We start from the raw sequence: 72,089 nt of genomic DNA on the forward strand, positions 1-72,089 counted from the left end.
GCCACAAATGCTGAATCAGTGACCACATTACACGGAGTTTCTGGCCACAGACGTAAAGCCACTGCTACGGCCCTGGCTTCAAGCACCTGAACACTGACCGTTTTATCTGTTATCAGCTTGTGTTCCCACCTATTGGATGAATTCTGCCAAACCACCGCTCCCTGACCCGTGGCAGAAGAGGCATCTGTGAATACAGTTGGTCCCTCCATCGGGGTGTCAAGTACCCTGAGCTTTAATGAAATCTGAAGGGGCTTTGCAAGTTCAAAGATCGGCAATGAATCCGAGTAGAAGATTTTTCCACTAAAGCCTTGCAAAGCAAGTAAAATGGCATCAGGCAGAGGGTTGACATTTCTGAAGGCACTTGGCATGTATATGATATCTGGTTCTTTTCCTAACGCTCTCACAGCAGCAAGCCTAATCTGAAGCAAGGAGGATAACTGTTCAAGCCAGGAGGTAAATGCTCTCACTAGCTGTACAGAGAACAGCCACCAGAGCGGACGCGGCCGGGAACCCAGAGTATGTCCAAGTATCCCCACCGCCCCATCTTGGCACTTGGTGACAGCCCCCTCCAAGGGTCGATCAGGGCTCCATCGAGCAAGGACATTGGAGGAACAAGCCTGTAGGATTTCCCGCCAGGCCAAATCCATTTCCTGTGTCCATGCTCTCTCTTCCCTGGGATCCGAACCCTTCAACTGACCATAAAATGGCTTCATGAGTCGTGGAGGTATGCCAAGGGCATTGCGCACCCACTGAATAGCCCCCACCAGCTTCTGGACGTCCCACAAGGTCCTAACGTGGGGTTTAATATCCAGGCCCTGGGGAGCTACCATTATGGGCCCAAAACGATATCCCAGAAATTCAATCCCTGGCCCCTTCTGTATCTTTTCCAGGGAGATGGTAAAACCCGCTGTAGTGAGAGCATCAACCACTCGCCTTTCCAAATCGTGTAACTGAACCTCACTGGGAGCAGCAAGCAACAAGTCATCCATATAATGAGTAATTCGACAATCAGGCAGTGATGTTCGTACCGGCTCAATTATTCTTCCCACCACGAGTTGGCAGATTGTGGGAGAGCATGCCATACCTTGAGGAAGTACCTTCCAATGGAACCTCTCCGAAGGCCCTTGGTTATTGAGAGTGGGTACAGTAAAAGCAAAGGCCTCCCGATCTTTCACTGCTAAGGGGATAGAGAAGAAACAATCTTTAAGATCAATAACCACCAAAGGCCATCCCTCCGGTATGGCTGATAGCAGAGGACCACCTTGTTGCACCGGACCAAAGAGGATGAGTTGTGCATTAACCACGCGAAGGTCGTGTAACAACCGAAATGACCCTGAAGATTTTCGGATAACAAAAACAGGAGTGTTCCAAGAACTAAGAGAGGGCTCCAAATGGCCTAAAGAAAGCTCTCTCGAAACCAACTTCTTGAGCGCTGTTAACTTTTCATGAGTAAGGGGCCACTGATCTACCCAAGCAGGACGAGCATCCTGCTTCCAGCGCAAGGGAATGGCGTGTTTCATTGCTAATTGGTAGACAGTGGCCCTTACTATAAATTTGTCATGCGAACCCCTAAGGCATCAAGGAAGTCTCGGCCCAAAATTGTGCCTGGAACAGACCCAATCAGAGGTCCCATCAGTACAGGTTTGTCTATGGAACCGTCCCTATTAATCAGAGTGATTTCCACCCGTTCCGCTGACTTGCCAGTTGACACCGTACCCCCAACCCCAGAGATGGATTTCGTCAAATCAAGCACTGGCCAGGATGGAGGCCAGTCCTTTTCTGCTATTACCGTAACATCCGCTCCTGAGTCAAGCAAGGCTGTGATAAGGACGGAGCGAGGAATCTTTTTATAAGGCAATTGTCCCATATAAGCCATAATTATCTTGACTATAGGCCGTTGACTGAGATCCATAGTTAAGGCCACTGCGGGTGAGAGATGTGGACTCTCCCCTGCGCCGAACTCAATGGCACGTGGGGTCCAAGTACTTGACTGGGGGAGGGACCCTGGGCCTTAGGTGCCCTCCCATTCTCGTTTCCCTGCGGCATAAGAGTGTATTTTCGGCATTGACGAGCTGTACGACCCAGCCTATTACAGGCTTGACACTTGCTGTTAGTCTTCAGCTGCCCACCTGAAGCTTTACACTGTACCTTGAAATGGCCAGGCTGACCACATTTAAAGCAGTTGCCCTTGGACTGACCATTTTGCATGGCCATGACAGAAAGCAATGCGCTTGCTAGCCCCTCATTAGACAGCGGTGTTGTTTGTTGTTTGTCCAGCACATACTTAATAATTTCACCCGGAGTCTCAAGATCGTCAGGGGCAGCTCGAATGATGTCCCTAACATTTTTGTGAGCCTTCTGCTTCAGGCAATCCTTTAAAACAGAAGCTTGCGCGTCCTTAGGTAGATCCGATCCTTCTACTGCTCGTATCAATCGATTAGCAAAATCAGAGAATGACTCTGTGGGACCCTGAGCAATCTCTGACCACGGGGCTGCAGGCTCTGCCTTTCTTATAAAGTTTCTAAAGGCAGTAGCAGCCGCCCCTGTAGTGGAAAGCAATTCCCCTGGGCGCAGGAGCCTAAGCTGTCTCTCCAGGGACCCAGCCATTTCCGCAGTTACTCCCGAAAGCCTCATTATATCAGTTCTCGGTTCCCCCTCCCTCCCATTAGCTGGGTGTTGTGCATCACGTCCAGCCTCAGCTACAATAGCTTTAAGTTGTATCATCCACTCCTCCCTCCACAAAGTAAACTGAACTGGCTCGAGAACGACTCTCATTAGACTCTCAGTGTCATATGGGAGTAGGGGACCTGGGGCAATGAGTGCCTCAAAGGCACTTAGTGTCATCGGAGATCTCAGCCCCTTTTTCTCAATCGCTTCTGCAAACCGAGTAACTGCTTTTGCTTCCAAAGGTACCCAAACCGATTCCTCCTGTCTGACGACAATCGGGAACACTGCATGATCTCGCTCCTTGAGCCCCAACTCACGCATTGATTCCTGGATGTCAGCCCAATTAGTGGGCTTGCGTGTTAACTCTTGGTCCCCCCACAACTCCTCCCTCCGTGGAGGCGAACCCGATCCAGTGGGGCCGGGCAAAGCCTTCCGTTCTGTTGTATTAGGCGAAATCGGACCCTCGGGATGTAACGTGATAGGCCCTCCCCTGCTGGGTCATGCATATGTAAAAAAGATAAGGATGAAACTGGATACCTATATAAGGGACCCTCACATTCCAATAAACGCCATTTTACTGCTCACCATAATGGTGTAACAAACAGCTGTGACTTGGTCGGGGCCGTCGATACACATTCACAAAGGGACTTGACTCTCCAGGTTACCAGATCGAGGTAACAAATGGTGCCCCGTGTGAGGCAAAGTCCTGGAGGTGAGTGTGCGACGGCTAAAACCGTGCTGACGGACGCGGTATCCACGGTTCGAGCCCGTGGAAGCACTCTCGGTGGGGTGCAAAGGGGAATGCAGCGCTGCGCCTATCCTACGGCCGATAGTTCGTAGAAGACCAGGAAGACTTCAGGTCTCTGGGTAAATGTATTCCGTCATTAGAGTAGTATTGCAACTTTGTAAAACCTACTATGGTAGGAAAGCTACGCCTTCTAAGAAGGACATTGCAGTCGTCATCAGTTGTCTTGAAAAGGAGAGGGAGCTTTCCTCTCCTCGGGTGATTTTGGATCACAATAAGCGGGACTCTTTAACTTTTTCGCTCTGTGAGCGCGCAATGAATGAGCAGAAAGATGCTGAGTTCAAAACGTGGGGGTTGGTTCTTGGGGCGCTGAAAATGGCTTGGAAAGAAGGGAAGACTGATGCTCAGCTCGGGGCTGCTTTGGGAATTGGGTCGGGAGGCTTTTTCTCTTGCAGATGTGAGGATTTGAAAGACAAAGACAAGGTGGCGGGAGCCATCCAGACCGCACCCATCACTCCGGCTGAACAACGAGCAGATGGCCCCGTCCAGCAGCATTCCACACATTCCACATCCTTATCTCTTGACCAGGAGAAGCCTTCCTCTGAGGCCCCATATCGGTATCCAAAGCAACCGGTATCTTCTGCACTCCTTCGCCCATCCTTGGGGGTGGGGAAGGGGAGTGAGCAGGGGCGGGAGGATGGGTCCTTTCCTCGAGATGGGATGGGTTGTGGGTGTGGTTCCGCCCCGGGGGGCGGGGTGGATAGGACTAACCAAGATGGAAGCCAATCCTCATCAGCGGGGGCGGAGGCAGAGGCGTTTCTAATCATAATAACCCTTCCCCAAGAGGGTGGGCTGCTGGTCCGGCTCTACCTGGGGGGAGGGAGAGGGGAGAATAAGAGCGACCAAATCTCGGATTGGTCAAAGATAAGGGAGACATTCCTTTTTATCGTTAATTGGGGGCCCGGTCAGGGGGCCCCGGGCTCGAGTGGAGCCTCTGAAGCAGAAACAAGTCCAGCTGACGAGCGAGCCACTGCAGCCCGAGTTGGAGTCGGTTAAACTCCTGCTGACAACTTGGAGGAGAGAAAGAATGCTTAGGATAAACTGTATTGATTATTGTCACTGTCTTTGTGATTGTTAAATGTTTATTGTATGTGAAAGTATAAATGCAAATGGTGTATGGAACTGTTAATGTAATAGGAATGTGTAAACATGAATGCTATATGGAAGTGGAATTATTAATGTTACATGGAAGTGTAATTGATGGTACGAGTTGTGGAATTGTGAAAAACAAAAAACAGGAAAAAGATTACAGAAGAACAGTGAGTTAAAATATTGAATGTGATCTGCTCTAGCCAGAGAAGTTTAAGTGCCAGCAAGAGAACGCAAACCCCCGCGCTGCCCCCCCTCACTGCCTACCCCCCCCCCCGCCCCTCGGCTCCGCCGCTTGCGAAAGTAAACAAATCGTTACTTCTGAATGGGGACAAAAGCAAGACATTAGAAGTATCTCTTGCTAGTCGGAGCAAGAATGCCTTCATTTTCTCCCAATAATATACATATTGAGGGAACTAGGGTAGGGTTCTTGGACAAATTTGTTGATGGAGCTTGAAATTGTATGGAGGGGGAATTGTGGTGGTGGAGTTGGATGGAACGGTGGCAGCCGTACTAGAGCAGGATCTGAAGATCCCAGGATGAGTTTTGCCCGTAGTGGGCTGAATGCAATGTGCTCACAGCAGTGCAAAGATATTTGTTTTCTGACAGTTTCAGGTGCATCTCACTGTGTACTGCATCAAGAATTACTATACTACCCATAGATGATTTTTGTAACTATAGTAGGAGTAGGTCAACAAGAAAAAGCTTACCAATTAAAAGAAAAAAGAAGAAAGCTAAGGGTGAAGCAAGTAACAATAGAAATTAGTGACTATAGCTGTTAATAACTTTTCTGAGTAGTTTGTATTGTAGAGAGATCTAATATAGTGGTTTGTTATCTTTTAAGAACAGGTGTTTCATCTGGGCTCTGTATCATGCACTGGCCATGCATGTGTGGAGCACATGTTAAAAAAGCCTGCACAGGAGAGAATCTGTGATGGGTGAGAAAGGCAAAGTGTACTTTGAAGCAGGGGACGCCCTGCAGGCACTGCCTATCGCATCCACCACTATTGTGTTCCTTCTGTCTTCTTTTGGTGGTTTGCCACCTCATAGTTATCGATAAGTAATAATACATTAGCTTAGAATTTTCATTTATAGAATTGTCTAAAATGAATGCTTGAATGAGTGTGTATATGTCAACTCAAAAAATTATGACCTTACATGTAACCTCATGTTTAGTTAGTGCATTATCAGTCAAGGTTTTGATTGAGTGATGATGATTATGTTAACATTTAAGTCCCCTGCAGCTCAGCGACACTGGGCCACTGCCATCATGGTCCTTGGTGTGCTGCGACACATCAAGACAGACAATGGCTCGTGCTTCATCTCAAGATCTACTTAAAGAGCATTGGGGAATATCTCACTTGACAGGAATCCCTGGGAATTCCCAGGGACAAGCATTGTGGAAAGGACCAACCGTCTCCTGAAGGACAAGATACGTGTCCTTGGGGAGGGGGAGGGTCACAGAGGTAGGATCCTGGTAGCCCAACAGGCAGAAGTATTGGCACAGCACATTATGCAATCAATCATTTTGAACGAAGAGGTTATGCCGCAGTAAAGGACAGAGAATCAGGAAAAATTTTATGGATCCCATCGAGAAAAGTAAAATCTGATGCAGTGATCACCCAAAAGGGCGGTCTGGGAGAAACAGAAAACTAATCGAAAGTTGAGAACTTTTCTTTCAGGCATGCTGTTTTACAGAATAAAGCTGCAATAGATTTCCTGCTGCTGGCTCAAGAGGCACAGGTGCAAGGACTTTGAGAAAATGGAGTTCCAGCGGATATATGAGAAGCTTTGAGCAGAAGGATGAACTGTATAATATAACCAAAGATGCCTTGGGCATACTGTTTAGAACACCACTAACATTGTTAGACATTGCACCACTTATCTCTGCATGCTTTTTAACCTGTATACCTCACTTTATAAATAATATGTAACAAAGTTTAAATTATATAAGTACTAACAATTTATATATTAGGATTAGGATCAGCGCTTGCGTTGTAACGGGGCATGGTTTTGTTAAGCATGGGGAGAGGGAGATGTTGTATTAGGCGAAATCGGACCCTCGGGATGTAACGTGATAGGCCCTCCCCTGCTGGGTCATGCATATGTAAAAAAGATAAGGATGAAACTGGATACCTATATAAGGGACCCTCACATTCCAATAAACGCCATTTTACCGCTCACCATAATGGTGTAACAAACAGCTGTGACTTGGTCGGGGCCGTCGATACACATTCACAAAGGGACTTGACTCTCCAGGTTACCAGATCAAGGTAACACGTTCCTCCCCCTTTTTGGAACACGATCCCTCCTCTGAGGGGGGTGGGTATGAGGGCAAGCCCACGCCTCCACGGCGCGCCGCCTCCATAAATCCTCCCCCCTCCGGACAAGAACCGCCCCCTTCGGGTGAGTGAAAGCTCTGCAAAGAGGGGTAAAGGCGGGGATATGATGGTGGCGCCTCCTCCGATGACTCAGCTTCCGCCTTCTCTTCCGGAGTTGTTGTTTCGAGCACGGCCATGGCCATCTTGGAAACAGCTGGCGTGGCCGACGCCATCTTGGATCCGGAGTCACTGCAAGAAAGCAGATCCCCCGCACCCCCCGAGACCCCGGACGTCCCGGAATCCAGACCAAAGACCCCTTTCACGATGGCCTGGACTTGCTTCTCCTCCCTAGCCGCTTTAAGCGCACCTAGGACCAAACCCCAGGTTTTTAATTCTTTCGCTTTATGCTCGCGGGTGGCTCTCTGGAGCAGGGCCTCAGTGAAAGAGTCCCACCGCCCCGAATGGAGCAAAACGCCAGGGGAGGGTAAAAGCCGCGCCGACTCCAAGCAAGAGACAACAGCGGCAATATCCTTCTTAGAAGGAGCATTCTTACCACAATAGGTTTTACAAAGTTGCAATACTACTCTAAGGACGGAATCCAGTTACCCAGAGACCTGAAGTCTTCCTGGTCTTCTACGAACTATCGGCCGTAGGATAGGCGCAGCGCTGCATTCCCCTTTGCACCCCACCGAGAGTGCTTCCACGGGCTCGAACCGTGGATACCACGTCCGTCAGCGCGGTTTTAGCCGTCGCACACTCACCTCCAGGACTTTCCTCACAAAGGGCACCAATTGTTACCTCGATCTGGTAACCTGGAAAGTCAAGTCCCTTTGTGAATGTGTATCGACGGCCCTGACCAAGTCACAGCTGCTTGTTACACCAATATGGTCAGCGGTAAAATGGCGTTTATTGGAATGTGAGGGTCTCTTATATAGGTTTCCAGTTTCATCCTTATCTTTTTTACATATGCATGACCCAGCAGGGGAAGGCCTATCACGTTACATCCCGAGGGTCGAATTTCGCCTAATACAACAACTAACCCTATTATCTACAGCATGAGGAACAGAGAGATCAAGCACGCTCTTAGGAAGGTGTTGCAATATGTACGATTCCAACTTCGATGAAGTGCACATCTTCCTCACCCAACACTCAGTGATGGTTCTTTATGTTTTATTCTTTTTGTTTTTTTGATTTTTTTGTAATACTGTAATCTGCAAATAAGTTGCAATTTATTTCACTACTTCTTTCCTACCTAATTCCCATTTTCTTACTCCAGGTGCTCAGGTAAACATGGAACCATATTCCTGTATGAGGATTATTATGTATAACCAAGCCTGAAGGTCTTGTGTGTCTCACAGCAGTCCTGTTGTCTCTACAGCAGCACTCCGGGACTGCAGTCAGTAGCCAGCAATATGAACGGCTGTGTCAGAGCTGGTCTCCTTGCTGGCACTGCCATAACAAGAGGGCTGCTTCAGAGCAGGACCAGAGAACAGGAGGCGTCTTCCAAAGCTGGTGTAAGGAATATACCTCAGGAGCTGCTCCCTGAGAATAATTTGAGATCTTTTGTTGCTCTTCACTGCATGACTGGGAGAGATTGACTATTCACAAGGAGATCTGTAAGGGACTCAGGGCAGTGCTGTGGTTTAAATTTTATGAGTTGAGATCAAGAGAAAAAAAAAAAGGAATATATGACAAATGTGTTTATACATATATAATATCTTGAGTATATTTTCACACATATACAACATATGCAGGTGCAAACATTTATGAACTATGCTTATCTGTTTGCAAGTCCTGGACTAGTTGCAGGGGTTTTAACAGCCATAGGGTTCACTGTTGGAGCTGAAGTGACTGTCCGGCTGTTGCAGGATTTGAAGCGACCTCAGAGTTCATTGTCGGAACTGGAACACCACAGGACATGTGACTAAGTTGGAGCAGCCACTGTGCTCATTGGAGGTGTTGGAGTGACCACAGGGCTGTACCTCCTGGCACAGTGCACCTCCCTTGGGAGGAATTTGTTTCATTTTCTTATCTCAATACTTGGAATAGCTACAGGACCTGTAGCAGAAGTGACCGCAGAGCTCCTTATGAGGGGTGGAGTGACAGTGGGATCTTTCCAGAGCATGGAGCAACTGCAGGATGTGTAGCAAAACTTGGAGCTATTGCAGGGTCTGTGCCAGGAGTTGCAGAGGCTGCAGCACTGTCAGCAGATCCAGCTCTCTTCCCCTTGAAGATGCTGAAGAGTGTTGAACACAGCTCAGTAGGTGTGGGCAGGCCCTGGCACACTGCAGTCATTTGTGCCTGATTAGGATTACCAGTGCCACAGCAGACCTGCCCCCAATATTCTACCAATTTTTCTAGGATCCTGTAGTTGCTCGGAGATGAAATTCCAAAGCCCTGGGTGTGCCCACTGTTCCAGGTAGCTGTCCAGAAGGCCATGCAGAGCCTTCTCACCTTGGGGCAGATCTCTCACTGATATACCTGAATAATTGTTTAACCTCCGTCCTAGAATCATAGAATCACCAAGGTTGGAAAAGGCCTGAAAGATCATCCAGTCCAACCGTTCACCTATTATCAATAGCTCCCACTAAACCATGTCCCTCAACACAACATCCAGTCGCTCCTAGAACACCTTCACGGCCAGGGACTCCACCACCTCCCTGGGAAGTCCATTCCACTGCCTGACCACCCTTTCTGAGAAGTAATACTTCCTAATTTCCTGCCTGAATTTCCTCTGCGGTAGCTTGAAGCCATTCCCTCGGGTCCTATCACTAATAACACGAGAGAAGAGGCCGATCTCCAGCTCACCACAACCTTGCTTCAGGAAGTTATAGAGAGCAAAGAGATCTCCCCTGAGCCTCCTCTTCTCCAGGCTGAACATTCCCAGCTCCTTCAGCCTCTCCTCATACGGCCTGTGCTCCAGACTCCTCACCAGCTTTGTTGCCCTCCTCTGAACACATTCCAGGGCCTCCATGTCTTTCCTGCAGTGAGGAGCCCTAAACTGGACACAGTACCTGAAGTGCGGCCTCACCAGAGCTGAGTACAGGGGAACAATCACCACTATGCTCCTGCTGGCAACACTGTTTCTGACACAAGCCAGGATGTCATTGGACTTCCTGGCCACCCGGGCACAGTCGGCTCACGTTCAGCCAAGCATCAATCAATACCCCCAGGTCCATTTCCTCTACGCAGTCTTCCAGTCACTCCGGCCCAATCCTGTAGTGTCACTCGGGGTTGTTGTAGCTGAAATGCAGAACGCAGCATTTGGTCTTGAGGAACCTTATCCCATTGGCTTCAGCCCAGCTCTCCAGCCTGTCCAGATCCCTCTGCAGGGCCGAGCTACCCCCAAGCAGATCCACACTCCAGGCCAATTTGGTGTAATCTGCGAATTTACTGAGGGTGCACTCGTTGCCCTCATCCAAGTCATCAAGAAATATGTTGAAGAGGACAGGCCCCAGCACCGACCCCTGGGAAACACCACTCGTGACCAGTTGACAGCTGGATTGAGCTCCATTCACCACCATTTCCTGAGCCTGGCCCTCCAGCCAGCTCCTTACTCAGCCAAGAGTGTACCCATCCAAGCCACAGGCTGCCAGCTTCTGCAGGAGAATACTGTGGGAGACAGCATCAAAGGCTTTGCTGAAGTCTATGCAGACTACATCAACAGCCTTTCCCTCATCCAGCAGATGGGTCACTAGATCATAGAAGGAGATCAGGTTGGTCAAACAAGACCTGCCCTCATGAACCCATGCTTGCTGGGCCTGATCCCCGAGTTGTCCTGTGCATGCCCCGTGATCTCCCTCAAGACAAACTGCTCCATAACCTTCCCTGGAACCTAGGTCAGGCTAACAGGCCTGTAGTTCCCTGTATCCTCCTTACGACCTTTCTTGTAGATGGGAGTCACATTGGTGAGCCTCCAGACTTCTGGGAACTCACCAGTCAACAAGGAGCGCTGTTAGATAATTGAAAGCAGATTGGCTATCACCTCTGCCAGTTCCCTCAGCACTCTCGGGTGGATCTCATCCGACCCCACGGACTTGTGGCAGTCCAGTTGGAGTAGTAAGTCTTGACTGTTTCTTCCAGAATCACAGGGGGGTTAGTTTGCTCCCAAGCCGAGACTACCGGGTCAGAGAGAGGAGTACCCTGAGGATAACTGGTCTGACGTTTAAAGACAGATGTAAAGAACGCATTCAGAACATCCGTCTTTTCCTTTACAAACTCCACGATGTTCAATCTGGTTTCCAGGCTGTCTTCCCAGATTGCCACACGTTTTTGGAAAGCTGAGTTAGTGTTCATTCTCATATTCATACTCACGTTCATGTTATCAATATCAGAGAATGTAGTTCTCTCCATTCGTTCTATGCAGAAGTCTCCTTCAAAACCAGAGAATGCTGACTGGCAGGGTATATAGAAAGGTTTAGGAAAAATCTTAGAACCCTCAGTGCTGTGGCATTTAACTCCTGAACACATGAGGCACCCTAAGAAATTAAGTGAGTATTTGAGTCAGAGATGGTGTGGCTTACAGAGATCTAAGGAGGTAAACCTTATTTGTGGTTTGGCTTATGCGTACTGTACTCTGTATAATACTATTCTGGAGAGAGAGAGTTTCCAAGCTGAGGTTCAAGCCAAAAAAGAAAATCACCAAGTCAACTCTAATCAGTCACATGAGGCACCAGTAACCAGCTGTTAACCGAAAGGTTGGTGGTCCACCAAAATCTGTCACGGTTTAAACGAAAAATCCACCAGCGTTCGTGACAGGGGGCCGTGGGCCCCGCAGGGGCCCTCGGCCGAAAGGAAAAAGTAAATTAGGAAAAGAAAGCAGCGGCAACGATCTAAGGAGGCACACTTATTTACTAAATACTATATCGAAATACAGGATAACACAATATAATACAATATAATTGAAAACTGAGCTAACGAATCAAGCAAAATAGGAGAGAGAATGAGTCCCGTAACCGAGAGGCCTACTGTGAATCTAGGCGAAACGGTGAAGGCTCCCACACACTCCCCTGAACGCCAGAACTCGAAAAACGTCAGTCTAGCCTGCGACAGACTTAATATATTGTCCAGGTCCCGTGACCTATCTCTCTGCTCGTGTTGTTCTCTGGGAGATGTAGTCTTCTTCTGTAAGTTGCAGATTCAGTAAAATTATTCCTTCTTTATATGATGTTATGATGTGGAATACTGATAGCAAAATAATAAAACTATTAAACCATGACATTCCACCCCTTATTCTACATCATTACATTATGCTTATACACACATACACACTCATACGTATAGTTGTGAGTAATCAGCAACCTTATTTTCTCAACAATTTATATTTATTCCATACAAATCACTAAGTTGAGAATAAAACTCTATAACCTAAACCACTATTATTTATTAATTTTGAGAAACTTGGCAAAACTGCCAGAAAAAGGAAAACATGACAGCGGTGGAGGAGAAAGGCAGCGCTAGTAGGGCGTCCCCCACATCAAGGTGCACTCATCCTATCCCAGCCGCCACAGCAGATTTCCTTTTGACTTATACTTCTTTCCATGTGTGCTCTACACATGCATAGCCAGTGCACGATATAGAGCCCAGATGGAAAACTTGCTTACAGAATGCCTAATTAAGGTTTATAGAAAAAATGTGTTTCCTTAACATTAATCCACTCTATCTTAAGTCCTGTACCTAATTGGACATTCGTCAAATATTTCTGTGACTCTACCTATATATCTACAAGAAATCATTGGCTGCACTCCCCCAACATCAAATTCCCTTGTGGTACACATTGGAAATTCCCATTTTTGTCCATCACCTACCACGTGCACCCAGGTCCCTGGGCAAAGACAGTACCCCGGAGAGGTTTGCCCTTTCCAGACGCTGGAAGGACCCAAACTGTTTTTCCCAACACACTCTTTATGTATACTACAGGAACCTTATCTCCCTCCACGGTACATAGGGAGCTGGATTGGTTAGGACCATTACGATTACTAGATCCTCGAGTGTTGACCAACCAGGTGGCTTCTGCTAAATGGTTCTCCCAATTTTTATACGTTCCACCACCCATTGCTTTCAACATAGTTTTCAACAACCCATTGAATCGTTCAATCTTACCAGAAGCTGGTGCATGATAGGGAATATGGTAAATCCACTCAATGCCATGATTTTTGGCCCAAGTGGTTACAAGAGAATTTTTGAAATGGGTCCCATTATCTGATTCAATTCTTTCCGGAGTGCCATGCCGCCACAGGATTTGCTTTTCCAACCCTAATATGGTGTTTTGGGCGGTAGTATGGGGTACTGTGTATGTTTCGAGCCACCCAGTGGTTGCCTCCACCATGGTGAGTACATAACGCTTACCATTGCGAGATCGCGGCAAGGTGATATAATCAACCTGCTGTGCCTCTCCATATTTATACTTTTGCCATCGCCCTTCCCCCCAAAAAGGTTTCATCCTCTTGGCTTGTTTAATTATGGCGCATGTTTCACAGTCATGAATAACATGAGCAATAGCGTCCATAGTTAAGTCCACCCCTCGGTCTCTGGCCCACTTGTATGTTGCATCCCTTCCTTGATGACCTGAAGTCTCGTGGGCCCACTGAGCTAGGAATAATTCACCTTTGTTCTGCCAGTCCAAGTCTATTTGAACCACCTCAATTTTGGCAGCTCGATCAACCTGATGGTTATTTTTATGTTCTTCAGTAGCCTTACTTTTAGGTACATGAGCATCTACATGGCTCACCTTTACAACAGTGTTCCTTATTTGGGCAGCAATGACTTTCCATAGTTCAGCAGCCCAAACAGATTTACCCTATCGCTGCCAGTTATCATCTTCCCACTGCTGCAACCACCCCCATAAGTCATTTGCCACCATCCATGAATCAGTATAAAGATGAAGCATTGGCCACCTCTCCTGTTCAGCCACATCTAAAGCCAGCTGAACAGCCTTTACCTCTGCGAATTGACTTGATTCTCCTTTACCCTCAGTGGCCTCTGCAACTTGTTGTGTGGGGCTCCATACAGCAGCTTTCCATCTGCGATGCTTCCCTACAATGCGACATGATCTGTCTGTGAATAGGGCAAATTTCTTTTCGTTTTCTGGTAGCTCCTTGTATGGTGGTGCCTCTTTAGCACGTGATACCTCTTCTGTAGGTGGTGTTTCAATTTTTTTACTCTCAGGCCAGTCCATGATCACTTCTAGAATTCCAGGACAGCTGAGTTTTACCATTCGAGCTCATTGAGTAATTAATGAAATCCACTTACTCCAAGTGGCATCAGTAGCATGATGGGTGGAGGGAACCTGTCCTTTAAACATCCAGTTTATTACTGGCAAGCGAGGTGCTAGAAGAAGCTGAACCTCTGTCCCAACTACTTCAGAAGCAGCCCGAACCCCCTCATACACGGCTAAGATCTCCTTCTCAGTCGGAGTGTAGCGCTCCTCAGACCCTTTATATGCTCGACTCCAAAATCCTAGGGGTCGGCCTCGGGTCTCTTCTGAGGCTCTTTGGCACAATCTCCAGGTGGGACCTTTCTCTCCAGCAGCAGTGTAGAGGATGTTCTTCACATCCTGTCCCGTCCGTACTGGCCCCAAGGCCACGGCACAGGCTATTTCTTGTTTTATCTGCTCAAAAGCCTGCTCCTGCTCAGGACCCCATGAGAAATTATTCTTCTTCCGTGTTACCTGATAGAGGGGGCTCACTATGTGTCTGTAGTTTGGGACATGCATTCTCCAAAAGCCCACTACTCCCAGAAAAGATTGGGTCTCTGTCTTGTCAGTGGGCGGAGACATCGCAGTGATTTTGTCAATCACATCTGCTGGGATGTGACGACGTCCATCTTGCCATTTTATACCTAAGAACTGGATTTCCTGGGCAGGCCCCTTCACCTTGCTGCGCTTAATGGCAAAACCAGCTTGCAAGAGAATTTGGATTATCTGTTTCCCTTTCTTGAAAACCTCTGCTGCTGTATGGCCCCACACCACAATATCATCAATATACTGCAAGTGCTCAGGAGCATTACCCTGTTCCAAGATGGCTTGGATCATCCCATGGCAAATGGTTGGGATGTGCTTCCACCCTTGAGGTAAACGGTTCCAGGTATACTGAATACCTCTCCAGGTAAAAGCAAACTGTGGCCTACATTTTGCAGACAATGGGATGGAAAAGAAGGCATTAGCAATGTCTATGGTGGCATACCACCTAGCTTCTTTTGACTCCAACTCATACTGGAGTTCTAGCATGTCTGGCACAGCAGCACTCAATGGAGGTGTGACTTCATTCAGGCCACGATAATCCACCGTCAGCCTCCATTCCCCTCTGGCTTTATGCACTGGCCATATGGGGCTGTTAAAAGGCGAGTGAGTTTTGCTAATCACTCCCTGATTCTCTAATTGGCAAATTAGCTTGTGAATGGGGAGAAATGAGTCCCTATTGGTGTGGTACTGCCATCTGTGAATCACTTTGGTAGCAATTGGTACCTCTTGGTCTTTTACCTGGAGCAACCCCACATCAGAAGGATCATCTGACAGACCAGGTAAAGCTGACAGCTGTTTAACACCGTTTGTGTTAACAGCAGCTATCCCAAAGGTCCATCGATACCCCTTGGAATCCTTAAAATATCCCATCCTAAGGTAATCGATTCCCAGTATACATGGAGCCTCTGGACCAGTCACAATAGGGTGTCTGCCAGTTTTTACCAGTGAGGCTTATTTCGGCCTCCAACGTAGTCAATTCTTGGGAACCCCCAGTCACTCCATGGATATATATTGGTTGTGTCCCTTGGTGACTTGAGGGCACTAAGGTGCATTGTGCACCAATGTCCACCAAGGCTTTATATTTCTGTGGTCGAGATGTGCCAGGCCACTTTATCCACACAGTCCAGTATACTCTATTGTCCCTTTCCCCCCCCCCTGGCTGGGGGCAGGGCCCCTCTATTGTTTACCTCGGTGGCTTGCAGCAACTGGAACTCTCCCCTTCTTGGAAGAGTTCACCTTGGTGGTTGTTTTGCATTGTAATTCTTTCACTCGTGCCTGAAGTGAAGAAGTAGATGAATTACACCACTTCTTCATGTCCTCCCCATGACTACAGAGGAAAAACAACAAGGCAAGACGTGTAGTCTTATCGTTGTCATTTGCTTGAATACGAGGTGTCTTAGCGTTGTCATTTGCTTGAATACGAGGACGTCTCTTTTTTATGGTTGAGATTTTCGATGATACGTGTCGAGAGGAACTCATGTTGTTTAGCTTTCTCAATAGGCGATCGTGGAAATCCTGGTTTCCATCATCTGGTACAACCATGGATTCGTCTACATCAGGCACGTTAGCCAATTTGTCAATAATATCACTTTGTGTTCCCTCCATTTTGTTTAATCTTTCCACTATTTTGACAATGGCTGAAGTATACAGATTAACTTCTGCAGCGCTTATAAATAATTCAAGTTCCTGAAGTCTGCTAATTAGTTCATTCACAAGGGGTTTCCTTTCCCCTTTGCCATATACTAATGCAAGTGCACTGGCATGCTTTTCTGGAGCTGCCTTTGTAATGTCACGCCACATTTGTCGTGGAACGCGGACTGTTTCAGGATCATGTAATTGGTTTGGGTCATTACGATTGAAGTGGCAGCTGTATTGCATTTCCACCAGAGCACGTTCTCTCAAAAACTGGATACCTTTCTCTATATCAGTCCATTTCTTTTTCTCAGGCTCCAAGTCCCATTTAAATGGGAATCTATCTCTTACCGCTATCAACATCCGCTTCCAGAGGGTGTAGGACTGATTTTGGCAGGTGCCAATACCTCTGTCCACACGTGAGTCCCTGGAAATGCTACCCAGTTGGCGAGCTTCACTGCCATCGAACCATGCACTGCTGGCACCATTGTCCCAGCATCGAAGTAACCAAGTGACCATATGTTCTTTTGGCTGACGTGTGAAATCCTTTCTTAGATCCCGAATTTCACTCAGTTTAAAAGATCGTTCAATAATGGTCATAATACTTTGCTCGCCTTTTACTCTATCAAGAGTCCCAGGTGTTGATGGTGGCAACTGTGTTGATGAGGCTGCACCATCTAGAAGTTTGGACTCGAGTAATTCTCGTAAAGAAAATCTAGCTTTTGGCTCCTCTTCTTCTTCTGACTCTGACTCTTGTATTATTTCCTCCAGGTAACCCTCCTTTTTTTTCCTCTCTGCTAACTTCCTCTGCTCCTCTAACTTCTTCTGCTCCTCTAACATCCTCTGCTCCTCCAACTTACTCTGCTTTTCTGACTCCCCCTGCTCTCCTGAGTCTCCCTTCTCTCCTAACTCCCTCCGCTCCTCTAACTCCTTCTGCATTTTCTCTATCTGAGTTGAAACTCATTTTGTCTTTCGCCCTCTTACAGGGGCAACCAACATCGTATCTGGTGCCCCCGATGGTTGGTCCAATTGGACTACATGTGCCCCCTGTGGTTGGTCAGATTGGACTTCATGTGCCCCCAGTGGCTGGTCAAATTGGACTACATGTACCCCTGGTAGTTGGTTAAATACATTCAGTTCACCCCGCAGGGCACATAGCTGGTTTCGGAGAGTGTTCCGCTCGAACTGGACAGCACCGAACTCAGTCTGGAGGCTGTTGTACTTCCACTGGAGGGTGTTGCGCTCAGATAGGAGGGTTTTACACTCGAACTGGAGGGTGTTATTCTTAGACTGGAGGGCATTATGCTCAGTCTGGAGAGTGTTGTTCCGGAGGGCATTGTGCTCGGACTGGAGAGTGTCATACTTGGACTGGAAGGTGTCAATCTCGGATTGGAAGGCGTTGTGCTTGGGCTGGAGGGTGTCGCGCTCAGACTGGAGGGCGTCATACTTGGACTGGAGAGTGTTGTACCCGGACCGGAGGGCGTTATGCTCGGACCGGAGGGCATTGTGCTCAGTTTGGAGAGTGTTGTGCTCGGCCCGGAGGGCATTGTGCTCAGTCTGAAGAGTGTTGTGCTCAGACTGGAGAGTGTTGTGCTCAGTCCGGAGGGCGCTGTGCTCGGAATGAAGAGTGTTGTGCTCGGACCGGAGGGTGTTATGCTCGGGCTGAAGAGTGTTGTGCTCGGACTGGAGGGTGTCGCACTTGGGTTGGAAGGCATCGTGCTTGGGCTGGAGAGTGCCGCGCTCAGACTGGAGGGCGTCGTACTTGGACTGGAGAGTGTTGTACCCGGACCGGAGGGCGTTGTGCTCTGACTGGAGAATGTTACACTCAGACCAAAGGGCACTGTGCTCTGACCAGAGGGCGTTGTGCTCAGACTGGAGAGCGTTGTGCTCGGACTGGAGGGTGTCGAGTTTGGATTGCATACTCTCATTCTCAGCCCTGAGACTCTCTCTCTCAACCTCAAAATCTTCCCTCTCAGGAAAGGTATTGAATAAGGCCCGATGAGCATTAGCTAGGCCCCATGTCATTTGTGCCTCCTTAGATCTGCCTGAGCCACAACATTCCTGTCTCAAATATGCAGTCAAACTCTCAGGATTCTTTAAGTGTTCAGGAGTAAAGCTCCATGACACTAAAGATGTCTGTCTTCTAAAAGTCTCTCCAAAGTCTCTCCACACTCCCTGCCACTCAGTATTCTCTGGTTCTAGGGAAGACTTCCTCCTGATGTAACAAATGTAATAAATCCAAGAACCAATAAGTAAAAAAGTCAACAGTAAGTTCAGGGAGATTGACACAATTGACAGTGTGGTCCACAGGGACAACTGGTAATTCGAAGACTGCTTAAAGGATGCAAAGAGAAAACGAGGAGCATGCCCAAAAACCACCATTTCTGTACTATTAGTTGCACTAGTTGCTCTCTCTGGAGCTGCATGCAGATACCAAGTAAGCGTTGCTAACCTTGCTTTCAATCCATTATACATTTCTATAGCTCCATAGGAAAAAGTGGCTAGCTTAAACATGGTCCAATATGTTTGGAGCATCACAAAAGAGGAACTAATGACATGCAGTCCCTTGTAAAAAAAATTACTAGAGAAAACATTTATTTTTCTTTTTTTTTTTTCTTCAATAGAGAGAAAAAAAAGTAAAAAAGCAAAGCTCAGCAGTGTTTACAAAATTTCCCGGAATATTGGCAGTCCGCCTGGAATTTCAAGGTCAAGCTCGCAGGTGCAGAATCTCAAACCTAAGATACCTCCTTAACAGAAAAAAAAAACTCGTACCTCTGTTAAAAGCTAAAAGAGCAACAGAAGAAAACACAGAAAAACAGCAACTCAATTTGCCCGCATTCTCCACCAATATCTGTCACAGTTTAAACGAAAATCCACCTGCGTCCGTGACAGGGGGCCATGGGCCCCGCAGGGGCCCTAGGCCAAAAGGAAAAAAAGTTAATTAGGAAAAGTAAACAGCGGCAATGATCTAAGGAGGCACACTTATTTACTAAATACTATATCGAAATACAGGATAACACAATATAATACAATATAATTGAAAACTGAGCTAACGAATCAAGCAAAATAGGAGAGAGAATGAGTCCCGTAACCGAGAGGCGTACTGTGAATCTAGGCGAAACGGTGAAGGCTCCCACACACTCCCCTGAATGCCAGAACTCGAAAGACGTCAGTCTAGCCTGCGACAGAGATAATATAGTGTCCAGGTCCCGTGACCCATCTCTAACCATGTTGTTCTCTGGGAGATGTAGTCTTCTTCTGTAAGTTGCAGATTCAGTAAAATTATTCATGCTTTATATGATGTTATGATGTGGAATACTGATAGCAAAATTACAAAATTATTAAACCATGACACTATCCCAGGGAGATTACTGGAATTTGCTCATTCCTCAAAAGTCTGTTGTCAAATCCTTCACCGTGATTCTATCTATCCCATCCTATCTGTGTCTAACTCATTTCCTGTGCAAATATTCCCTATGAAAGATAATCCTCAATAGACGCATTTTAGACATGGCATGCAGTTAATCACTGTGTTTTACTGTTCATTCAATTGCATCACCTTTCCTACTGTTTGTTGGCCATAAATAAAGAGAATTCTTTCTTTTTCTGTGTGCAGCTGGTTCTCTGTGGAAAGCCAGTGGGAATTGGTACAAAGGAGGTTTAACACTGAGCGGGTGACGGCAGAGGAGAAGAGTGATGTGAGGAAAAGTGATGCAAGTCCCATGGGGCCTATGTGAGTAGAAGTGGGGTGGGGAGGTTGAGGAGGAACTTTGTCCACACAGAAACAGAATAGAACTCAATGGGGACATCCTGGATTGACATCAATTGCAAAGTGCTTCTTTAACTTCTTGTATAAAACAAACTCTAAATAAATAGACAATAACTGCATTTTGGATTCTTGGTCTTCAGGCTCTCTCCATTTTCCTGAACATGTCCTGAAAACCTGAAGAAGAGAACAGGAAGGCACAAGGCACTGGAGGCTCTTTAGTTTAGAATGGGCCCCAGGGCGCATTTGCTGCTGTGTCCATCAACCTCCAGTGCAGAGAGAAGTTTGCACAAAGAACTCAGCAAGACAAAGTCAGAAGTAACAGTGAAGTTTCTTGGAGTATTAATGGGCCTACTGAGGAACATTAACAAGCAAGCTTCCCAAGGGACTTGTTAGAGAAGATAATTGGAAGCCGTGACTACAGGCAGGTAAAAGCACTGACATGGTGGCTCTGATGCTAAGAAAATCCTCCTTTGTCTTATGAAGCAGAATGGCGAAACCCTGAATCCCCAGACCGTTGGTTAGGAGAACCTCATGCTGACTAAGGATCCTTACTGGAACAGTGGAATGGAAGTCTGTATGATGTTAAATGAAAGACAGAAGGACAGAAGATCCCAGACTCTGCATGGGGTTCAAGGATGCTGTGAAGTTCATGTCTCATGTGTGCCCATGTATGCCCTGTGTCTCATCATAGGATGTGGAATGTGAGAAGGACCCAGTCTGAACAAACAGTCTATCCCAGTGAAACTCTGAACTTCTGATCTCTCAGTTCCCTTGCCCTCCTGTGCACACTCAGCCATAGTTTAATGTCTGTTATGTTCTGCATTGCCCAGAAATACACCCAGTGCTCCAAGTGCAGCTGTAGCAGTGCAGAGCAGAGGGGGATGATCCTTTCCCTCACCCAGATGGCAATAAATTGCTTGATGAACTTTAGGGGATTGTTGGCCTTCCTGGCTGCCTGGGCACACTGCTGACTCATATTCAATTTGATGCTGACCAGGACCCCAATCCTTTTCAGTAAGAACTTTTTCCAATGTCACGTATCCAGTCAGTGTGTATGTCCAGGGTTGCCCTTACCCAGGTGCACAATCAGGCACTTGTTCTTGTTATGCTTTATGCACTTGGTGCCTAGTACCAACTGGTACCCACTTCTCTGCCTTGTCCACATCTCTCTGCAAGTCCTCTCCACCCTCAGTGGAGGCAGCAGCACCTTGTCATGGTTTTGTAATTTTGTAATTTTGCTATCAGTATTCCACATCATAACATCATGTAAAGTATGGATACTTCTATTGAATGTGCAGTCCACAGAAGAAGACTACATATCCCAGAGAACAACAGGGTTAATGATAAGTCACGGGACCAGGACGCTGTATAATCTCGTTCCCAGGCTGGAGTGCCCTCCTTCTTCTCTCGAACTTCTCGGAGAGTGGGAAGCGTTCCAGCCGTGTCGCCTAGAGTTCACAGTAGGCCTCTCGGTTTTCGGGGACTCTCTCTCTCTGTTTCGTTCAATTTGTTAGCCTCAATTATATTATATTGTGTTATCTTGTATTTCGGTATCATATTTAGTAAAATAAGTTTTTCCTCCTTAGATTTTCGCTGTTTTATCCCACTCCCTTTTTCCCCCTCCTTTCCGGGCCCCGGGAGGGGGGGCCCACGGGGTGGCTTCCCCTGTCACGGGCATAGGTAAATCTAAGTAACCCGTGACAGATTTTTTGGTGGAGAATGCGGGCATAGAGCTTTTTAGCTTTTAGAACGACTCTCTCTTTACTCTTAAAGAGCTTCGTTAGGGGAGTGTTATCTTTTCGTAGCTGTTCACTGAGAACGTGACCTTGAAATACCAGACAAATTGTCAATATTAAGTGCTGCTGCACATTCTCAGCACTGCTATCTAACTTTTGTGTAGAAAACAAAGGGATTTCTTTCTCCCTTAGAGCAAAGCTAGCTAGCTCTGACTTTTACAGAGCCTGCCAGCTATGAATCCACTCTTCATCCCGGTTGCTCTGTTTAAGGGATTGAAAGCAATTATGATCTTCTTAAAGTATTGGTCAACTATTAACACCATAATTTGGTGTTGTGGAATTGTGCAGATATATAGCCTAATAAGGTGGATACTGATGGAGACACCTGCCTGGTACTTTTACGAGATGTGGTATGGTCAGAATTTTGGCATCTACACCCCAGATGGAATTGTGAATCTTACAAACACTTGCATCCCAGATGGAACAGGCAATTTTACAAATACTTGCATGCCAGATGGAACAGGCAATTTTACAAACACCACCATGTTTAATTCCTTGTACAGGCTAAAAAAACCCTTTTTATTTAGGTTGTACTATCAGATTTCCACACGCTTTTCAATAACTGAGATAGGGTTCATACTTGCATTAATGTTATCACTATCAATGCATGCATATATGTTCCTATGCATTCGTTCTATGCGGAAGTCTCCTCCAGAACCAGAGAATGATGACTGGCAGGGAATATGGAAAGGTTTAGGAAAAGTCTTAGAAGCATGGGGACCCGCGGTGTCATGGGATTTCACTCTTGAACACCTAAGGGACCCTAAGAAATTAAGTGAGTATTTGGGTCAGAGATCTAAGGAGGTAAACCTTATGTGGGGTTTGGCTTATGCATACCGTGCTTTGTATCATACTATTCTGGAGAGAGAGAGTTTCCGATCTGAGATTCAAGCCCAAGTTAATTCTGATCAGTCACAGGAGGCATCAGTAGCAATATCAGTTGCCCCTGTGGAAGGCAAGAAATGGAAACGGGTGTCCATGCGTCTAGAACGAAAAGAAGGAGAAGCACAGGGGGGGGCAGCAGAAGACCCAGGTGCCGGGCATGGAGCAGTACCGAAAAAAGCAAAGGCAAAAACCAAGAGGCATGAAGAAGAGACTGATGAGGAGGAGGAAATCACCTATTGTCGACCTCTGAAGCTGACTGAAATCCAAGGCTCAAGAAAGGAGTTCACACGGCGTCAAGATGAAGGTATCCTTGCTTGGTTGCTTCGCTGCTGGGACAACGGGGCCAACAGCTTGTCTCTAGATGGTAATGAAGCTCGCCAACTAGGAAGCATTGCCCAAGATGCAGGTATCGACAGAGGGATTAGCAGATGTTCGGATGGAGCTGCCACTCTCTGGTTGCAGCTGTTAGAAGCCGTGAGAGAAAGGTACCCCTATAAGGATGCTTTGAAGCCTAAATTTGATAGTTGGAATACCGTCCAAAAAGGTATTCAGCGCCTGAGGGAATTGGCCATGGCGAAAATGTTGTACAGCCCTGATCCAAGCGAACTTGACCCTGAGAGAGTGAGGGCCGATCCTGACATGTGGCAGAAAATCACAAGTACAGCACCAGAGAGAATTGCACAGTCATTGGTATCAGGATCTAAAGGATTCGTGGACAGATGGCCCCGAGTTGTTGAGCTGATTATAATGCTTCAAACCATCGATCAGCAGCTCCCCCAACTGCATGCCGCAGTTTCTGCCATCTCACGGCTAGAAAACCGAGTAGATGAAATGTGCAAGAAATTGTTTCCATCAACTAATTGTAATGATCCTGTAATAGTATCAGAAACAACTGATGAAGGTCAATCCTCGTACGGGCCACTAGGTCTACTGAAGGATCTGATCAAACTAGTCCAGTCCTACTCCCCACCTGCATCATCAAAAGTCTCAGCTGTTAAACGCACACGCTTCCCAGCTCGAGCAAAGAACAACAGTACGATTGCACCGCGTGTTTCCATGTGGCGCTACCTACGTGACCGTGGAGAAGACATGAGGAAGTGGCATGATCAGCCTACTTCTGCACTACGAGCACGGGTGAAAGAACTACTAGACATACCAACCACCAGTGGAGTTGCTCCAGTCATCACAGGTAACCAATAGAGGGGCCCTGCCCTCAGTCAGGGGAGGGAAAGGGATAATAGAGTTTATTGGACTGTGTGGATTCGATGGCCTGGCACATCAGAACCACAGGAATATAAGGCGCTGGTGGATACCGGTGCACAGTGCACCCTAATGCCCTCCAGTCATGAAGGGACAGAATCAATCCATATTTCTGGAGTGACTGGGGGCTCTCAAGAATTGACTGTGCTGGAGGCTGAAATAAGCCTCACTGGCAAAGACTGGCAAAAACATCCTATTGTGACTGGCCCAGGGGCTCCATGTATACTGGGTATTGATTACCTCAGAAGGGGGCATTTCAAGGATCCTAAGGGGTATCGATGGGCCTTTGGGATAGCTGCTGTAGACATGGACAACATTAAGCAGCTGTCTGTTTTGCCTGGCCAGTCAGAGGACCCGTCTGTTGTGGGGCTGCTACGAGTAAAAGAGCAGCAGGTACCGGTTGCTACAAAGACAGTGCACAGAAGGCAGTACCGCACCAACAGGGATTCCTTGCTTCCCATTCATGATTTGATTCGCCAGTTGGAGAATCAGGGAGTGATCAGTAAAACTCACTCACCTTTTAACAGTCCCATATGGCCAGTGCGTAAAGCCAGTGGAGAATGGAGGCTGACAGTAGACTACCGTGGCCTGAATGAGGTCACACCCCCATTGAGCGCTGCTGTGCCGGACATGTTGGAACTCCAGTATGAGCTGGAGTCAAAAGCAGCCAAATGGTATGCCACCATTGACATTGCCAATGCCTTCTTTTCTATTCCTTTGGCCGCAGAATGCAAGCCACAGTTTGCCTTCACCTGGAGGGGCATTCAGTATACTTGGAACCGTTTGCCCCAGGGGTGGAAACACAGCCCAACCATTTGCCATGGGTTGGTCCAAACTGTACTGGAACAGGGTGGTGCTCCTGAACACCTGCAGTACATTGATGACATTGTTGCGTGGGGCGATACAGCAGAAGAAGTTTTCACAAAAGGAGAGCAGATCATCCAGATTCTTCTACAAGACGGCTTTGCTATTAAGCGAAGCAAAGTAAAAGGACCTGCCCAGGAAATTCAGTTCTTAGGTATAAAGTGGCAGGATGGACGTCGTCACATCCCAGCAGATGTGATTGACAAAATCACTGCCATGTCTCCACCAACTAGCAAGAAAGAGACACAATCTTTCCTGGGTGCAGTGGGCTTTTGGAGGATGCACATTCCAAACTACAGCCTCATTGTAAGCCCCCTTTATCAGGTAACGCGGAAGAAGAATGATTTTGCATGGGGCCCTGAGCAGCAGCAGGCTTTTGAACAGATTAAACAAGAGATAGCCCGTGCTGTAGCCCTGGGGCCAGTACGGACTGGACAGGATGTAAAGAACATCCTCTATACTGCTGCTGGAGAGAAAGGCCCCACTTGGAGTTTGTGGCAAAGAGCCTCAGGAGAGACCCGAGGCCGACCCCTGGGATTCTGGAGTCGATCATATAAGGGGTCTGAAGAGTGCTACACTCCAACTGAGAAGGAGATCTTAGCCGCGTATGAGGGGGTTCGGGCTGCTTCCGAAGTAGTCGGGACTGAAACACAGCTCCTTTTGGCACCTCGACTGCCAGTGCTGAACTGGATGTTCAAAGGACAGGTTCCCTCCACCCATCATGCTACCGATGTCACCTGGAGCAAGTGGATTACGCTGATTACACAGCGAGCGCGAATGGGAAACCTCTATCGTCCAGGAATCCTAGAGGTAATCATGGACAGGCCTGAAGATAAAAAGTTTGGAACATCACCAGCAGAAGAGGTATCACGTGCTAAAGAGGCCCCACCATACAACGAATTACCAGAAAATGAAAAGAAATATGCCCTATTCACTGACGGATCATGTCGCATTGTAGGGAAGCATCGCAAATGGAAAGCTGCTGTGTGGAGCCCCACACGACAGGTTGCAGAGGCCACTGAAGGTAAGGGAGAATCAAGTCAGTTTGCAGAGGTAAAAGCTGTCCAGCTGGCCTTAGATGTTGCTGAACGGGAGAGGTGGCCAATGCTGTATCTTTATACTGACTCATGGATGGTGGCAAATGCCTTATGGGGGTGGTTACAGCGGTGGGAACAAAATAACTGGCAACGGAGGGGAAAATCTGTTTGGGCCGCTGAACTATGGAAGGACATTGCTTCCCGAACAAAGAATATGGTTGTAAAGGTGCGTCATGTGGATGCACATGTGCCCAAAAGTCGGGCTACTGAAGAACAACAAAACAACCATCAGGTAGATAAAGCTGCTAGAATTGAGGTGGCTCAAATCGACTTGGATTGGCAGAATAAGTGCGAATTATTTCTAGCTCGATGGGCTCATGAGACCTCAGGCCATCAAGGAAGAGACGCAACATATAAGTGGGCCAGAGACCGAGGGGTGGACTTAACCATGGACGCTATTGCGCAGGTTATTCATGATTGTGAAACATGTGCCATAATTAAACAAGCTAGAAGGATGAAACCTCTCTGGGAGGAAGGGCGATGGCAAAAGTATAAATATGGGGAGGCGTGGCAGGTTGATTATATCACCTTGCCACGATCTCGCAGTGGTAAGTGTTATGTACTCACTATGGTAGAGGCAACCACTGGGTGGCTTGAAACATACGCAGAACTCCATGCAACTGCTCGAAACACCATATTAGGTCTTGAGAAACAAGTCCTGTGGCGACATGGCACCCCAGAAAGAATTGAATCTTATAATGGGACACATTTCAAAAATTCTCTTATAAATACTTGGGCCAAAGATCATGGCATTGAGTGGATTTATCATATTCCCTACCATGCACCAGCTTCTGGTAAAATTGAACGATATAATGGGTTGTTGAAAACTATGTTGAAAGCAATGGGTGGTGGAACATTTAAGCACTGGGAGAAGAATCTGGCAGAAGCCACTTGGCTGGTCAATACTAGAGGATCTGTCAATCGTGATGGTCCTAGTCAATCTAGCCCCCTACACACTGTAGAAGGAGATAAGGACCCTGTTATACATGTAAAGAACATGTTGGGAAAAGCTGTTTGGGTCCTTCCAGCTTCTGGAAAGGGCAAACCTATCCGTGGAACTGTCTTTGCCCAGGGACCTGGGTGCACTTGGTGGGTAATGCAGAAGGATGGGGATGTTCAGTGTGTACCACAAGGGAATTTGATGCTGGGGGAGTGCAGTCAATAATTTTATGTATCTATCTATATATATATATGTTTGCATGTGTAGTGTATTTTAGTTATTATAGTTGTACATTTAGTTATGTTACATGCAATTCTACTATTTATCTATCACAATTTTACATACGTGTATATATATGTATGTATATGTATATATTAACCATGATGTAATAATGTAGAATAAGGGGTGGAATGTCATGGTTTTGTAATTTTGTAATTTTGCTATCAGTATTCCACATCATAACATCATGTCAAGTATGGATACTTCTGTTGAATGTGCAGTCCACAGAAGAAGACTACATATCCCAGAGAACAACAGGGTTAATGATAAGTCACGGGACCAGGACTCTATATAATCTCGTTCCCAGGCTGGAGTGCCCTCCTTCTTCTCTCGAACTTCTCGGAGAGTGGGAAGCGTTCCAGCCGTGTCGCCTAGAGTTCACAGTAGGCCTCTCGGTTTTCGGAGACTCTCTCTCTCTCTCTGTTTCGTTCGATTTTGTTAGCCTTAATTATATTATATTGTGTTATCTTGTATTTCGATATCATATTTAGTAAAATAAGTTTTTCCTCCTTAGATTGTCGCTGTTTTATCCCACTCCCCTTTTCCCCCTCCTTTCCAGGCCTCGGGGGGGGGCGTGGGGTGGCTTCCCCTGTCACGGGCATAGGTAAATCTAAGTAACCCGTGACACCTGAAGATAAAAAGTTTGGAACATCACCAGCAGAAGAGGTATCACGTGCTAAAGAGGCCCCACCATACAACGAATTACCAGAAAATGAAAAGAAATATGCCCTATTCACTGACGGATCATGTCGCATTGTAGGGAAGCATCGCAAATGGAAAGCTGCTGTGTGGAGCCCCACACGACAGGTTGCAGAGGCCACCGAAGGTAAGGGAGAATCAAGTCAGTTTGCAGAGGTAAAAGCTGTCCAGCTGGCCTTAGATGTTGCTGAACGGGAGAGGTGGCCAATGCTGTATCTTTATACTGACTCATGGATGGTGGCAAATGCCTTATGGGGGTGGTTACAGAGGTGGGAACAAAACAACTGGCAACAGAAGGGTAAATCTGTTTGGGCCGCTGAATTATGGAAGGACATTGCTGCCCGAACAAAGAATATGGTTGTAAAGGTGTGTCATGTGGATGCACATGTGCCCAAAAGTCGGGCTACTGAAGAACAACAAAACAACCATCAGGTAGATAAAGCTGCCAAAATTGAGGTGGCTCAAATTGACTTGGACTGGCAGAATAAGGGTTAATTATTTCTAGCTCGATGGGCTCATGAGACCTCAGGTCATCAAGGAAGAGACGCGACATATAAGTGGGCCAGAGACCGAGGGGTGGACTTAACCATGGACGCTATTGCGCAGATTATTCATGATTGTGAAACATGTGCCATAATTAAACAAGCCAAAAGGATGAAACCTCTCTGGGAGGAAGGGCGGTGGCAAAAGTATAAATATGGGGAGGCGTGGCAGGTTGATTATATCACCTTGCCACGATCTCGCAGTGGTAAGTGTTATGTACTCACCATGGTAGAGGCAACCACTGGGTGGCTTGAAACATACGCAGTACCCCATGCTACTGCTCGAAACACCATATTAGGTCTTGAGAAACAAGTCCTGTGGCGACATGGCACCCCAGAAAGAATTGAATCTGATAATGGGACACATTTTAAAAATTCCCTTATAAATACTTGGGCCAAGGATCATGGCATTGAGTGGATTTATCATATTCCCTACCATGCACCAGCTTCTGGTAAAATTGAACGATATAATGGGTTGTTGAAAATTATGTTGAAAGCAATGGGTGGTGGAACATTTAAGCACTGGGAGAAGAATCTGGCAGAAGCCACTTGGTTGGTGAATACTAGAGGATCTGTCAATCGTGATGGTCCTAGTCAATCTAGCCCCCTACACACTGTAGAAGGAGATAAGGTCCCTGTTGTACATGTAAAGAACATGTTGGGAAAAGCTGTTTGGGTCCTTCCAGCTTCTGGAAAGGGCAAACCTATCCGTGGAACTGTCTTTGCCCAGGGACCTGGGTGCACTTGGTGGGTAATGCAGAAGGATGGGGATGTTCAATGTGTGCCACAAGGGAATTTGATGCTGGGGGAGTGCAGTCAATAATTTTATGTATTTATATATATATGTTTGCATGTGTAGTGTATTTTAGTTATTATAGTTGTACATTTAGTTATGTTACATGTAATTCTACTGTTTAGCTATCATAATTTTACATACGTGTATATATATGTATATATATATTTACCATGATGTAATAATGTAGAATAAGGGGTGGAATGTCATGGTTTTGTAATTTTGTAATTTTGCTATCAGTATTCCACATCATAACATCATGTAAAGTATGGATACTTCTATTGAATGTGCAGTCCACAGAAGAAGACTACATATCCCAGAGAACAACAGGGTTAATGATAAGTCACGGGACCAGGACGCTGTATAATCTCGTTCCCAGGCTGGAGTGCCCTCCTTCTTCTCTCGAACTTCTCGGAGAGTGGGAAGCGTTCCAGCCGTGTCGCCTAGAGTTCACAGTAGGCCTCTCGGTTTTCGGGGACTCTCTCTCTCTGTTTCGTTCAATTTGTTAGCCTCAATTATATTATATTGTGTTATCTTGTATTTCGGTATCATATTTAGTAAAATAAGTTTTTTCTCCTTAGATTGTCGCTGTTTTATCCCACTCCCTTTTTCCCCCTCCTTTCCGGGCCCCGGGAGGGGGGGCCCACGGGGTTGCTTCCCCTGTCACGGGCATAGGTAAATCTAAGTAACCCGTGACACACCTCCTCATCTGGTCTCATCAACAAACTTGCTCAGAACATCTTCTAGTCCTGCATGCAAGTCATCCACAAAAACATGAAAGAGAAGTGGCCCTAAAATGGAGCCCTGGGGAACCCTGACAATGACCATCTACCTGCCCGATGAAACACAATGACTATAGTCTGTTTGGCCTGACATACTGGCCAACTGTTTACCCACCACATTCTGTTTCTGTCTAGCCGTATGCAGAACATTCTGCCCAGAAGGGTGCTGTGAGTAGTCTCAAAAACCCTAATGAATCCTCTGGGATAACATCAGCTGGCTTCCCTTGGTCAGCTAAATGGATAACCGAGTCATAAAGGGATCAGAAATTAAACAGGATCTTCCCCTCAGGAACTTGCGTTGGCTGCAACCAATGACAGAATTGTCCTTCAGCTTTTTTTCCATAACTCCCACCATCATTTTCTCCAGAATTTTACCAGGCACTGAAGTGAGACTGACAGGTCCATAATTGCCCCTGTCATCTTTCTTGCTCTTCCTTACAATGAGACAACATTTGCCAGCTTCCTGTCAACTGGCATGACCCTAGACTTTAGATGCCATAGAAATGAGAGCCCAGAGCACACTAAGTTTTCATCAGCAAAAGACCGTAGATGTGCCATAACTTTGCAATGCCTTGAACTCCAGAATATGCCACAGATGGAAGATGCAGAGAGGAAGATCTGCCTCTTCTGTTGTGAGCTCATCCATTTGGTAAGCAGAATAGAACTACCTGATACATGGGGACTGTGTCTGTGCTCTGCTCTGCTCTGCTGTGCTCTGCTCACAGAGGAATGGAGCGGGGCCTTGCTCTCATGTCAGTGCAGATAAACTCACTTTCTCTTTAACCCTTTTTCCTCTGTAAACAATTCCACTATTTGTACCCTCAGATACACTTCCACATACCCTCAAGTACACTTCCATATGCCATCAACTATTACACTGTCTTATACCATCAAAACAGTTTGTGAAACAATATTTTTTGTTTCCATACACACCCTTAATGCCTTCTGTAAAACAATGTGTATTGTTCAGTTATAAATACATCGCCACTGTACAAGCACTGATTGTCCCACCTCCCTCACACGCTTCCTCACAAGCAGAACATAGTATTACATAAATGGGTTGACACTCATTGAAATGGACAATAAAAAAGGTTTTTTAAAGTATGTTAAGAGTAAAAGGAAGACTAGGGTGACTTTGGGACCCCTACTAAGTGAGAGGGGTATTCTTATAATGAGGCATGCTGAGAAGGTGGAGATACTGAAGGCCTTCTTTGCTTCTGTCTACAGTGAGAAAGCTCTCCCTCCCGAATCTCAGACCCTGAAGCTTAGTGAGAGGGTCTGGGGAATGGAAGATTTCCCTTTAGTTAAGGAAGAGCTGGTCCGTGAGCACCTAGGCCACGATGAGTTTCATAAAGCCATTGGATATGATGAGGTGCATCCAAGGTTGCTGAGGGAGCTGGCAGAGGTGATTGCTGAACTGCTCTCTATCATATTTGAGATGTCATGGAGAAAAGGGGAGTTGCCTGAAGACTGGAGGATAGCCATTGTCCCTCTTGTCTGCAAAAAGGGCAAGAAGGAAGATCCGGGTAATTACAGGCCAGGGAGCCTCACCTCTGTCCCTGGAAAGGCGATGAAACACCTTGTGCTGGATGCCATCTCCAGACAGTTGGAAGAAGAGGAGGTTATCAGGAGTAGTCAGCATGGTTTCACCAAGGGGAGGTCATGGTCAGCCAACCTGGTAACCTTCAATGACATTTTCACTGGCTGGGTGGATGGGGCGAGAGCAGTGGATGTTGTCTACCTTGATTTCAGCATGGCATTTGATACTGTCCCCCGTGACATCCTTATAACACCTCAGATATTACAGACCTGGATCAAGTCCCCTCTCAGTCTTCTTTTCTCATGGCTTAACAGACCCAATTCACTCAGCCTTTCTTCATAGGGGAGATGCTCCAGGCCCTTCACCATCTTTGTGGCCATACGCTCGACTTTTTCAAAGAGATCCCTGTCTTTTCTGTACTGGCAAGACCAGAACTGGACACACTACTCCAGATGAAGCCTCACCAGGGCAGAGTAGAGGGGGAGGATCACCTCCCTCAACCTGCTGGACACGCTCTTTCTAATGCACCCCAGCATGCCATTGGACTTTTTGGCTACAGGGGCACACTGCTGCCACATGGCCAACCTGTCGTCCACCAAGAAGCCCAGGTCCCTCTCTGCAGAGCTCCTCTCCAGCAGCTCATTCCCCAGCCTGTACTGGTGCATGCAATTATTTTTTCCTAGGTGCAAGACTCTACACTTGCTTTTGTTAAACCTCAGCCGTTGAATGGACACCCGTTTCCATTTCTTGCCTTCCACAGGGGCAACTGATATTGTGTCATGGTTTAATAATTTTGTAATTTTGCTATCAGTATTCCACATCATAACATCATATAAAGCATGAATAATTTTACTGAATCTGCAACTTACAGAAGAAGACTACATCTCTCAGAGAACAACATGAGCAGAGAGATAGGTCACGGGACCTGGACACTATATTAAGTCTGTCGCAGGCTGGACTGAGGTCTTTCGAGTTCTGGCGTTCAGGGGAGTGTGTGGGAGCCTTCACCGTTTCGCCTAGATTCACAGTAGGCCTCTCGGTTATGGGACTCATTCTCTCTCCTATTTTGCTTGATTCGTTAGCTCAATTTTCAATTATATTGTATTATATTGTGTTATCCTGTATTTCGATATAGTATTTAGTAAATAAGTGTGCCTCCTTAGATTGTTGCCGCTGTTTTCTTTTCCTAATTAACTTTTTTTCCTTTCGGCCTAGGGCCTCTGCAGGGCCCACGGCCCCTGTCACAGACGCAAGTGGATTTTCGTTTAAACCGTGACAGATAGATCAGCCAGGGAGTTGGGAGGAATCAACTTAAAACTGAACAGGACTCGTGAGTATTTCACACACTGAGACGGGTTAGCATGTTCTTATTGATTTCTATCTTTGTCTTCAACTATTTTTTTCAATTTTACTGACACTGATGAACAACTTTCAGAATTCATGCTTTTTTTTAAATCATGAAAAAAAAAAGAAAGAGAAAAAAAAGAGAAAAATGAGGAAAAGGAAAAGGAAAAGGAAAAGGAAAAGGAAAAGGAAAAGGAAAAGGAAAAGGAAAAGGAAAAGGAAAAGGAAAAGGAAAAGGAAAAGGAAACAGAAAAAGAAAAGGAAAAGGAAAAAAAAGGAAAAGGAAAAGGAAAAGGAAAAGGAAAAGGAAAAGTAAAAGTAAAAGGAAAAGGAAAAGGAAAAGGAAAAGGAAAAGGAAAAGGAAAAGGAAAAGGAAAAGGAAAAGGAAAAGGAAAAGGAAATGGAGAAGAAAACGACATAGAAAAAGAAAAAGAAAGAAAAAAAAAAAGACAGGTAGGGCTAGATAGAATCACAGTGAAGGAGATGACAACACAGTCCATCAGACTTTGGTGAGATGGAGCAAATTTGAGTAATCCCCCTAAAAGTCAGTTATCAGACAGATAATTGGGAGGTATCTGATTGAAAAAAGAGCATTGGCACTAGCACCAGTGTCTGTGTCCCTGAACTGTAAGGCATTCCATGTCCAGCAAACACAGTTCTGAAAAACATCGTAGTTTCAGAAAAAGAATTTAAAAAGAAAAAAAAAAAAAAAGACATCAAATCACCTCACAGATTCATATTTACAACTTAAAATGGGACAAGACTCATGAGAATTTCTCATGTTGAGAAGGGTTAAAACATTTTCATTGATTTTGATCTTTGTTTTCAATTCTTTGTCTCAATTTTATTGAAATTTATGAACATCATTTAAGCTTACAGCCTAAAATAAATAAATAAATAAATAAATAAATAAATAAATAAATAAATAACGAGACATCCATTTACGTCTTGTACTTGCCCTGATGCCCCTTTGACCTTCAAAGTTCCCACCAGACCTTCATTGCCGGACAGTATGAGATCCAGCAGAGAACTTCTCCTCTTTGGTTCCTCCATGGCTTGGTCAAGAATCTGCCATCTGTGCTCTCCACGGATTTGCTGGATGGCACATGTCCTGCTGTGCTGTCCCTGCAGCAGATACTGGAGTGCAAAAGGCTCCCAAAGGGGACAATGGCCTGATAACATGAGACTCCCATCTGTTTTCAGAGGGCACCTTCCATTTGCTCTCCATGATCAAGAAGCCAGGAACAGACACTGATGGTCTCCTCTGTTGGCCATTTCCATTACCTCTGACCTGGTTGCTCTTCCATTCCGAAGCAGAGCTCAGTGCACTCTCACAGAGGGCAGTCGCCCTTCCTTGACTCCTCGCCCATCCATCCTAAAGACTCTGTATCCCCCTTGTGCTACAGTGAAGTTGTGGAAGCCATTTAACTGTGTCCCTGTGGTCAAATCAGGAGCTCAGGTTTGCAGCTCATCTATGGTATCAGTGTGCAGAAGGTGGCACACAGACATTAGACCCATCGTGGGTCTTGGATTTGACTTAGCAGCACAGACGCACTTATGGCATGGCTTTCCTGAAGGCCCTGTGCTGTTCTTGCAGCTGCGAGTGAATTCACCAGACAGCCAGTGCTAACCCTTCTCTGGCCTCCAGCTGATGCCCAGGAAGGAGGTGTCTATCTCAGGGATTTCCCACATGGTTTACAAACACTGGCACACATCAGGAGCAGCCCAGGCACCTTGGGCATTACCCAGTGTCTGTGTGTGAGCAGCTGCTTCCCAGATGAAGGACCAAGGACTCAGAGCAGGAGCTCACATGCAGGCAACTCCTTGTGCACTTCTGAACTGAACCAGAGGAATCCCAGCTCCTGTGGTTCTGTGGGGAGCTGTATCCCATTTCAGCTCCAGGATTTCTGACAAGGGATGAGACTCCTGCACTGCCTCAGCTGGATCACTGTCCTGCACAGAGAATGTCCAAACCACCCCGTCCTTGTCTGGGTGTCCTTTGTGATTCATCAAATGAACTCTGGTAGAACTCGCTATACGTCTCCAATCAGTCACTGACCACTGGACATGTGGTGGTTAACTGGGCAGATTTCAAAGCACAGTCATGATGCTGCTTTTTTTCAGAAGCTGTTGGCCATGAGGACCCAGGGACATGTCAGGGGAGATGAGTGGGAAGGATAAAAATGATATTATCTGCTGCTTGCTTTTCCGGTCTCCTTGGACACAGGGAGCTCATAAGGTGGGCAGAGCTGCACAGAGACAGATGTGCCCAGGAGCAGCTCCTGTGCACAGCACAGCCTTCAGGTGACAGAAGGAGAGGAGAGAAATTGGAGAGAGCTTACAGGATATGTACGGTATGAGTGGGCTGTGAGCTCAGTGCAGGAGCATTGCTCACAGACCACGACATGGTAAGTCTCAATGCAAACCGTGAGCTGCTTTTCATAGAGAGTTAACTTAATTTGGGATATCCCATAGCAGATATGCATGCAGGCACTGCATGTTTCTTTACTCTGTTAAAAGCCTTCTGCTCTAGCTGAGGGCTTCTGTGCTGCAGGGTCTGAGCACAGCCCTGAGGGCTGCGTGTCCCAGCACAGCTGCAGGCTGTGCAGTCGGGGCTGCAGGCTGTTGCCCAGGGCTGTCCTGCAGAGCAGAGTCCCTGCTGTGCCCCAGGGGCTGTGTGCCGGGTATGGGACTCTGCCGCCTGCCAGGCTCAGCACTCAGTGTCATGGTTTAATAATTTTGTAATTTTTGCTATCAGTATTCCACATCATAACATCATATTAAGCATGAATAATTTTACTGAATCTGCAACTTACAGAAGAAGACTACATCTCCCAGGGAACAACACGATAGGTCACGGGACCTGGACTCTATATTAACTCTGTCGCAGAACAGACTGACGTCTTTCGAGTTCTGGCGTTCAGGGGAGTGTGTGGGAGCCTTCACCGTCTCGCCTAAATTTCACAGTAGGCCTCTCGGTTACGGGACTCATTCTCTCTCCTATTTTGCTTGATTCGTTAGCCCAATTTTCAATTTTCAATTATATTGTATTATATTGTGTTATCCGGTATTTCGATATAGTATTTAGTAAATAAGTGTGCCTCCTTAGATCGTTGCCGCTGTTTTCTTTTCCTAATTAACTTTTTCCTTTCGGCCCAGGGCCCCTCCGGGGCCCACGGCCCCTGTCACGGACGCAGGTGGATTTTTAGTTCAAACCGTGACAGATTTTGGTGGAGGATGCGGGCATATTGAGTTGCTGTTTTTCTGTGTTTTCTTCTGTTGCTCTTTTAGCTTTTAACAGAGCTACAAGTTGTTTTTCTTTGATAAGGAGCTATCTTAGGTTTGCGATTCTGCGCCTGCGAGCTTGACCTTGAAAGTCCAGGCGGACTGCCAATACTCCGGTATATTTTATAAACACTGATGAGCTTTGTTTTCTTTTAGTTTTTTTCTCTCTATTGAAGAAAAAAGAAAGAAAAAAAAATGTTCCCTCTAGTAAGTTTGTTCTACCAGGGACTGCATTTCATTAGTTCCTCTTTTGTGATGCTCCAAACATATTGGAGCATGTTTAAGCTAGCCACTTTTTCCTATGGAATTGTAAACATGTATAATGATTTGAAAGCATGGTTATCAACGCTTACTTGGTATCTGCATGCAGCTCCAGAGGGAGCAACTAATGCAACTAATGCAACTAATGCAACTAATAGTACGGAAATGGTGGTTTTTGAGCGTGCTCTTCCTTTTTTCTTTGCATCCTTTAAGCAGTCTTCGACTGACCAGTTGTCCCAGTGGACCACACTGTCAATCTTATTAATCTCCCTGAATTTACTGTTGGTTATTGTAGTGATCTCACTCAGTATCTGGATTTATAACCTCAGGAGGAAGTCTTCCCTAGAATTAGAGAATACTGAGTGGCAGGGAGTGTGGAGAGACTTTGGAGAGACTTTTAGAAGACAGACATCTTTAGTGTCATGGAGCTTTACTCCTGAAACTCCTTTACACTTAAAGAATCCCAAGAGTTTGACCGCATATTTGAGACAGGAATGTTGTGGCTCAGGCAGATCTCAGGAGGCACAAATGACTTGGGGCCTAGCTAATGCTTATCGGGCCTTATTTAATACCATTTCTGAGAGGGAAGTTTTTGATGCTGAGAGAGGGAGTCTCAGGGCTGAGAATGAGAGTCTCCTTGATGAGAGAAATAACCTCCTACAACAACGAGACTCATTCTGGTATGAGAAAGAGAGTCTCAGAGCTGAGAGAGAAGACCTCCTACATCAACGAGACACATATTGGTATGAGAAAGAATCCCTGCAATCCAAACTCAACACTCTTCAGTCCGAGCACAACGCTCTCCAGTCCGGGCACGGCACCCTCCAGTCCGAGCACAACGCTCTCCGGTCCGAGCACGACACTCTCCAGTCCGAGCACAACGCTCTCCAGTCCGAGCACAATGCTCTCCAGTCCGAGCACAACGCTCTCCGGTCTAAGCACGACACTCTCCAGTCCGAGCACAACGCTCTCCAGTCCGAGCACAACGCTCTCCGGTCCGAGCACAACGCTCTCCAGTCCGAGCACAACGCTCTCCGGTCCAAGCACAACGCTCTCCAGTCCGAGCAGAACGCTCTCCAGTCCGAGCACAACGCTCTCCGGTCCGAGCACAATGCTCTCCAGTCCGAGCACGGCACTCTCCAGTCCGAGCACAACGCCCTCCAGAATGAGAATAGCTGCCCCCAGTCTGAGCGCGACATTCTCCCGTCGGAGCGTGACACCCTCCAGACTGATTACAACACCCTCCAGTCTGAGCACAACATCCTTCAGTCCGAATGTAACACCCTCCGATCTGAGCGAGATGTCCTCCGGTCCATGTACAGCGACCTCAAGGTTCAGTTCGATGCTATCAAGATCGATCGTAACAACCTCCAGACCATGTACGATGCCGTCCAATCTGAGCGCAACACTCTCCAGTTCAAACACGACGCGCTCGAGTCCGGGTTCGACACAATTCAGTCCAAGTACAACGCCCTCAGGGCTGAGTTCGACACCCTGGAGTTCGAGCGCAATCTCCTCCGATCCAAGCTATGCACCCTCCAGTCCAAGGGGAACATCCCCAAGTCTGAACCGTATGTACCACACCTTGACCAACTACCAGGGGCACCAGATACAATGTTGGTTGCCCCTGTAAGAGGGCGAAAAGTAAAACAATTTTCAACTCAGTTAGAGAAAATGCAGAAGGAGTTAGAAGAGCGGAGGGAGTTAGGAGAGCAGGACTCAGGAGAGCAGGGGGACTCAGGAGAGCAGGGGGACTCAGGAGAGCAGGTGGAGTCAGAAGACCAGAACAAGTTGGAGGAGCAGAGGATGTTAGAGGGGTATAAGAAGATGATAGAGGAGCAGAAGAAGTATGAGGAGCAGAGGAAGTTAGGAGAGAGGAAAAAGAAGGAGGGTTACCTAGAGGAAATAATACAAGAGTCAGAGTCAGATGAAGAGGAGCCAAAAGTTAGATTTTCTTTACGAGAATTTCTCGAGTCCAAACTTATAGATGGGGCAGCCTCATCAACACAGTTACCACCATCAACACCTGGGACTCTTGATAGAGCAAAAGGTGAGCAAAGTATTACGACCATTATTGATAGATCTTTAAAACTGAGTGAAATTCGGGATCTAAGAAAGGATTACACACGTCAACCAAAAGAACATATGGTCACTTGGTTACTTCGATGCTGGGACAATGGTGCCAGCAGTGTGTGGCTTGATGGCAATGAAGCTCGCCAACTGGGTAGCATTTCCAGAGATGCACGTGTGGACAGAGGTATTGGCACATGCCAAGATCAGTCCTACACCCTCTGGAAGCGGATGTTGATAGCGGTAAGAGATAGATTCCCCTTTAAACGGGACTTGGAGCCTGAGAAAAGGAAATGGACTGATATAGAGAAAGGCATCCAAACTTTGAGAGAAAATGCTCTGGTGGAAATGCTATACAGCTCCCACTTCAACCGCAATGACCCGAACCAATTACATGATCCTGAGATAGTCCGTGTACCACGACAAATGTGGCGTGACTTTACAAGGGCTGCTCCAGAAAAGCATGCCAGTGCACTTGCATTAGTATACGGCCAAGGGGAAAGGAAACCCCTTGTTAACGAACTAATTGCTAAACTTCGGGAGCTTGAATTATTTATAAGCACTACAGAAGTTAATCGTTATACTTCAGCCATTGTCAAAATAGCTGAAAGGTTAAACAGAATGGAGGGAACACAAAATGATATTATTGACATGTTGACTAACATGCCTGATGTAGATGGATCCATGGTGGTACCAGATGATGGGGACCAGGATTCCCACGATCGCCTATTGAAAAAGCTAAACAACATGAGTTCCTCTCGACCCGTATCATCGAAAATCTCAACCATAAAAAAGAGAGGTCCTCATATTCAAGCAAATGACAACGATAAGACCATACGTTTTGCTTTGTTGTATTTCTTGAGTAATCATGGGGAGGATATAAAGAGGTGGTATAATTCATCCACTTCTGCACTTCAGGCAAGAGTGAAAGAATTACAGTACAAAACAACCACCAAGGCGAACTCTTCCAAAAGCGGGAAAGTTCCAGTTGCTGCAAGCCACCGAGGTAAACAATAGAGGGGCCCTGCCCCCAGCCAGGGGGGGGAAAGGGACAACAGAGTATACTGGACTGTGTGGATTAAGTGGCCTGGCACATCTCAACCACAGAAATATAAAGCCTTGGTGGACACTGGTGCACAGTGCACCCTAATGCCCTCAAGTCACCAAGGGACACAACCAATATATATCCATGGAGTGACTGAGGGTTCTCAAGAATTGACTATGTTGGAGGCCAAAATAAGCATCACTGGTAAAAACTGGCAAAAACACCCTATTGTGACTGGTCCAGAGGCTCCATGTATACTGGGAATCGATTACCTTAGGATGGGACATTTTAAGGATCCCAAGGGGTATCGATGGGCCTTTGGGATAGCTGCTGTTAACACAAACGGTGTTAAGCAGCTGTCAACTTTACCTGGTCTGTCAGATGATCCTTCTGCTGTGGGGTTGTTCCAGGTAAAAGACCAAGTGGTACCAATTGCCACCAAAGTGGTTCACAGACGGCAGTACCGCACCAATAGGGACTCATTGCTCCCCATTCACAAGCTAATTCGCCAATTAGAAAATCAGGGAGTGATTAGCAAAACTCACTCGCCTTTTAACAGCCCCATATGGCCAGTGCGTAAAACCAGTGGGGAATGGAGGCTGACGGTAGATTACCGTGGCCTGAATGAAGTCACACCTCCATTAAGTGCTGCTGTACCAGACATGCTAGAACTCCAGTATGAACTGGAGTCAAAAGAAGCTAGGTGGTATGCTACCATTGACATTGCTAATGCCTTCTTTTCCATTCCATTGGCTGCAAAATGTAGGCCACAGTTTGCTTTTACCTGGAGAGGTATTCAGTATACCTGGAACCGTTTACCTCAGGGGTGGAAGCACAGCCCAACAATTTGCCATGGATTGATCCAAGCTGTTTTGGAACAGGGTAATGCTCCTGAGCACTTGCAGTATATTGATGATATTGTAGTGTGGGGCCATACAGCAGCAGAGGTTTTCCAGAAAGGAAAACAGATAATCCAAATTCTTTTGAAAGCTGGTTTTGCCATTAAGAGCAGCAAGGTGAAGGGGCCTGCCCAGGAAATTCAGTTCTTAGGTATAAAATGGCAAGATGGACGTCGTCACATCCCAGCAGATGTGACTGACAAAATCACTGCTATGTCTCCGCCCACCAACAAAACAGAGACCCAATCTTTTCTGGGAGTAGTGGGCTTTTGGAGAATGCATGTCCCAAACTACAGCCACATAGTGAGCCCCCTCTATCAGGTAACACGGAAGAAGAATAATTTCTCATGGGGTCCTGAGCAGCAGCAGGCTTTTGAGCAGGTAAAACAAGAGATAGCCCGTGCCGTGGCCTTGGGGCCAGTACGGACGGGACAGGATGTGAAGAACATCCTCTACACTGCTGCTGGAGAGAAAGGTCCCACTTGGAGTTTGTGGCAAAGAGCCTCAGGAGAGACCCGAGGCCGACCCCTGGGATTCTGGAGTCGAGCATATAAAGGGTCTGAGGAGCGCTACACTCCGACTGAGAAGGAGATCTTAGCCGTGTATGAGGGGGTTCGGGCTGCTTCTGAAGTAGTTGGGACAGAGGTTCAGCTTCTTCTAGCACCTCGCTTGCCAGTAATAAACTGGATGTTTAAAGGACAGGTTCCCTCCACCCATCATGCTACTGATGCCACTTGGAGTAAGTGGATTTCATTAATTACTCAACGAGCTCGAATGGGAAAACTCAGCCGTCCTGGAATTCTAGAAGTGATCATGGACTGGCCTGAGAGTAAAAAAATTGAAAAACCACCTACAGAAGAGGTATCACGTGCTAAAGAGGCACCACCATACAATGAGCTACCAGAAAACGAAAAGAAATTTGCCCTATTCACAGATGGATCATGTCGTATTGTAGGGAAGCATCGCAGATGGAAAGCTGCTGTATGGAGCCCCACACGACAAGTTGCAGAGGCCACTGAAGGTAAAGGAGAATCAAGTCAATTTGCAGAGGTAAAGGCTGTTCAGCTTGCTTTAGATGTGGCTGAACGGGAGAGGTGGCCAATGCTTCATCTTTATACTGATTCATGGATGGTGGCAAATGCCTTATGGGGGTGGTTTCAACAGTGGGAAGATGATAATTGGCAACGAAAGGGTAAACCTGTTTGGGCTGCTGAACTGTGGAAAGACATTGCTGCCCGAATAAGGAACATTGTTGTAAAGGTGCGCCATGTAGATGCTCATGTGCCTAAAAGTAAGGCTACTGAAGAACATAAAAATAACCATCAGGTTGATCGAGCTGCCAAAATTGAGGTGGCTCAAATAGACTTGGACTGGCAGAACAAGGGTGAATTATTCCTAGCTCGGTGGGCCCACGAGACTTCAGGTCATCAAGGAAGGGATGCGACATACAAGTGTGCCAGAGACCGAGGGGTGGACTTAACTATGGACGCTATTGCTCAAGTTATTCATGACTGTGAAACATGCGCCATAATTAAACAAGCCAAGAGGATGAAACCTTTTTGGGGGGAAGGGCGATGGCAAAAGTATAAATATGGAGAGGCATGGCAGGTTGATTATATCACCTTGCCACGATCTCGCAATGATTAGCGGTATGTACTCACCATGGTGGAAGCAACCACTGGGTGGCTTGAAACATACGCAGTACCCCATGCTACCGCCCGAAGCACCATATTAGGGTTGGAAAAGCAAATCCTGTGGCGGCATGGCACTCCAGAAAGAATTGAATCAGATAATGGGACTCATTTCAAAAATTCTCTTGTAACCACTTGGGCCAAAAATCATGGCATTGAGTGGATTTACCATATTCCCTATCATGCACCAGCTTCTGGTAAGATTGAACGATTCAATGGGTTGTTGAAAACTATGTTGAAAGCAATGGGTGGTGGAACGTACAAAAACTGGGAGAACCATTTAGCAGAAGCCACCTGGTTGGTCAACACTCGAGGATCTAGTAATCGTAATGGTCCTAACCAATCCAGCTCCCTACGTACCGTGGAGGGAGATAAGGTTCCTGTAGTACACATAAAAAGTGTGTTGGGAAAAACAGTTTGGGTCCTTCCAGCGTCTGGAAAGGGCAAACCTCTCCGGGGTACTGTCTTTGCCCAGGGACCTGGGTGCACGTGGTGGGTGATGGACAAAAATGGGAATGTTCAATGTGTACCACAAGGGAATTTGATGTTGGGGGAGTGCAGCCAATGATTTTCTTGTAGATATATAGGTAGAGTCTCAGAAAATATTTCAATTAGGTTATAGAGTTTTGTTCTCAACTTAGGGATTTGTATGGAATAAATATAAATTGTTGAGAAAAATAAGGTTGCTGATTATTCACAATTATACATATGAGTGTGTATGTATGTATAAACATAATGTAATGATGTAGAATAAGGGGTGGAATGTCATGGTTTAATAATTTTGTAATTTTTGCTATCAGTATTCCACATCATAACATCATATTAAGCATGAATAATTTTACTGAATCTGCAACTTACAGAAGAAGACTACATCTCCCAGGGAACAACACGATAGGTCACGGGACCTGGACTCTATATTAACTCTGTCGCAGAACAGACTGACGTCTTTCGAGTTCTGGCGTTCAGGGGAGTGTGTGGGAGCCTTCACCGTCTCGCCTAAATTTCACAGTAGGCCTCTCGGTTACGGGACTCATTCTCTCTCCTATTTTGCTTGATTCGTTAGCCCAATTTTCAATTTTCAATTATATTGTATTATATTGTGTTATCCGGTATTTCGATATAGTATTTAGTAAATAAGTGTGCCTCCTTAGATCGTTGCCGCTGTTTTCTTTTCCTAATTAACTTTTTCCTTTCGGCCCAGGGCCCCTCCGGGGCCCACGGCCCCTGTCACGGACGCAGGTGGATTTTTAGTTCAAACCGTGACACTCAGCCTGCCCGGGGAGCTGCCCAGGGTGCTGACGGAGACGTGTGGTGTGGGGGGAAGGAGTCCCCCGGCAGGGCTTGTGCTGCCACAGCTGCTGCCTGGGCCAGAAGGATCACAGCTCCACTGCACAACTGAAAGTTTCTGTGCGTACTTTGAAACAGGAGAGCCAAGGTAGCAATTTTCTATTTCTTGTTTGGACGGAAGGCGAAAGGATTGGAAGCAGAAATCTAAGAGTCTGTCAAATTCCAACACAGCTCTGAGACTCCCAATTCTTCTTCAGTCAATTGCTTGTTATGTGAACTGTCACACGAGAAGTGTATTCAGCCTCTCCTTTTACGAAAAGGAACCTTTCCAAGGGTGGAACTAGTTGAAATTATCTATTTTGTTGGCAAGAAAAATACACTTATATTGCAAATAGGCAGGTTTCCTGAATAGAAAGTGAAGGGCACAAAGGTTGGGACTGAGGATTTTGACAGGAGTGAGGGTAAAGATTTGAGACACGAAACAGATGAAGAAGTTTAGGGAAATGGGATAAGATTAGAAGATGAAAGGAAGGTTAAAGCTCCATATGCTTCTTCTGCGTATAGAATGGTGAACTTAATGAAGTTAAATTCAATTAGTGTTGCTAAATGAATATTGTCATAGGAGAATGAAAACTTTTCATAGTATAGTAGGAGGAGTGTCTATGAGAATCGTCTGGACTTGTCATTATCTTCTGCACTCTGAACAGGACTCCAAGCCCAGGAACAGCAGATGCCCAACAGCAGCTCCATCAGCGAGTTCCTCCTGCTGCCATTTGCAGACATGCGGCAGCTGCAGCTCCTGCACTTCTGGCTCTTGCTGGGCATCTACCTGGCTGCCCTCCTGGGCAACGGCCTCATCAGCACATCCGTAGCCTGCGACCGCCGCCTGAATACCCCCATGTACTTCTTCCTCCTCAACCTGGCCCTCCTTGACCTGGGCAACATCTCCACCACTCTCCCCAAAGCCATGGCCAACATCCTCTGGGACACCAGGGCCATCTCCTACACAGGATGTGTTGCACAGCTCTTTTTCTTTCTCTTCTTTATGTCAGCAGTGTATTCCCTTTTCATCATCATGTGCTATGACTGCTACGTTGCCATCTGCAAGCCCCTGCTCTACGGGGCGTTGATGGACAGCAGAGCTTGTGTCACCATGGCAGCAGCTGCCCGGGGCACTGGACTTCTCAATTCCCTGCTGCACATTGCCAGTACATTTTCACTGCCTCTCTGCCAAGGCAGTGTAGTGAACCAGTTTTTCTGTGAAATCCCCCAGATCCTCAAGCTCTCCTTCTCAGAATCAAATCTCAGGGAAGTTGTGTTTATCATGTTTAGTTTAAGTTTAGGCTTTGTATGTGTCATGGTTTTGTAATTTTGTAATTTTGCTATCAGTATTCCACATCATAACATCATGTCAAGTATGGATACTTCTGTTGAATGTGCAGTCCACAGAAGAAGACTACATATCCCAGAGAACAACAGGAGTAACAATAAGTCACGGGACCAGGACTCTATATAATCTCGTTCCCAGGCTGGAGTGCCCTCCTTCTTCTCTCGAACTTCTCGGAGAGTGGGAAGCGTTCCAGCCGTGTCGCCTAGAGTTCACAGTAGGCCTCTCGGTTTTCGGAGACTCTCTCTCTCTGTTTCGTTCGATTTTGTTAGCCTTAATTATATTATATTGTGTTATCTTGTATTTCTGTATCATATTTAGTAAAATAAGTTTTTCCTCCTTAGATTGTCGCTGTTTTATCCCACTCCCCTTTTCCCCCTCCTTTCCGGGCCCCGGGGGGGGGGCGTGGGGTGGCTTCCCCTGTCACGGGCATAGGTAAATCTAAATAACCCGTGACAGATTTTTTGGTGGAGAATGCGGGCATAGAGCTTTTTAGCTTTTAGAACAACTCTCTCTTTGCTCTTAAAGAGCTTCGTTACGGGAGTGTTCGGAGTGTTATCTTTCCGTAGCTGCTCACGGAGAACGTGACCTTGAAATACCAGACAAATTGTCAACATTAAGGGCTGCTGCACATTCTCAGCACTGCTATCTAACTTTTGTGTAGAAAACAAAGGGATTTCTTTCTCCCTTAGAGCAAAGCTAGCTAGCTCTGACTTTTACAGAGCCTGCCAGCTATGAATCCACTCTTCATCCCAGTTGCTCTGTTTAAGGGATTGAAAGCAATTATGATCTTCTTAAAGTATTGGTCAACTATTAACACCATAATTTGGTGTTGTGGAATTGTGCAGATATATAGCCTAATAAGGTGGATACTGATGGAGACACCTGCCTGGTACTTTTATGAGATGTGGTATGGTCAGAATTTTGGCATCTACACCTCAGATGCAATTGTGAATCTTACTAACACTTGCATCCCAGATGGAACAGGCAATTTTACAAATACTTGCATCCCAGATGGAACAGGCAATTTTACAAACACCACCATGTTTAATTCATTGTACAGGCTAAAAAAACCCTTTTTATTTAGGTTGTACTCTCAGATTTCCACACGCTTTTCAATAACTGAGATAGGGTTCATACTTGCATTCATGTTATCACTATCAATGCATGCATATATGTTCCTATGCATTCGTTCTATGCGGAAGTCTCCTCCAGAACCAGAGAATGATGACTGGCAGGGAATATGGAAAGGTTTAGGAAAAGTCTTAGAAGCATGGGGACCCGCAGTGTCATGGGATTTCACTCTTGAACACCTAAGGGACCCTAAGAAATTAAGTGAGTATTTGGGTCAGAGATCTAAGGAGGTAAACCTTATGTGGGGTTTGGCTTATGCATACCGTGCTTTGTATCATACTATTCTGGAGAGAGAGAGTTTCCGATCTGAGATTCAAGCCCAAGTTAATTCTGATCAGTCACAGGAGGCATCAGTAGCAATATCAGTTGCCCCTGTGGAAGGCAAGAAATGGAAACGGGTGTCCACGCGTCTAGAAAGAAAAGAAGGAGAAGCACAGGGGGGGGCAGCAGAAGACCCAGGTGCCGGGCATGGAGCAGTACCGAAAAAAGCAAAGGCAAAAACCAAGAGGCATGAAGAAGAGACTGATGATGAGGAGGAAATCACCTATTGTCGACCTCTGAAGCTGACTGAAATCCAAGGCTCAAGAAAGGAGTTTACACGGCGTCAAGATGAAGGTATCCTTGCTTGGTTGCTTCGCTGCTGGGACAACGGGGCCAACAGCTTGTCTCTAGATGGTAATGAAGCTCGCCAACTAGGAAGCATTGCCCAAGATGCAGGTATCGACAGAGGGATTAGCAGATGTTCGGATGGAGCTGCCACTCTCTGGTTGCGGCTGTTAGAAGCCGTGAGAGAAAGGTACCCCTATAAGGATGCTTTGAAGCCTAAATTTGATAGTTGGAATACCGTCCAAAAAGGTATTCAGCGCCTGAGGGAATTGGCCATGGCGAAAATGTTGTACAGCCCTGATCCAAGCGAACTTGACCCTGAGAGAGTGAGGGCCGATCCTGACATGTGGCAGAAAATCACAAGTACAGCACCAGAGAGAATTGCACAGTCATTGGTATCAGGATCTAAAGGATTCGTGGACAGATGGCCCCGAGTTGTTGAGCTGATTATAATGCTTCAAACCATCGATCAGCAGCTCCCCCAACTGCATGCCGCAGTTTCTGCCATCTCACGGCTAGAAAACCGAGTAGATGAAATGTGCAAGAAATTGTTTCCATCAACTAATCGTAATGATGATCCCGTAATAGTATCAGAAACAACTGATGAAGGTCAATCCTCGTACGGGCCACCAGGTCTAATGAAGGATCTGATCAAACTAGTCCAGTCCTACTCCCCACCTGCATCATCAAAAGTCTCAGCTGTTAAACGCACACGCTTCCCAGCTCGAGCAAAGAACAACAGTACGATTGCACCGCGTGTTTCCATGTGGCGCTACCTACGTGACCGTGGAGAAGACATGAGGAAGTGGCATGATCAGCCCACTTCTGCACTACGAGCACGGGTGAAAGAACTGCTAGACATACCAACCACCAGTGGAGTTGCTCCAGTCATCACAGGTAACCAATAGAGGGGCCCTGCCCTCAGTCAGGGGAGGGAAAGGGATAATAGAGTTTATTGGACTGTGTGGATTCGATGGCCTGGCACATCAGAACCACAGGAATATAAGGCGCTGGTGGATACCAGTGCACAGTGCACCCTAATGCCCTCCAGTCATGAAGGGACAGAATCAATCCATATTTCTGGAGTGACTGGGGGCTCTCAAGAATTGACTGTGCTGGAGGCTGAAATAAGCCTCACTGGCAAAGACTGGCAAAAACATCCTATTGTGACTGGCCCAGGGGCTCCATGTATACTGGGTATTGATTACCTCAGAAGGGGGCATTTCAAGGATCCTAAGGGGTATCGATGGGCCTTTGGGATAGCTGCTGTAGACATGGACAACATTAAGCAGCTGTCTGTTTTGCCTGGCCTGTCAGAGGACCCGTCTGTTGTGGGGCTGCTACGAGTAAAAGAGCAGCAGGTACCGATTGCTACAAAGACAGTGCACAGACGGCAGTATCGCACCAACAGGGATTCCTTGCTCCCCATTCATGATTTGATTCGCCAGTTGGAGAATCAGGGAGTGATCAGTAAAACTCACTCACCTTTTAACAGCCCCATATGGCCAGTGCGTAAAGCCAGTGGAGAATGGAGGCTGACAGTAGACTACCGTGGCCTGAATGAGGTCACACCCCCATTGAGCGCTGCTGTGCCGGACATGTTGGAACTCCAGTACGAGCTGGAGTCAAAAGCAGCCAAATGGTATGCCACCATTGACATTGCCAATGCCTTCTTCTCTATTCCTTTGGCCGCAGAATGCAAGCCACAGTTTGCCTTCACCTGGAGGGGCATTCAGTATACTTGGAACCGTTTGCCCCAGGGGTGGAAACACAGCCCAACCATTTGCCATGGGTTGGTTCAAACTGTACTGGAACAGGGTGGTGCTCCTGAACACCTGCAGTACATTGATGACATTGTTGTGTGGGGTGATACAGCAGAAGAGGTTTTCACAAAAGGAGAGCAGATCATCCAAATTCTTCTACAAGCTGGCTTTGCTATTAAGCGAAGCAAAGTAAAAGGACCTGCCCAGGAAATTCAGTTCTTAGGTATAAAGTGGCAGGATGGACGTCGTCACATCCCAGCAGATGTGATCGACAAAATCACTGCCATGTCTCCACCAACTAGCAAGAAAGAGACACAATCTTTCCTGGGTGCAGTAGGCTTTTGGAGGATGCACATTCCAAACTACAGCCTCATTGTAAGCCCCCTTTATCAGGTAACGCGGAAGAAGAATGATTTTGCATGGGGCCCTGAGCAGCAGCAGGCTTTTGAACAGATTAAACAAGAGATAGCCCGTGCTGTAGCCCTGGGGCCAGTACGGACTGGACAGGATGTAAAGAACATCCTCTATACTGCTGCTGGAGAGAAAGGCCCCACTTGGAGTTTGTGGCAAAGAGCCTCAGGAGAGACCCGAGGCCGACCCCTGGGATTCTGGAGTCGATCATATAAGGGGTCTGAAGAGTGCTACACTCCAACTGAGAAGGAGATCTTAGCCGCGTATGAGGGGGTTCGGGCTGCTTCCGAAGTAGTCGGGACTGAAACACAGCTCCTTTTGGCACCTCGACTGCCAGTGCTGAACTGGATGTTCAAAGGACAGGTTCCCTCCACCCATCATGCTACCGATGTCACCTGGAGCAAGTGGATTACGCTGATTACACAGCGAGCGCGAATGGGAAACCTCAATCGTCCAGGAATCCTAGAGGTAATCATGGACTGGCCTGAAGATAAAAAGTTTGGAACATCACCAGCAGAAGAGGTATCACGTGCTAAAGAGGCCCCACCATACAACGAATTACCAGAAAATGAAAAGAAATATGCCCTATTCACTGACGGATCATGTCGCATTGTAGGGAAGCATCGCAAATGGAAAGCTGCTGTGTGGAGCCCCACACGACAGGTTGCAGAGGCCACTGAAGGTAAGGGAGAATCAAGTCAGTTTGCAGAGGTAAAAGCTGTCCAGCTGGCCTTAGATGTTGCTGAACGGGAGAGGTGGCCAATGCTGTATCTTTATACTGACTCATGGATGGTGGCAAATGCCTTATGGGGGTGGTTACAGCGGTGGGAACAAAATAACTGGCAACGGAGGGGAAAATCTGTTTGGGCCGCTGAACTATGGAAGGACATTGCTTCCCGAACAAAGAATATGGTTGTAAAGGTGCGTCATGTGGATGCACATGTGCCCAAAAGTCGGGCTACTGAAGAACAACAAAACAACCATCAGGTAGATAAAGCTGCCAAAATTGAGGTGGCTCAAATTGACTTGGACTGGCAGAATAAGGGTGAATTATTTCTAGCTCGATGGGCTCATGAGACCTCAGGCCATCAAGGAAGAGACGCAACATATAAGTGGGCCAGAGACCGAGGGGTGGACTTAACCATGGACGCTATTGCGCAGATTATTCATGATTGTGAAACATGTGCCATAATTAAACAAGCCAGAAGGATGAAACCTCTCTGGGAGGAAGGGCGATGGCAAAAGTATAAATATGGGGAGGCGTGGCAGGTTGATTATATCACCTTGCCACGATCTCGCAGTGGTAAGTGTTATGTACTCACTATGGTAGAGGCAACCACTGGGTGGCTTGAAACATACGCAGTACCCCATGCAACTGCTCGAAACACCATATTAGGTCTTGAGAAACAAGTCTTGTGGCGACATGGCACCCCAGAAAGAATTGAATCTGATAATGGGACACATTTCAAAAATTCTCTTATAAATACTTGGGCCAAAGATCATGGCATTGAGTGGATTTATCATATTCCCTACCATGCACCAGCTTCTGGTAAAATTGAACGATATAATGGGTTGTTGAAAACTATGTTGAAAGCAATGGGTGGTGGAACATTTAAGCACTGGGAGAAGAATCTGGCAGAAGCCACTTGGTTGGTCAATACTAGAGGATCTGTCAATCGTGATGGTCCTAGTCAATCTAGCCCTCTACACACTGTAGAAGGAGATAAGGTCCCTGTTGTACATGTAAAGAACATGTTGGGAAAAGCTGTTTGGGTCCTTCCAGCTTCTGGAAAGGGCAAACCTATCCGTGGAACTGTCTTTGCCCAGGGACCTGGGTGCACTTGGTGGGTAATGCAGAAGGATGGGGATGTTCAATGTGTGCCACAAGGGAATTTGATGCTGGGGGAGTGCAGTCAATAATTTTATGTATCTATATATATATATATATGTTTGCATGTGTAGTGTATTTTAGTTATTATAGTTGTACATTTAGTTATGTTACATGCAATTCTACTATTTAGCTATCACAATTTTACATACGTGTATATATATGTATATATATGTATATATTAACCATGATGTAATAATGTAGAATAAGGGGTGGAATGTCATGGTTTTGTAATTTTGTAATTTTGCTATCAGTATTCCACATCATAACATCATGTCAAGTATGGATACTTCTGTTGAATGTGCAGTCCACAGAAGAAGACTACATATCCCAGAGAACAACAGGAGTAACAATAAGTCACGGGACCAGGACTCTATATAATCTCGTTCCCAGGCTGGAGTGCCCTCCTTCTTCTCTCGAACTTCTCGGAGAGTGGGAAGCGTTCCAGCCGTGTCGCCTAGAGTTCACAGTAGGCCTCTCGGTTTTCGGAGACTCTCTCTCTCTGTTTCGTTCGATTTTGTTAGCCTTAATTATATTATATTGTGTTATCTTGTATTTCTATATCATATTTAGTAAAATAAGTTTTTCCTCCTTAGATTGTCGCTGTTTTATCCCACTCCCCTTTTCCCCCTCCTTTCCGGGCCCCGGGGGTGGGGCGTGGGGTGGCTTCCCCTGTCACGGGCATAGGTAAATCTAAGTAACCCGTGACAGTATGCTTTGTTTACATAGTGGTGTCCTATGTGCAGGTCTTCGTGGCTGTGCTGTGGATGCCCTCTGAGCAGGGATGGCACAAAGCCTTCTCTACGTGCCTTCTTCACCTGGCTGTTGTCTCCCTCTTTCTCAGTACTGCCTTTTTTGCCGACCTGAAGCCCCCCTCTGTCTCCTAGCCCTCCATGGACCTGGTGGTGGCAGTTCTGTTCTTTGTGGTACTTCCAGCAGTGAACCCCCTCATCTACAGCATGAGGAACCACTTGGTCAAGGGTGCAGTGAGGAAAGTGTTGACCAGATGTGTTTCACAAACATCGAACTGCCCATCCTTTTGAATTCATGTCATGTAATGCGGCTTTTTACTGATGCAAACTCTTTGTTTTGTTTTGTTCTGATCAATTTTTATAACTATAATTTTTATTATTATTATTTTAATACTGTAATGTTTTTCACTAAAACATCATTACACAAATCTATTCCTCTTCAGTTTGTAACTTTTTAGTGTAGCCCAGACACTCTGTACATAATGTATCAGGCTCTGTGTGAACCTTAACAGAATAAAGGATGTGCAGTGACTCTGTCTGTCCTCCTTCTTGTACGACATTTCTGGAGCTGTTGGGGTCGGATGTTCTCAGAAACCCCGCAATCCAGCAGGAAGCACACGGCTGTTCATCAGACTATGCGGTGACTTCAGCTTGAAACACTTTCCAGCTGGTCCCTTGCCCAGTGTTGCCCACAACGCTGACAAAGGAGTTTCAAACTATTCTTTTCTTATCTGACCTGACATCCTGCTTACCCAAGCCCCTCTGCAATAGTTAAGCCTTAGATTGTCCCCTTGTTTGAACTCAATCCCCACTTTTCTTGGACCTAGCAAATACTTTTGCTAGATTATTACATTCTGGGAAAGGTAAGATTTCAAATAACTTCTGCTCTCCACTTTCTGTCTTAGCTTGTGCTTTTTCTATTCTTCATAGCTATTTCCACAGGTTTTACATTGCCATAATACACACCTCATTTCAAAATACAGCAAGATGATTACAATAGTACAAAGAAATAAAGAGTTGCTTTAGCCATGCAAAATGCGGTAGCCAACCAGTAAGTTTTTCCCACAGTTCGGGTGAATCCAAATATCTATCTATCAATACTTGATGAAGTAGTTTAATATATTCACAAATATAGTAGTTCGGATTCTCTTTTTTGTTGTTTGTAAGAGATGTAGTTAATTCAGCCCACATTGTTAATTGTCACCCACCAGAACAGTGATTCAAACCCTGCAGCAATTGTATTTCTCAAATTAAATTTATCAGAGACACCTCTGATCACTCCATTTGAATCTGTATCTATATACAGCATCATCAAATGAGAACCCTAAGCTCCTTTTGTTCCTTTAGGGGCTATGTGACATCCCCTTTGTGAATGCCAGGGTGAATGGTAGAACTCATTGAGCAAGTGCACAGGTACCTCACAGTGAGATGGGAGAGTGAACCGTAAGATCTTCCCACCCGCTGCAACACCACCAGAGATCTGCTCTACAGATTCCCAATCTCAAATAGTTTCCTGCTGAATCTTCCATAACATTCAGGGTCTCACTGCATAGGGAGAAATTCCCGGTAGGCCTGGTAGCTCTTACACCCTGCCTTGAGAGGCAAGCTGTATGGTTACATGTGGCCATGGTGAATGCAGGAGGGCTTTTGGCATCCACCTCAGGCACTGGAGAGAGAAGAAAAGATAGCGATTTACAGGCTCTGTTTCCTCAGGCAGCTTTCTTTTGATACAGGGTAATCATGTATCACATCCCTTGGGGGTCCCGGATCCACTGCAGTGGAAGGTGTACTACCTGATCCACAGGCCATCCTGATGAATGATGAAGCATAGCAATCGCTATGGTTGAGACTCTGGACGGTATATTTAATACATTCTACCCAGGTATTCATATCCCCGTACCCTGTCTCAATTTCAAATGTTTGTCTGAGATCCTTTATTTCTGCAACTATTACAACTGCAGGGTTTATTCACTCTCTTTTCCCTATGCTGGACATTCTGAGTATGGTCAGGGAATGAATCCCATATGGCTATTCTGAAATGTATTGGTCAGAACTAGCATATAACGAAACCATCCATTTCTTGGGAGTTCAGGGAAATCCATTTGCCACTGTTGCACAGGGTGAATTCCCTTCCCTATTTGTTCCACAGAAACCTTGGGGCTGGTTCTAGGATTATTCTGCAAACAAACCTCACATTGCTGTGTTACCTATTCAGTGGTGGTGTATAACCTCCGAGCCATAATCTGATGGCTCAGCTATTTATAAAGAGCCTCTGTTCCCCTGTAAGTTTTCCTGTGCTCAACCATAATTATGGCGCATAATAGGGACTATTATTTTGTTTTGAACCCTAACCCACCCTCCTTCTCCCACCTGCCCTCCTAAGACCTCTATCAATTTTTGGTATCTTGTTTTTTAATCTCATTTTAAATATTTACTGTCTGGAAACAAAGCCTGCGCCTCCATGTCCTCTGTTTTTGTATACTCTCCAAACCCCCCTGCTCTTCCCCCTGCCATTAATTTCAGCAGACATGGAGGGAGAAAACTGAAAGACTGTGACTGTCCATGCCAGACAGACCCTCTCAACATAATCACCAGACACCTAGTGTGGGTGTTAGCAGATGCTATAAAGACCATTGGCAAGCCCCACCAAAGCTGAGGTGGCTTGAAGTGAGCGGTAAGGAGCCATGGGTTCATGTCTGACAAAGGAGCAGATGGCGAATCCAGAGGAGCAGACAGCAGAGTGCCAAATGGTGGAAGATGAGCCACGCGGTGGGCAGCACATTGCTGAGTGGCTGCTGACAGAGTACTGCACTGAGATGGGGGCTCCTGATGGCTCCTTTCTTGTCAGGGAGTGTGAAATTTTGGTTGGGGACTGTATTCTGTCCATCTCTTGTAATAGGAAGGTGCAGCATTGTCACATCCACCGGCAGCAGGACGCCAGCATCCACAGGTTCTTTCTGACTGACAGCCGAGCATTTGACAGCCTCTACGACCTCATCACCCACCACCGGGAGACGCCGCTGTGGTACAACAAAATTGAGATGAGGCTGACAGAGCTGGTGCCTCAGTCCAACCCTTGCAGCAACGCAGACTGAGTGCCACGGGATGGCACAAGAGGGACCATGCCAGTTCCCCTGATAATTTTGTAAACGGTGTATAGGGATATGCTACCAATGGATATAAATCCTCCACTGTTCTGTTGATAGCCCTTGAATCTTGTAGTATCCAGTAGTTCCTGTACATTTTTCTAATCAGGAGGATGGGTGCGTTGTATTTTTGACTCACACTCCATTAACAACCTGAGTTTCTGAATATGATCAATTATTGGCTGGATTGCTTTCCTGTCTTTGAATATGAAGGAGTACTGTGTAATCCAAACCGGCTGAGCTCCCTGCTTTATTCTGAATGCCATTGGTGCTGCATTCTTAGCCCTTCCTTGGTTTTGCACAACACACACCCCAGGGTGAACTTACTCACTTTGTCTGAAATCCCAGTCCCTGCAGGGGTAGTGATCAGTACTAAACTAAGCATCTCTTTTAACTGTTCTTCTTTTACCTCAGACTCCAGTTTTCCTTTAGACTTTATTTCAACTTCCATTTTTTTTCTAGTAAATCTTGCCCTAGCAAAGGCTTTGGTGAATGTGACATGTAGAAAACTATGTATTCCTACCTGTTTACCTAGAATAAATATTAAAGTCTTAAGAAAGCAAGACTTTTCACTTTGGGGCAATAGTTTCTACTGCTGTTACAAAGTCATAGATGCGTAGTAAGAAGCACCCATCTGCACCAGAAAACAAACCTCTTTATCCTGCTCTCCTAGCTACAATTTCACCAGTGGATCTGATAGGGTAAACTTGGCAATCGGAGAAGGTTCCCTCTCACCCATCTTGGTAGGATTTCTCCACCAGTGTCCCACTGCAGTGTGCACTCTCCTTTCGTTCCAGTAGGGCAGAGAAATCTTGGGGTGAGCCAAAAGTGTTCCCCCTCTCAGCTGGTCCTGCAGCCAAACAGAGCTGGTCCCATCTGGGTCACCAAACTGACTTGTGGAATCAAACGCTATAACCCAGGGTTAGGTCATAAAGCAGGGATGTGTTTATTCAGAGCAGGGTGCAAAGGGGAATCACTCCTCCTGTCATGCACACTAGCATGCAGAATCGTTACATATCTCAAAACCAAGCTCATACATATTCAACAAATCTACAGGAACTCATCTACATATTCATAGGCAGTAGATGCATGTTTTTGCTACATGTCCTGCAGTTGCTCCATGCTCTGGACAGATACCGCTGTCATTCCACCCCACATAATGAGCTCTGCAGTCACTCCTGCTACAGGTCCTGTAGCTGTTCCAAGTATTGTGATAAGGAAATGAAACAAATTCCTCCCAAGGGAGGTGCACGGTGCCAGGAAGTACAGCCCTGTGGTCACTCCAACCCTACCAATGAGCACAGTGGCTGTTCCAATTTAGTCACAGGTCCTGTGGTGACTGCAGCCCCGGCAATGAGCTCTGCACTTGTTCCAGTTCCTGCAGCATCCCGACAGCTGCTTCAGCTCCTACAGTGAACCCTGTGGCTGTTAAAACCCCTGCAACAGGTCCTGGACTTGCAAACAGTTATGCATACGTATTATTATCTATTCACATATGTTTGCTAATTCATATGTTAGATATATGTGAAAATATTCTAAATATATTATGTATGTATAAATACATTTGTCATAATTATTATCATTTTCTTTTTCTCTTTATCTCAGCCCATAAACTTTAAACTACAGCACTGCCCTGAGTCTTTTACAGATCTCCTTGGGACTCTTCAATCTGACCCAGTCATGCAGTAAAAAGCAACAAAACATCTTGAAGCATTCTCAGGGAGCAGCTCCTGAGGTATATTCCTTACACCTGCTTTGGAAGAGGCCTCCAGTTCTCTGGTCCTGCTCTGAAGGGGCCCTCTTGTTATGGCAGTGCCAGCAAGGAGACCAGCTCTGACAGAGACGTTCATATTGCCAGCTACTGACTGCAGCAATAGAGTGCTCCTGTAGAGTACAGGACTGTTGCAAGACACACAAGACCTTCAATCCAGAACAAATGAGAGGACTTGAGGGCACTGTGGCAGGATAAAGTGAAAAGGAATGAAAAGAGCATGTTGTGCCGCTGTCTGTGGCTGTACCTCCCCCAGACCCATACAAAGAAGGAAGAGAGAAGTGATTTCAAGTCTAACTTGAAAGCCTTTTGGGAAACTTTTAAACTATTCAGGGAATCTGGTTCCATGTTTACATGAGCTCTTTGAGTGAGAAAATGGAAAGTAGATAGGAAAGAAATGAAATTTTTATTTATAAGTTCAATCATAGTTTGTTTTTTTTTTTTGCACGTTGCTATCTCACACACAAACAGACAATCAAAGATGCATAGAACATAAAGAACCATCACTGGCAATTCTGTGAGAAAGTTGTGCATATTATCGAACCTGGAATAGTGCGTATTGCAACACCTTCCTGAGAGCGTGCTTGATCTCCCTGTTCCTCATGCTGTAGATAAGAGGGTTCAGTGTTGGAGGAACCACGGTATACAGAAGAGCCACTGTCAGATCCAGGAGTGGGGAGGAAATGGAGGGGGGCTTCAGGTAGGCAAGAAAGCCAGTGCTGACAAAAAGGGAGACCACGGCCAGGTGAGGAAGGCACGTAGAGAAGGCTTTGTGCCATCCCTGCTCAGAGGGCATTCTCAGCACAGCCACGAAGATCTGCACATAGGACACCACTATGAAAACAAAGCACCCAAAGGCTAAACTGATAGTAAAAAAGATAAACACAACTTCCCTGAGATTTGATTCTGAGCAGGAGAGCTTGAGGATCTGGGGGATTTCACAGAAAAACTGACTGACAACATTGCCTTGGCAGAGAGGCAGTGAAAATGTACTGGCAATGTGCAGCAGGGAACAGAGAACCCCAGTGCCCCAGGCAGCTGCTGCCATGGTGGCACAAGCTCTGCTGTCCATCAAGGTCTCATAGTGCAGGGGCTTGCAGATTGCAACGTAGCGGTCATAGGACATGATGGCGAGAAAGGAATACTCTGCTGACGTGAAGAAGAGATAGAAAAAAAAGCTGTGCAGCACATCCTGCGTAGGAGATGGCCCTGGTGTCCCAGAGGATGTTGGCCATGGCTTTGGGGAGAGTGGTGGAGATGCTGCCCAGGTCAAGGAGGGCCAGGTTGAGGAGGAAGAAGTACATGGGGGTATTCAGGCGGCGGTCGCAGGCTACGGCTGTGCTGATGAGGCCGTTGCCCAGGAGGGCAGCCAGGTAGATGCCCAGCAAGAGCCAGAAGTGCAGGAGCTGCAGCTGCCGCATGTCTGCAAATGGCAGCAGGAGGAACTCGCTGATGGAGCTGCTGTTGGGCATCTGCTGTTCCTGGGCTTGGAGTCCTGTTCAGAGTGCAGAAGGTAATGACAAGTCCAGACCATTCTCAGAGACACTCCTTCTGCAGTAATATAAAATGTTTTCATTCTCCTACAAGAGTGTAGATCTATCACCATTACTTGCTGTGTTCCCTTGCCCCAGGCAGCAGATGTGGTGGCAGAAGTCCTGCCGGGGGGCTCCTACCCCTGGGCAGCTGCCCAGGCAGGCTACATGCAGCTCCCCCCCCCCCCCAGCTCTTTAGCTGCAGCACAGAAGCCCTCAGATGGACCAGAAGGCTTTTTCCAAAGTATAGAAGCATGCATTACCTGCAGCCAATCTGCTATGGAATTGTAGTTCTGAGTTGTCCCGTGTTCATCCCTGACTATCCGCGGCTGGGCCAAATGCCGAGACAGTGACAAGAGAGCACATGGCAAATGGCGTTTATTGGAATGTGAGGGTCCCTTATATAGGTATCCTGTTTCACCTATACCTTTTTTACATATGCATGACCAAGCAGGGGAGGGCCTATCACGTTACATCCCGAGGGTCCGATTTCGCCTAATACACTACATTTCCCCCTCCCTATGATAGAGTAGCTTAACCCGTGACAACCCGATCGCTTTTACTCTTCAGGCTTCTTTAGAGCCTCTTATACATTCATTCTTGCTCACGTCTCTCTTTGAAGATTCCTGTCACCATCCGTCTGATGCATCCTTGGAGGTACTGAATGATCCAAATATACTACCCAGCCAGTTCCCAAATGGATCATCCTGGATGCCAATCTTCTTGGTATGATCTTGCAACCAAGCTAACTGCTTATGCATTGATTCACTATGATCACTCAGGTTAAAACAACACATCCCTTCGACATCTTGACAACCATGCCCTTGGGCAAGAAGCAAGAAATCTATAGCTGCTCTGTTCTGGAGTACAGCATGTCTAATGCTGCTTACGTATACAAGCAGGTCCAAAAGAAGTTGAGAAGTAACATTAGCCTGTTTTGCAGTCCAACAAGCCAATCTTTCGATTTCTATCAAAGCACGTGCAGCCGCTACCCCAGGGGCAAGGAACGAAGCAAAGATCCTTGCTGTGGGTCCCCACAATTTAACATCATTGCCACATTCAGAATCCAAGGCCAGAATTCCTCTCTTAGGTCAAGTGTGATTGAGTGCCTTATATACCTCCGTAATGTTGGGTGATAAAATAGTTAAACTTCCTAGATAACAGGGTTCCCCTATTGCATTTCTTGGAATCCCTTGCCAAGCGCGATCCCCACAGACAAGGAAAATTCCTGGGGGTAAGGCTTTAGCGGTATTATTTTTCCAGACGGAAATCACATATATGCCTGAGCCTTTGGGAAAAGAGGCAACGACGCAGCCATTGTACCTGGAATAATTCCTGCAATATACCTCTCTAACCGATCCATCCGGTCTGCTAACATTGAAAGTCGTTGCTGGTGGAACCCAGGACCCATTCAATGGATTCAGTGGACTGTATGCCCTTGTTACGTTAGGAGTGAAACCGCAATATTCCCCATCTCCGTTAAAGGTCCGGCTATTTTGGGGATATACAAGAGTAAATGGAGCAGATTGGTCAGTTTTGTGATCCCAATAAGGGCCTTCATGCCCCAGGAATTGCAGCATATCTAGAGGTTTCCTTTGTGTGCCAAAAAATAAGCATCTAGGGCTCAGCCACTGCAAACTATTTGTGTCCCAAGTGTCATTCTGCACTGCATGAGAGCCAAGCAACTCCACTTCCTCGGGGTCTCCTGGAAGAGTGACATTTAACCTACAGATAATACATGCCATCCTTTTTCCCAGATAATCCATGGTATCATTTCCTAACGCCCTTAAGGTAGATTTCAAGTTCATACAGTCACGGTAACAACGGTGATCCCGGTAATAAGGCGGGCCCTTCCCAAGATATCCCATAAACACCGAGTCATCCCATTCCGGAATCCCAATAAGGCACGTTTGAAAGGGTGAGGCAGCTGATTGTAAAGCAAGGCAAAAATGCATATTCCCCGTCTGATTAGCCCATGTAACCCAAAGGTTTCCTGGCTGTTTAAGCAGGTGAATGCCCCCCACTGGTGACCACAATAAACACATGAGGTATATAAATGTCAACACAGTAATTCTCGTAGGCAGCAAAGATTCTTTGTCAGGGGATTCATGTCCCTTCTTCTTCTTTGGTATCAACAGGAGCGTCTTCCTGTGCTTCTTTTGTTCTGGGTTCTCCAATCTCTTCGGGCATCCAATTGGCAAATCCTATGAAGAAACACTCAACTCTTGTTACTTCCTTAGCCTTTTTGTTTTGTTTAGCCAATTCTGGTTTAACTCGACGCGAGGATACCCATTGAATATCCCCAGTCTCATTGCTCTTTACTGCTGCAAACCTCCTGCCCCACACTAATACAGTCCATCCTGATTCCCAGGGCCCACTGTCACCTTTAACTTTTACCGGTGGGCCCTCCTGAAGGACCCTTGGTTGCCAGTGTTTCTGGGTAGGGGTTCTCATGCTTTCTCCTCGCTCAAAATGATTCAGAGCATATAATGCACGAGCTAAAATTTCACCCTGTTGTACTACTGGGATTCTGCCTGAGTACCCTTCCCCCTCCCCAAGCATACGAATCTTCTCTTTGAGGAGGCGGTTGGCTCTCTCCAAAATTGCTTGTCCCTGGGAATTCCCAACAATGCCTGTTGAGTGAGATATTCCCCAATGCTCCTTGAGCAGATCTCGAGATGAAGCATGAGCCATTGTCTGTCTTGATGTGTCGCAGCACACCAAGGACCATGATGGCAGTGGCCCAGTGTCGCTGAGCTGCAGGGGACTTAAATGTTAACATAATCATCATCACTCAGTCAAAACCTTGACTGATAATACACTAAACATAAGGTTACATGTAACATCATAATTTTTTGAGTTGACACATACACAGTCATTCAAGCATTCATTTTAGACAACTCTATAAATGAAAATTTATAAGTTAATGTATTATTACTTATCGATAACTATGAGGTGGCAAACCACCAAATGGAGAGAGAAGGAACACAATAGTGGTGAATGTGATAGGCAGTGCCTGCAGGGCGTCCCCTGCTTCAAAGTGCACTTTGCCTTTCTCACCCATCACAGATTCTCTCCTGTTTTAATTCTTGCTTAGAGATTGCAAGGTTTTTTCACATGTGCTCCATACATGCATGGCCAGTGCATGATACAGAGCCCAGGTGGAACACCTGCTCTTAAAAGACAACAAACCACTATATTAGATCTCTCTACAATACAAACTACTCAGAAAAGTTATTTGGAGCTATAGTTACTTATTCCTATTGTTTGTTACTTGCTTTACCCTTAGCTCCTTCTTTATTTAATTTAATTGGTAAGCTTTTCTTGTTGACCTACTACTATAGTTGCAAAATCATCTATGGGTAGTAATTCTTGATGCAGTATAGAGTGAGATGCACCTGTAACTGCCAAAGAACGAATATCTTTGCACTGCTGTGTGCACGTTGCATTCAGCCCACTGGGGGCAAAACTCATCCTGGGATCTTCAGGACCTGCTCTAGTACAGCTGCCACCATTCCATCCAACTCCATCACCACAATTCCCCCTCTATACAATTTCCAAGCCCCATCAACAAATTTGTTCAATAACCCTACCCTAGTTCCCTCAATGTGTATATTATTGGGAGAAAATGAAGACATTCTTGCTCGGACTAGCAAGAGGTGCAATCAGTTCTGCAGACAAAGAGGGAGAAAACCGAAAGATTGTAACAATTACTGCCAGACAAACACTTTGTCTGTAATACTGGTCCTAGCAGGGGCAGTGATTAACACTAAACTAGGGGCACGAGCACTCAGAATGTTTTGCTTTTGCCCCCATTCGGAAGTAACGATTTGTTTACTATCACAAGCGGCGGAGGGTGGGGGGGGTAGGCAGTGAGAAGGGGCAGCTCGGGGGTTTGTGTTCTCTTGCTGGCACTTAAACTTCTCTGGCTAGAGCGGATCACTTTCAACATTTTAACTCACTGTTCTTCTGTAACTTTTTTGCTGTTTTTTGTTTTTCACAATTCCACTACTCGTACCCTCAATTACACTTCCATGTAACATTAATAATTCCACTTCCATATAGCATTCATACTTTCACATACCATAAACATCTAACAATCACAAAGACAGTGACAATAACCAATACAGTTTATCCTAAGCATTCTTCCTCTCCTCCAAGTTATCAGCAGGAATGGTCCTTCCCATTAACCTGATTCCAAATTCTCTAATATTATCATATTTTTTCCATGACTTTTCACTCTTTCCTTGTTAACTAAAATGAAGTTAGGGCTACTGGTTGTTGTCCATCATCACATCCTTGATTTAAAGGTTCAATACATATGTCATTTTAGCAAGCCTTCCTGCTGGAAGTGCCATCTCTATTCCTTCTTTTTTACTTAAGTAGTATAGTTTTAAGGATGATTATTGTCCACTGATACCACTGGGCTGGAGCTGACACTGAAAAACATTAGTGCAAAGGTCTTTATGATAGATCTCTTTTGTGACCACAACTAACAGATATTAGATAGGTCCCTTGGCTCATTTCATTTGGAAACACTATGGAGGAGTTACATGCAAATCATAACCAGTTTGACAAAAAAGAGGTGAAAGAAAGGAATGATTATCACTGTGAAGGAAGTACCAGAAATCCAGGATGACCTGAAAAAAGGTCTGCAAACACTTCTAGGTTTTTCAAAAGCAATAAACTTCTTGGAGAAGCACAAACGTCAAAAAATTACTTTCTCACTTCCCCAAGAGGTGCATACACAAAACTTTCCAAATTCCAAGATACGTTACAAGTTACTTAAACCACCAATCTTCAAGCCATAACCAAATTATGTAGTTTTAACACATCCAAGGACTGATATCAATCACAGTCCACAACCACAACAAACAAAAGCATAGATGAAAAAAAAACTTCTCAAAGTTGTTAACAGCAGTTTAACCGACTCCAGCTCTGGCTAAAGTAGCTCGCTCGTCAGCAGGTTTTGTTTCTGCTTCAGAGACTCCACTCGAGCCCGGGGCCCCCTGACCGGGCCCCCAATTAACGATAAAAAGGAATGCCTCCCTTATCTTTGACCAATCTGTGACTTGGTCGCTCTTGTTCTCCCTTCCCCTTCCCCCCAGGTAGAGGTGGACCAGTAGCCCACCCTCTTGGGGAAGGGTTATGATGACTAGGAACGCCTCCGCCTCCGCCCCCGCTGATGCGGATTGGCTTCCATCTTGGTTACGCCTATCCACCCCGCCCCCCGGGGCGGAACCACACCCACAACCCATCCCATCTCGAGGAAGGGACCCACCCTCCCGCCCCTGCTCACTCCCCTTCCCCACCCCCAAGGATGGGCGAAGGAGTGCAGAATATACCGGTTGCTTTGGATACCGATATGGGGCCTCCGAGGAAGGCTTCTGCTGGTCAAGAGATAAGGATGTGGAATGAGTGGAATGCTGCTGGACAGGGCCATCTGCTTGTTGTTCAGCCGGAGTGATGGGTGCGGTCGGGATGGCTCGCACCACCTTGTCTTTGTCTTTCAAATCCTCACATCTGTAAGAGAAAAAGCCTCCCGACCCAATTCCTGAAGCAGCCCCAACCTGAGCATCTATCTTCCCTTCTTTCCAAGCCGCTTTCATTGCTTGTAGGGCGGCAGTTGTGAGCGCAGCCACTTCCCCTGTGACTAACTCCACTGCTTGGACCTCTGGGGAGCCCACCATCTTATCCTCCCCCCTGGAAAGAGCAGAACTCCCCCCCCAGGGCTCTAACCCCAGGAGCGATCTTGCTCGATCGTTAGCGAGTTTCTCATCGCGGGCCGCCTTGAGGGCCCCCAAAACCAAACCCCAGGTCTTAAACTCTGAGGCTTTCTGCGTGGCAAGAATGTGCTGTGCCAACACAGAAGTAATCCCGTCCCAATTAGCAGGGTCGTAAATATCTGAGGGAGCCGCCAGCGGCCCCTCCTTCTCTAGCAAAGAAAGAAGAGCAAACAGCTCCTTCCTAGAAGGGGCCTGTTTATGAGAGAGAGATTTACAGGAAGAGAAGAGTACCTTAACCACGGCTTCCATAGCGCCACTGACCCGCAGTCAGTATCCGGCGTAAGTGTCCCAACAATGGAGGGGTACGGCCGCTCCCCCACCAACCGGGCTTCTGTCTACTCCGCGACGAAAAGAAGAAAGTGTGTCGCTCGCAGCAGGAACCAGCCGCATAGAAGCAGCCGCAGCCAGGGCACGTCGGGGTCACCAATTGTAGTTCTGAGTTGTCCCGTGTTCATCCCTGACTATCCGCGGCTGGGCCAAATGCCGAGACAGTGACAAGAGAGCACATGGCAAATGGCGTTTATTGGAATGTGAGGGTCCCTTATATAGGTATCCTGTTTCACCTATACCTTTTTTACATATGCATGACCAAGCAGGGGAGGGCCTATCACGTTACATCCCGAGGGTCCGATTTCGCCTAATACACTACATGGAATGTCACATATTTTGTTATTTTGTTAACCCTCTATTAAAAGCAGCTGCATTGCCTACTGCATGAGACTTACCGTGTCGTGGTCTGTGAGCAATGCTCCTTCATAGAGCTCGCAGCCCACTCACACAGTACATATCTTGTAAGCTTACTCCAATTTCTCTCCTCTCCTTCTGTCACCTGCAGGCTGTGCTGTGCACAAGAGCTTCTCCTGGGCACAGCTGTCTCTCTACATCTCTGCCCACTTTTATGAGCTCCCTGTGTACCATGAGCCCAACCTAGCTGAGCAGTAGAGGATGTCATTTTTATCCTTCCCACTCGTCTCCCCTGAGATTTCCCTGCATCATCATGGTCAACAGCTCCTGAAAGACAACAGTATCATGAATGAGCTTTGAAATCTGTTGAATTTAACACCAGATTTCCAGTGATCAGTGACTAATTCCTGACATGTGGTGAGGCCTCTCAGAGAGTGTTTGCTCAAAGAGGGCACTCATACAATGACAGGACGTCATAGAATCATAGAATCACCAAGACTGGAAAAGACCTAAAAGATCATCCAGTCCAGCTGTTCACTTATCACCAATAGCTCCCACTAAACCATGTCCCTCAACACAACATCCAATCATTCCTTGAACACCTCCAGGGTCAGTGAATCCACCACCCCCCTGGGCAGTCCATTCCAGGTCCCAAAGTTCAGGACGTGGCATTTGGTCTTGGTTAACCTCATCCCATTGGCTTCAGCCCAGCTCTCCAGCCTGTCCAGATCCCTCAGTAGGGCCTTGCTAACTTCAGGGAGATCCACACTCCCAGCCAATTTGGTGTAATTTACAAACTTACACAGGATGCACTCAATGCCCTTATCCAGGTCATCAATAAAGATACTGAGGAGGACAGGCCTCAGCACAGACTCCTGGGGAACACCAGGTAGGCACACAGGTAGGCGTCCAGGAGGGTCTGGAATATCTCCGGAGAAAGGGACTCCCCAACCCCTTGGGCAGCCTGTTCCAGGGCTCCGTCACTCTCACTGTAAAGATGTTCTTGCACACATTCGTGCAGAACTTCCTATGCTCCAGTTTCTGTCCATTTCCCCTTGTCTTGTCTCCACACACTGCTGAAAAGAGCCTGGTCTCTCCTCTTTGACCGCACACCTCAGATATGAGCACCGACATGAGAGCAACCCCCTGCACCTTTCCCCTGTGAGCAGAGCATAGCAGAGCAGAGACACAGTCCCCATGTATCATGTAGTGTTATTCTGCTTAACAACAGATGAGGCCAGTCTTTTTCTATGCTCCATCTGTGGCATACTCTAGAATTCAAGGCACTGCAAAGCTATGGCTCAGCTACGTTCTTGCAATGATGACACCTTAGGATGCTCTGGGCTCTCATTTCAATTGCATCTAAATAAGCCTAGGGTCATACCAGTTGATGGGAAGCTGGCAAATGTAGTCTTATGGTAAGGAAGAGCAAGAAAGATGACACAGGCAACTATGGACCTGTCAGTCTCACTCCAGTGCCTGGTAAAATTCTGGAGAAAATGATGGTGAAAAAAACAGCTGAAGGACAATTCTGTCATTGGTTGCAGCCATCTCAAGTTTCCGAGGGGAAGATCCTGTTTAACTAACTGTTTAACTTCTGATCTTTTTATGACACAATTATCCATTTAGCTGACCAAGGGAAGCCAGCTGATGTTATCCCAGAGGATTCATTAGGGTTTTTGAGACTACTCACAGCACCCTTCTGGGCAGAATGTTCTGCATACGGCTAGACAGAAACAGAATGTGGTGGGTAAACAGTTGGCCAGTATGTCAGGCCAAACAGACTATAGTCATTGTGTTTCATCGGGCAGGTAGATGGTCATTGTCAGGGTTCCCCAGGGCTCCATTTTAGGGCCACTTCTCTTTCATGTTTTTGTGGATGACTTGCATGCAGGACTAGAAGATGTTCTGAGCAAGTTTGCTGATGAGACCAGATGAGGATGTGCTGTTGCCTCCACTGAGGGTGGAGAGGACTTGCAGAGAGATGTGGACTAGACAGAGAAGTGGGTACCAGTTGGTACTAAGCACCAAGTGCATAAAGCATAACAAGAACAAGTGCCTGATTGAGCATCTCGGTAGGGGCTACCCTGGACATAAACACTGACTGGATATGGGAAATTGGAGGGTGGTCTGACTGAAAAGGATTGAGGGTCCTGGTCAGCATCAAATTGAATGTGAGTCAGCAGTGTGCCCAGACAGCCAGGAAGGCCAACGGTCCCCTAAAGTGCATCAAGCAATTTATTGCTATCTGGGTAAAGGAAAGGATTGTCACCCTCTGCTCTGCGCTGCTCCAGCATCACCTGGAGCACTAGGTGCATTTCTGGGCAATGCAGAATAGAAAAGACATCAAACTATAGCAGAGTGTGCACAGGAGGGCTCTGGAACTGAGAGATCTGAAGTTCAGAGTTTCATTGGGATTGACTGCTTGTTCAGACTGGGCCCTTCTCACATCCCACATCCTGTGATGAGACACAGGGCACACACAGGACATGAACTTGACAGCATCCTTGCACCACATGCAGAGCCTGGGATCTTCTGTCCCCATGTCTTTCATTTAACATCATACAGACCTCCATCCCACTGCCCCAGGAAGGGCCCAGAGCCAACATGAGGGACAGGATCTCCCTGCCAAGGGTCTGGGAATCGGGCTTGTCTTGTTTGCTTCTTAAGACAAAGAAGGATTTTCTTAGCATCAGAGCCACCATGCCAGTGCCTTTGCCTGACTGGAGTCATGGCTTCCAATTACCTGCTCTAACTAGTGCTTTGGGAAGCTTGCTTGCTAATGGCCCTCAGTGGGCCCATTAATACTCCAAGAATCTTCATTGTTACTTCTGCCTTTGTCTTGCTGAGTACTCTGTGAAAACTTCACTCTGCACTGGAGATTGATCGATTCGGCATCAAATGCGCCCTGGGGCCCATTATAACCTAACGAGCATCTTGTTCCTTGTGCCTTCCTGTTCTCCAGGTTTTCAGAACTTGTTCAGCAAAATGGAGAGATATCTAGAGAGATCTTAAGGAGGAAGAATCCAGCAGACACTTATAGTCTATTTATTTATAGTTGGGTTAAAACAAGTCATTAAAGCAGCACTGAGCAACTGATAGTGATCCAGGATGTCCCAATGACTTCTGTTCTGTTAATGTGTTGACAAAGCTCCTCAACATCCCCACCACATTTCTACTCACATTGGCCCCATGGTACTTGCATCACTTTTCCTCACATCACTCTTCTCCTCTGTTGTCACCCGCACAGTGCTAAACCGTCTTTGCACCAACTCCCACTGGCTTTCCACAGAAAACCAGCTGCACACAGAAAAAGAAAGAATTCTCTTTATTTATGGCCAACAAACAGAAGGAAAGGTGATGCAATTGAATGAACAGTAAAACAGTGATCAACTGCATGCCATGTCCAAGCTGCTTCTATTGATGTTTATCTTTCATAGGGAATATTTGCACAAGAAATGAGTTAGAAACAGATAGGATGGGATAGATAGAATCACGGTGAAGGATCTAACAACAGCCTTTTGAGGAATGGAGCGAATTCCAGTAATCTCCCTGGGATAGATCAGCCAGGGATTTGGGAGGTATCAACTTAAAACTAAACAAGACTCGTGAGTATTTCACACATTGAGACTGGCTAACACATTCTTATTGATTTCTATCTTTGTCTTCAGCTCTTTTTTTCACTTTTACTGACATTAATGAACATCTTTCATAATTCATGCTTTTTAAGGTATGAAAAATTAAAAAGAGAGAAAGAAAGAGAAAGAGAAAGAAAAAGAGAAAGATGAAAGATGAAAGAGAAAAAAAAGGAAGATAAAGAGAAAAAGGAAAAGGAAATGGAGAAGAAAACGACAGAAAAAGAAAAAGAAAGAGAAAAAAAAGACAGGAAGGGCTAGATAGAATCACAGTTAAGGAGTTGACAACACAGTCCATCAGACTTTGGCGAGATGGAGCAAATTTGAGTCATCCCTCTAAAAGTCAGAAATCAGACAGATAATTGGGAGGTATCTGACTGAACAAAGAGCAAGGGATGGGGAAATCTGGCAGGCTGTGGCAGGAGCGTGTGTCTAAATGGCCTGCTGAAAACATGCCCTTAACCACAGCCATTTATTTAGGAGAGCTGGAGACACCTGGAGGTTGAGGGACATCAAATAGGCAGCAGGGAAGAGCAGCGGTGACACCAGGATTTAGTCACAGGGCACTGGCACTGGCACCACAGTCTGTGTCCCTGAACCTGAAGGCATCTGTGTCCAGCAAACACAATTCTGAAAAAACATCATAGTTTCAGAAAAAGAAAATAAAAAAAAAACAATAAAAAAACCAATAAAAAAAATCAAATCAACTGAAAGATTCGTATTAACAACTTAAAATGGAAGAAAACTCATGAGAATTTCTCATGTTGAGAAGGGTAAACACATTTTCATTGATTTCGCTCATTGTCTTCAATTTTTTCTCTCAATTTTATTGACATTAATGAACATCTTTTAAGCTTACGGACTCAAATAAAAAAAAAAATATATATATATATATAAATAAATAAATAAAAGAGATAAATTTGCGTCTTGTACTTGGCCTGATGCCCCTTTGACCTTCACAGTTCCCGCCAGACCTTCATTGTCGGACAGTATGAGATCCAGCAGAGCACCTCTCCTATTTTGTTCCTCCATGGCTTGGTTAAGAATCTGCCATCTGTGCTCTCCACAGATCTGCTGGATGGCACATGCCCTGCTGTGCTGTCCCTGCTGTTGTTACTGCAGTGCAAAAGACTCCCAAAGGGGACACAGGTTTGACAACATGAGACTTTCATCTGTCTGCAGAGGGCACCTTCCACTTGCTCTCAATGATCAAGAAGCCAGGAACAGACATTGTGGGAATCCTCTCTTTACCATTTCCATTAGCTCTGACCTGGCTGCTCTTCCATCCCCAGGCAGAGCTCAGTGCACTCTCACAGAGGGCAATCACCCTTCCTTGAATCCTCGCCCATCCATCCTAAAGACTCTGTATCCCCCTCGCGCTACAGTGAAGTTGTGGAAACCATTTAACTGTGTCCCTGTGGTCAAATCAGGAGCTCAGGTTTGCAGCTCATCTATGGTATCAGTGTGCAGAAGGTGGAACACAGACATTAGACCCATCGTGGGTCTTGGAGTTGACTTAGCAGCACAGACGCACTTATGGCATGGCTTTCCTGAAGGCCCTGTGCTGCTCTTGTAGCTGCATGTGAATTCACCAGACAGCTGGTGCTATCCCTTCTCTGGCCCTCAGCTGATGCCCAGGAAGGAGGTGTCTATCTCAGGGATTTCCCACACGGTTTACAAACACTGGCACACATCAGGAGCAGCCCAGGCACCTTGGGCATTACCCAGTGTCTGTGTGTGAGCAGCTGCCTCCCAGATGAAGGACCAAGGACTCAGAGCAGGAGCTCACATGCAGGCAACTCCTTGTGCACTTCTGAACTGAACCAGAGGAATCCCAGCTCCTGTGGTTCTGTGGGGAGCTGTATCCCATTTCAGCTCCAGGATTTCTGACAAGGGATGAGACTCCTGCACTGCCTCAGCTGGATCACTGTCCTGCACAGGGAAAGTCCAAACCTCTCCGTCCTTGTCTGGTTGCCCTTTGTGCTTCATCAAACGAACTCAATTAGTACTTGCTATATGTCTCCAATCAGTCACTGTCCACTGGACATGTGGTGGTTAATTGAGCGGATTTCAAAGCACAGTCATGATGCCGTTTTTTTTCAGAAGCTGTTGGCCATGAGGACCCAGGGACGTGTCAGGGGAGATGAGTGGGAAGGATAAAAATGGCATCATCTGCTGCTTGCTTGTCTGGGCTCCTGGGACACAGGGAGCTCATAAAAGTGGGCAGAGATGTAGAGAGACAGCTGTGCTGAGGAGCAGCTTTTGTGCACAGCACAGCCTTCAGGTGACAGGAGGAGAGGAGAGAAATTGGATTGAGATTACAAGATATGTACTGTGTGAGCGTGCTGTGAGATCACTGCAGGAGCATTGCTCACAGACCATGACACGATAAGTCTCTCTGCAGACCATGAGCTGCTTTTCATAGAGGTCTAACAATCTGGGACACCCCATAGCAGATATGGATGCAGGCACTGCATGTTTCTTTACTGTGGAACAATACCTCTGCTCGAACTGAGGGCTTCCGTGCTGCAGTATGAAAGCACAGCCCTGAGGGCTGCATGTCCCAGCACGGCTGAAGGCTGTGCAGCCGGGGCTGCAGGTGGGTGCCCAGGGCTGTCCTGCAGAGCAGGGTCCCTGCTGTGCTCCAGGGGCTGTGTGCCGGGTATGGGACTCTGCCGCCTGCCAGGCTCAGCACTCAGCCTGCCCGGGGAGCTGCCCAGGGTGCTGACGGAGACGTGTGGTGTTGGGGGAAGGAGTCCCCCGGCAGGGCTTGTGCTGCCACAGCTGCTGTCTGAGGCAGAGGATCACAGCTCCATTGCACAACAGTATGTTTTTAAGGGTGCTTTGCAAGAGGAGAGCCAAGGCAGGGATTTTCCATTTCCTGTTCTGAGCGAAGGCAAAAAGGATTGGGGACAGAAATCTAAAAGTGTATGTCTAATTTAAACACATCTCTGAAATGAGCAAATGTTTCGTCAATCCATCGTTTGTTCTCTGAACAGTCAGAGAGCAAGGTGAAAACACAGGTTGTGCTTTCAGCCTCTCCTTAATAAAAGGAAACAATCAGTTTAACTTATTGGATTCTGCGGATATTAATAGTTGATTCCTCCTGTAAACAGGCAGATTTCTCTAAGAGAAACTGAAGTGCACAGATGCTGGGTCTGGGGTCTCAAAGAACAGCTGCAGTAAAGTGGAATATATCCAGGATGCTGGGATGTGATTAGGAAATGAGAAATAAGTAAGATCTAGTTTATCTTCTACTCCTTAAGGGATGGTGAAATTCATGAAAATAAATACAAGTTCTGGAGTTAAATGAACATTTTCTTAAGGGAAAGAAAAATATTATAGCATAGCAGAAGGAGTGTCTCTGAGAATGGTCTGGACTTGTCATTATCTTCTGCACTCTGAACAGGACTCCAAGACCAGGAACAACAGATGTCCAACAGCAGCTCCATAAGCGAGTTACTCCTCCTGCCGTTGGCAGACACGCGGCAGCAGCAGCTTTTGCACTTCTGGCTCTTCCTGGGCATCTACGTGGCTACTCTCCTGGGCAATGGCCTCATCAGCACAGCCGTAGCCTGCGACCGCCGCATGCACACCCCCATGTACTTCTTCCTCCTCAACCTGGCCCTCCTCAACCTGGGCTGCATCTCCACCACTCTCCCCAAAGCCTTGGCTAACGTCCTCTGGGGCACCAGAGCCATCTCCTACGCAGGATGTGCTGCACAGCTCTTTTTCTTTTCCTTCTACTTGTCAGCAGAGTACTCCCTTCTCGCCATCATGTCCTATGACCACTACGTTGCCATCTACAAGCCCCTGCACTACAAGACCTTGATGGACAGCAGAGCTTGTGCCACAATAGCAGCAGCTGCCTGGGGCACTGTGCTTCTCTATTCACTGCTGCACACTGCCAGTACGTTTTCACTGCCTCTGCCATGGAAATGTTGTCAGCCAGTTTTTCTGTGAAATCCCCCAAATCCTCAAGCTATCTTGCTTGGAATCAAATCTCAGGGAAATTGCATTTCTCATTTTTAGTGCCAGTTTAGCCTTTGGGTGCTTTGTTTTCATAGTTGTGTCCTATGTGCAGATCTTCAAGGCTGTGCTGAGGATGCCCTCTGAGCAGGGATGGCACAAAGCCTTCTCCACATGCCTCCCTTACATGGTTGTGGTCTCCCTCTTTCTCAGCACCGCTGTTTTTGCCTACCTGAAGCCCC

At 46.5% G+C, this 72,089-nt stretch overlaps 2 protein-coding genes across 3 annotated transcripts; one reads left to right on the forward strand and one right to left on the reverse strand.

The window, feature by feature from the left end:
- The first annotated feature begins 22,375 nt into the window (after nt 1–22,375).
- Nucleotides 22,376–53,138, forward strand: LOC146754591 (uncharacterized). The gene is made up of 5 exons (XM_085527803.1): nt 22,376–23,894; nt 24,693–24,858; nt 31,189–31,366; nt 51,460–51,558; nt 53,058–53,138. Exons 1-5 carry the CDS (start codon nt 22,409–22,411, stop codon nt 53,136–53,138), a joined length of 2,010 nt encoding a protein of 669 aa, XP_085383929.1. The 5' UTR covers nt 22,376–22,408.
- Nucleotides 53,139–58,134: 4,996 nt separating this feature from the next.
- On the reverse strand, nt 58,135–64,214 carry LOC107309809 (uncharacterized). Of its 2 annotated transcripts, none has more exons than XM_085527853.1 (2): nt 63,791–64,214; nt 58,135–59,977 (listed from the first exon to the last, which is right to left on the reverse strand). In XM_085527853.1, the coding sequence occupies exons 1-2, from the start codon at nt 63,806–63,808 to the stop codon at nt 58,865–58,867; spliced, it is 1,131 nt and encodes a 376-aa protein (XP_085383979.1). In that variant the 5' UTR covers nt 63,809–64,214; the 3' UTR covers nt 58,135–58,864. The 2 variants fall into 2 exon arrangements, with proteins under 2 accessions (XP_085383979.1, XP_085383978.1); XM_085527852.1 differs by having other exon boundaries at nt 63,119–64,214.
- Between the last annotated feature and the right edge of the window lie 7,875 nt (nt 64,215–72,089).

Source organism: Coturnix japonica, chromosome W (genome assembly GCF_054131305.1).
Source record: "Coturnix japonica strain WE chromosome W, WE-NBRP24, whole genome shotgun sequence".
Classification (NCBI taxonomy): domain Eukaryota; kingdom Metazoa; phylum Chordata; class Aves; order Galliformes; family Phasianidae; genus Coturnix; species Coturnix japonica.

Bases quoted from the DNA above. Each gene is read 5' to 3' on its own strand.
- LOC146754591 (XM_085527803.1), top strand. From the start codon at position 22,409: ATGTTATCACTATCAATGCATGCATATATGTTCCTATGCATTCGTTCT. The intron at 23,895-24,692 runs GTAACCAATAGA...CTTTGGCCGCAG, and splicing joins AGTTGCTCCAGTCATCACAG to AATGCAAGCCACAGTTTGCC. The intron at 31,367-51,459 runs GTGATTGCTGAA...TCTGTCTCCTAG, and splicing joins TGCTGAGGGAGCTGGCAGAG to CCCTCCATGGACCTGGTGGT.
- LOC107309809 (XM_085527852.1), bottom strand. From the start codon at position 63,808: ATGGAAGCCGTGGTTAAGGTACTCTTCTCTTCCTGTAAATCTCTCTCT. The intron at 59,978-63,118 runs GTATATTCTGCA...GTTTCTTCATAG, and splicing joins ATCGGTATCCAAAGCAACCG to GATTTGCCAATTGGATGCCC.